Raw genomic sequence first — 72,089 nt, forward strand, 5'->3', positions numbered from 1 at the left:
TATAATTGGATTGATATTAGCTTCTATATTAATACTTTTTAGGTGCACACAAACAGTTGAGTTGACCATAGGCTTTGCTTCCCATAGGGGAATTTGGCCACCATCAAAAGCTCTTTCAATAAAATTGACCCCATTTTACTCAGATACGGTAACCAATTCTCATGGTTCCCTGTCACTGAGTTGTGACCCCGTCAACCAATGCCACAATTTTCTTGTATCATTTTTACTGATTAACCTATTTAGAAATGTCCAGCCCAAATCATTTTGGGAGAACCTATGATTACTCAACCAATTCTTGTAACTTGTACTCAAACTCAATTGCCTTTTCATCTTTTCATCAGGTGAATAGATACAATTTCTACAATTACATCACACCCTCCTATTTGGGCAATTTAATTTGACCACTTGTCTTCTTACCCCAGGGATATCAAAAAAGTGCAGCATGGTTTAGATCTATTTTATATTGAGGGGACAGATTACTGTCCACCAGGCTCTGGTTTCTAAGGAACAAATTAAATTTTCCAATCCTTCTCAGTGACCAACAAAGTCGATTACCCCCTAGTCTGACCTCTGGGTTACATCTCAGTTTCCCTCTAGAAGCTTGCCACCCCACACAATTCATTAACAACACTGCATGGTCACTTGCCTTAGTAGGCCTGACCTTCAGTGCTGGCTTTACACTCCAAAGATGGGAATTCATAAATATAAAATATAAAATATTTTCGGCTACTAGCACTACTAGCACTACCATTGGACCACGTTATCTCCCCCATCCCATCACCCAACCTTAGCGGGTAGAGATCAAACTCTGCCATAGCTCCAAGCCATTCTTTGGCCTTCATCCGCCCACTATATCCCTTATCCATCCCACCCCCCCTTTACTCCTGTACGCAGTCCTCATTAAAATCCCCCATTATAAAAATATGACCACTTGGAAAATCCACCACTCATGCTTCAAGGGTCTCAGCCATGACATTTATTATTTCCGACATCAAGCCTCCCCCTGGCGGGTCATAGAGGGTTGCCACCAGTACAGGTAATGAGCCATCTCCAAAATTCCTTATAGATGCTGCCAAAAAATTTGGGTGGGGGGAGCCATGGCAAAATTCAACTAAATTGGCAGTTAATTTAGCCCCTATACAGAGACCACCTTTAGGTCTACCTTTTAAAGGGACTCCTGCCAAACGAAAGATTAAAGAATAACCATTGAGAATTACTGTATTGAATAACCAAGTCTCTTGGAGACAAAAACAGATAGCACCCATCAACAGTTTCAACATTTCAGCATTGCGTAAAAAGGAACTATGGCCATATTAACTGACTATTAGGCAGTAGCCCCTCCCCCTGTCACTGCAATACCCAGGGGATATCTACCCATCTTCCCTTTTTTCTCCTGGAGTCTAGGTACTGGGTCATTTTCCCGGAACTATTCTGAAGTCCCTTAAACACCCCTCCCCCATTTACTTTGCTTGTTTGGGGGATAGGGACAAAGACCTGTATATAAAAACCCAACTGACTCAGGGTCCACACATTTTTGCAAATCTTTTCCACCACCACAGGTGACAAAAAAGCTGCCACCACCCAATTAACAATACTGTTATATTTGGGGAGTTCCAACTTCGTAAGATCTTTCGTAGTGATCAGTCCCAAATCAGGGATCATATGCAAGTGCTCTAATAGCCATGATCTATTTAGGAAGGGCTTGGGCGCAGTCATGTTTTTCTCTGTAAATTTAATATGAATTAAGTCCACACACCATGCAGATTTCTTCATCTGGGTTTCATGGCGCCATGTCCTTGGTCTAAATTGATGAACCCGGTCAGCCCAGGTTAAATTTACCTCTGAAGCTACTCGCTGGGGATCTTGGGAGAGCGCCATACTCAACTGGGCATTGTTTTTTTGAGCTATGTGATCCCCTACTGATAACCGGGGAGGGGCTGGTTATTGCTGACCTGTTTTGGGCTTTCTACCAATGTCGACAACCCCATCCCGATACCTCCACCAGTATGAGGAATGGGCAAAGATTTAGTCACCCAACCATCCATAGGGCCTTTAAGATGAACTTGTCTGGACTTACCATCTGACAAGGTGTTTGAAACCCTAAACACCTCTTTTTCTGTAGGCTCAACTGACCCAGTTTGATCTATTTTCCTCAATTGATGTCATATTAGGCCCATTAGACTTCTTTAGAATCTTCTTTAAACGTCTGATTTTGCAGGAAGGGGGAGACTCTGGTGCATTCAATATGGAAAGCTCTGCACAAATAACTTCCAGCACCCCACTATCAGAGGCCGCCACTACATATGCCCTTTCTTGGGTGTCCTCTTTTTTCCTGGGAGAAGATGTTGCACTTATCACATGTCTGCTTTTTTGATTAAGCATTTCCTCAAGTAGAGGACCTTTTATGTTTTTTAAGAGACAGGTTATTCCAACCACCTCCTCTTTTAATGCTTTCTGCTCCTCCGCCATCCTGGAACATAATTGTACTAACCGCTCCCGTTTTTATTCCAGGGGCTCCAGACCATTCTTCCCTTTCAGACAGCCAATTTTATCGGTAGCACAACCCTCCACTCTAATTTCCTCCAAGCTTTATTCTCTATCACTCCCACTCTCCCCAGGCACTGATTCTGATGAAGTCATAAAATTGTCCAAGTTCGGAGTGCGAGAAAGGTTAGAGCACATGAGATTATCGCTCTTAAAGTCTGCCTGCACCAGAGAATTCCTGTTCACCACGTGGCATCATTTCAGAAGCGAACCATTGTTGTCCAAGGAGGTGACCGAGTCCAACTCATAATTTCCAGAATGGGAGATACTTGGTATAATAGTTGGGGCTTCTGGAAAGAACTTTTTTGATGCACATTTTTCTTTTTTTTTTGGCTGGAAATGAGAGTTTATCAAAATCGAAGAGGGTGTAATCTTTTTATTACATGGCACTGCTAATGTGCCCGATTTATTCATCGTTGGGCTCCTCAAACGTTTCCATGAATCTTCATCTACCAAACAGAGACCAGCTTCACTGGAGGAGCGGCAGCTGGGTACACACAAACAAAGTAATTAAAGGCAGTCTCAAATGGGTCTTACAAGTCACACCGCAGGGTTTCCAGCCGAGGAAGCAAAGGTAGCCAAATTGATTCCAGAAGTGTAGTCCAGCTGTAGTATAACAGCAACTCTTTCACTCCAAACACCTTAGCCAAAAGGAGCCAAAGTTCCATTCAATTCCAAATAATACTTTCAATAATCACGGTTAAAACAATTCAAAATAGGGTGGAGAGAGGACCTGCCATATCAATCTCCAGATGACTCCAACTGTCAGGGTACCGGGTCCACTTCCACTGCCTCACTGACTCACAGACCACAGACCACTTATGACCAACTCACAGACCACTTCCACGTGTGCTCTCCGAGCAGGAAATGGGATTTTATCCAAATGAGCAGCCTTCAGCAATCCAAACGTCACCTGTAGGCTGGACCAGAATGGGAGCCAAGACGGTTAAAGGGCCCATAACATTATAACGGAGTGCCGAGTTTCTGTAGCTCCAAATGAGAGATAAATCCTTCACTGTAAAAGAGGGTAGCCCACAGGTACACAGACCACTTATGCCCACTTCCGCCATATCGCCAAGCTTGGGTGGGAGGCACTTAGGGTCAGCCAGAGCAAGCCCCATATTGGAGAGGCATAGGTTGAAAAGGATGGGGCCAAGATACAGCCCTGCTTCAGGCCGACATCCATGTGAATCCATGCCGAAGTTCCCCCGTGACTCTCCAACCTTATGTTAATAATACTTAAAGTATAAATCTCTGAAATATGAAACAAAGGACCCAGGAGCGCCTGAGATCTGATTGGCTCTGCTGGTCTTATCTGAAGTCTTACATTTTCCCATTTTAACTTCACTATTTTCTGTAATTTCGAATGAGGAAATGCTCAGCTGTTCTTATTTACACAGTCCAAACCGGGCTTCTATAGGCATAACTCTCTGCAGCAGGTGCAGTTACCACCTGAGATATCTTGCTGCAGAATTTAATGACATGTAATTTCGGGGTAAAATTCACAGATGCACATTACTTGTATTTCTTGCCCAAGATCAAACCAAACTTACCCGAAAGTCTGCAAATTTTGCCGAAGATGTATGGCTCTTAAATAAGGTTCAGACTGATTTGTGTTGGAAGAAAAATATGTGGGAATGCCAAACCTGCTTGAATCTCACTTTGAGATTCTGTGAGAAAGTGTTCTTATTCCTTTTCCTGGGTCGTAGTGTATGACATTCTGTCATATGTATAATTGTTCTTAAATTAACTATTATTTCATACATTGGAAAGAGAAAAAGGTACTCAGTTGGTTGAACATGCAGTAGAAGTATGCGGGCCTCATTACAAGTCCGGCAGTAGCCGTGCCGGTAAAACCGTCAGGCTGCTGCCAGACTTGTGAATTTTTCCGGTGCCTGGCTTCATGGAAACACCGGAGCATTGCAGCCTCGGCAGCCTGTGAAGTCAGGCACCAGAAAATGTGAATCCCCATTCCCATTTGAGTCCCATAGGACTCAATGGAAATGGGGAGCACGGAAGCACCGGCACTGTGTGCAACAGTGCTGGTGCTTCTGTGTAAGTCTGCGGGTGGGTGCCGTCCTGCCCACCAGGTCAGACTCTGGCAGGCGGCACGGCACCTGCCCACAGACTCGTAGTGTGCCAGTCCGGTAACAACGGTGTAATTTGTATAGTTATAACGATATTTTAATATATGTTTGGTTTTTTATGTTATGAAAATAATTAATTAGTGTTTGGCAGGTCCAGTTAAACCAATCGTTGTCATGTGGATGACACCGCTTTAAAGGTGTTCTTTATAAATTCCGGAAATGAAGAAATTCATTGTGAACCACTATTAGGTGAGTGTTTTGTTTTTTTCGATATGCTTTTTTATTTAAAAATCCATTCATATAGCGAAGACTTGTTTTTCATGAAAACAGGTCCCTACTGAACAACATTCTTGGAAACAGTTTGATATGCTGACGTTAGAGTTTGTTAAGGATCAAACAATATGTATGGTTTACATGCATGTTTGTCTTAGTGGCAAGTACTTATTATATGCGTATGTACATGTCATGGGGTATCCATTTCTCACAAGCGCAGTGTCTTCTGGGCTCATCCCTTGTTAACACCCCACACTAGCTGGACTATTTAAGAAATGGAAATATTGTGCCATTCCCCAAAAGATTAGAAGTGGGTAGAGCCTGGAGAGACATAAAATGTACTGAGAATAAAGAAAGGGAGCCAGTAAAGAAGGAGAAGATCAAAGCTAATACAGTGTCTTAAAGGCAAAAGAGGGGGGCGGACATGGCCGTTAATGGCCCACCAACCTGAGCCTTGGTAGGCCCGAGCAAAATGGGGGCCTCTGCCAGGGTTGGAGACCGTTACCTGCCATTCCCCCCCCCCCCTGCCGAGGTGTGAAAGCCATTAGCAAAACAGGGTTCATCAGCGATGCGAATGGCTTTCCTTTCCTTTTTTTCCACTTGGAAGATTTGTGCTGTTTTAGGGATCATGCCATAATAAAAATTGCCTTAGTCATCCGGACGATTACCCTGTTAGTATGGACGGTAGTCTAGAAGTTGATAAACACAGTAGTCGCTTATATTAGACAGAACACAACAAGCAGCGCCTAAATCATAAACTAGGAGAGGTCTAGAAATGTTCATCAATAAATCTCCCACTTATAAATATTTAGGCTCATTAAAAACGAAAGAATGCTCAGATCATGAGGCTCTCTCAACGATCCGTTTTTTCTCATGTAGGGTTCAGTCTTAATGGACTCCTGTGAGTACACATAGTGTTGTCCCGATGATGCTTTATGGTCGAGCGGCATCTAGATAACAAGGGATCAAATGGCTTGATCAGTTAGAAGGTGTGTTATTAAGATAAATTGCTGGCGTGGCTAGTTGTGTCCCATTCAGCATGCTTAGACTGTAATTAGGAGTGACCTCCTTAACCACCTTGATGGAGATGCGTAGATTAAGTATGTGGTGGAAAAAAGTGAAGGGAGGATAGCTCTGTTGTAAAGTGCAGATCTTGGAAGCAAGACCACGCTGAGGAAGACAGGTTTGAATACCGGATCCACACTTGAAACCAAGCATGTAATAAATAACCTGCACTTGCATGATCTGAATGCACCAGTCTTAGTAGGATCGTTCCACCCTCACCCCCCTTGCCTTGTTGCGCCCTGAGACACACATATGTATAGGCGCATAGTAAAAGTCCTATAAAAAATAGATAACAAATCAACAAGAAACTCCCCACTTTTCACTTTTGAGAGAATAATTAAGAGAATATGATAACATCAAATTGAATTGGTTAACTAAAGCATGTACTAACTTTCTTGTGAACATGGAATGCCTTCTGGAACTGACCAGCAGAACTACTATTCTTACCCCGCAATTTTCATTGAAGTGTCTAAGGTGGGACTTTAGTAATATTCTAGATAAAGTTGTGAAATACAATTCCATCCAAGAAGGGGTTCTGCAAAGTTATATTTTGATCAAACCTCAATCGTATCTGTTAAAATGCCCAGATCCTGCATTAAGGAGATTTTTTTACTAGTAAGATTGAGTAAATTACCTTGTTTGTCCGTAGTGACCCTTGTCAAGGTCAAGTGGCACAGCGAGCAGAGCGCTCGCTTTGACAAAATGAGCACCACGCACCGTGGGTAATAATAAGCAGCGCTCAGATACCTGAAGGTTCGTAGCACTATATAAATGCCAAATTATTATTGTATGAAAATACAGTGAGAAAAAATTACCTGTTGGCTTTGTCAAGAGCCAAATACTTGAGAAACTCTTAGAAATATGTTCACCCACAGGCATTAAGGGAACAGGGTTTCGTCTTCCCTTTCTTTCATTTTCAGCCCAGGAAGGCCACCGTACACTGCGGCATGCCACACCTCCTCCTATATTGTGACTGCATCATCCGCCAAGGCCGAAGTCTACATGGATTACGGGTGTGGTGTGTTCCACAAGAGTAGTGTGAGCGGACCCTAGCAGAGGTCACATCCTGGGCACAGCCTCTGGATCCTGCACAAGAAGAGCTTCATGAGGTGAGAGTGGAGAAAGTAGGGCTGGGAGCTGGGCCGTGAAGTGACTGCCATTTTGATTTCACTGTGTGAGCCACATTATCATTCGCGGAGGTGCTGGAGCCTTTCTCCATTGCCTTACACCCCTTATATTCCCTCATATTTCCATTCTTATGGTCCATCCCGTGCTAATCATGAACATTTGTGCAAAACCTTAATGGAAATTCCTAACTGTAACGCGCACATTGATAACCTGCCGTTCTCAACATAAGGAGTGTGAAACAGGTGCTGACAGTGTCCTTGTAGAGAAAGATCGCAGTCCTGTTAAAATTACAGGAGAAGCATATTTCAAAATAAATGTAATATGTCCATTTTTGGGGTCCAATGAAGATGCCAGGGGGCAGGGGGTGCTAAACAAACCCAGAGTTTATTACAGAGGCGATACTAATAACAGTTTGGGGAGTCTGATTGATGCATCCTCTGAAATAAATCCTTTAGTAAAAAATCAAGACAAAGCAAAAAAAGGTCTGCTGATCACCTTAGGATCCGCCAACTGCCCTGACAATGCCTTAGTGAATGATACCTGCAGTGGAAATGGAGCTTTGTCAACAACCATGGCTGAATTTCCCCCTTATGGCAAACTTGTTGTTGCCCTTCCAGCCTTCATTAATGTAACCAAACACCAACCCATACCAGTGCTGATGAATTACGGGTTGGAGCTACAACCAGCACCAGTGGTGGGAGATGCTAGTCCGGCCTCCCCTACACTCTACTGTTCTTGTTGGACACAGGGTGTATTCTTTCCAATACTTGTTTGCCCCACGAGTCTTCTTTTGTGTCTGGTCTAATTCAAATGGACAAATCTCTGCCTGCACTTGCAGAAAATATTAGCCCCCTGTGCCCATTGGCCCAAATGGACATGAGGAATGTGGTGGCGAGGCAGCGACCAGTAATAAATGTTGATGTCCCTGGTAAAGTGTGGAGTGATTTGGCAATGGACATTGTGGGGCAGATTGAGATGGGAATTGGCTGTGGTAGATTTATGGTTGTTTTGATTGATTTATTTTCGAGGTGGATGAAGATAGTGCGAGATATACCAGCTCAAAGTATGGTTGAGTTTTTACAGGGCATCTTTGAGCGGGACAGTTTCCTGGCATCAGTTTTGACTGACAATGGGAGACAGTTTATTTCCAGGAGTGCTTGAGGTTTTGTGGTGCGAGACATAAGAGGACCTCACTGTACTAGCCCCAGACCAATGGGATGGTAGAGAGAGTCAATCACTGCGTGATAGAAGCTGTACGAATAGCGGGAGCATGCGGAAAAGATACAAAGACGGCTGTGAGAGATAGGCTATATGCTTTACGGTTAGCTCCACATGTACATACAGGAATGAGTCCCTTCGAGTTGATGAGGGGAAGAAAGCCCAACACTAGAGTTTCTCCAACATGGCAAGGTAGGGCGCTGAATCGGATTGTGTGGTGGAAGAGGTGAGAGGAAGGATGATGAGGAAGAAAAACGAGTGGGTGAGAAAGGTTAATGAGAGATCGGGAAGGAAAAAACTTGATATTGAGGTAGGAGATTGGGCTTGCATCAAAAAGGAGGTTATAAAAATGAAAGGGGACACGCTATATAATGAACCTGTGCAAATGACACAGGTTTTGGAGGGTGCCATACGAATTCAAGTTGGGCAGGTATGGAATATCTCCAGAGTGGCAAGGGTGTTGCATAGGCCACAGTGGAGGCGTGATGAGGGGAACCACGGCAAATAACGATTCTCAACGGTGCTCCATCTTAAGTGTGCACATGCTTCTCTTATCAAAAATGTTTATAAGTCTTATCAACAATTTTTATATTTTCTTGCATCTTGTATATAGTTGGTTGGGTGTGGATGTGTGTGTGTAAATCGGGGAGGTGTGCTGTGATGTATTTGCTTGGGAGAGATGGAAACCTGGTGTGGAATATGGAGTGTCTTGTTGCTTATGTAAAATGTTATTCTTTGGTTAGGGGCAGTTGGCTTGATGCTGTGCTGGGCACAGGCTAGGGGTCTTCATTGCCTATGTGTCTTGTTAATAAACTTCTCTTGTGCTAACCAAGAAACGTGTGTAGGTCGTCTTTACAGGTTTTATTTGGTTTGGGGTGTTGGGGTGGGGTGTCAACAGGGAGAGGCTCCCTGTTGCCACCCACATTAAGAGAACATTTTTCCAACGGGGAAGGGCCTTGGTTGGTTGTAACAGCCGGCAGAGAAGGCACTACTTGAGCCACCTGATTGGCCAATGCCCCTTCCCCGGATGGGAATGAGGGAAGTAAACATCCATTGGACTTGAATATATTTGTCCAGCGATGAACAGCTACCTTTCAAAGAAAATCTTCAGAAAAAAGTCAATGTTTCAGATCAAGAAGATAAAGGCCATCTTTCAAAAATGTTGACCCAGAGCAGACTATAGTTTCTCAAATTATTTAATTTAAGACTTTGTTTCAGTCAGTAATATTTGGAACCGTAGGTGCAATAATTGTGGACACATAAAAAAATTATTTGTTGAGGGAAATGATTATCTCCAGTTCAGTTAAGGGATTTTTAAAATTCCATGTAATCCCAGTCAAATCAAAGCAGCTTTCTTTGTACCATTTAGATTAGATCTTGGGCAGAAATAAGTACATTATTTATTGTAATAAATGTAAGTCCCATTAAGCCTGTTCCTTCTTAAAAACATGGTTGTAGACCTTCTCGAAAGGTTACTATCCAATAACGATGGTTATTTGTACATGATAATTTTCAGGGAAGGTGCTCTCACGTTTTTGGAAAGTTGCTTCTGCTAGTGTATGCCCGATGTCTGGATACTGAGGAAAGTAGGACTTGGTCTTTTAGGATTTCCAGAGCCTCGTATGGATGACTCACCCAAAACTGGCTGCACTCACATCCATATAGAAGTAACGCTTTCTCATATAGCCCTGGATCTCTGCAACTGTGACTCCAAATTGCTTCTAAGAATCTATGATTTTCCCCCAAATAAAATGCCTTTATCTCTGGCACAATGCAATTTATTTAACCATGCAACCATTACCATAACCTGGTAAGAGACGGATTGCCAGTCCCTAATACAGGGCCCCGATGTAGTTGCAAATTCCTCTGCTGTACGGATTTCATCTTCCTGCATATCGTCTATGCATCGGGTCTGAGCCTGTGCCATATTATCCTTCATGCGGCCCTGTACTTGTATTTTTAGTTTGCATTATGTTGCTCTGCTTACGGATTAGGGTGTTATTATAGTCTGGTGCTAATTCTTTTATTTGAATCCCAGATGACATAGGTGGTAGGGATCTGTATTCAGTTGAGACTAACTCTTCTGGTATGTGGCTCCTCAAAACAACTATTTTGATGAAACTGAAGCCTATTTTACTTCAATAAACAAAGACAGGGAAGGGCTGTTCCAGGGTTCAAGCTAACTGTAAACTTCCATCTAGAGAAAGACCTGTGGAGTAGGGACTCACTGATGACCCTTGCTTAAGGTCATAAGAGTTCAATTGGAAATGTTGGGGTGTAGTCCCATTAAACCCACGCTTACGTAATTTATAAATCACTTCTCCAGAATCATTGTATTATGACTAATAAATATGACATTGATCTCCCAAGAAATATTGAGTTATTACACAATGATTCCCATTTATTACAAAGCAAAAAGGAAAGTTCTGCCAACACCTGTTTAGACCAAAATCGATCCTCTTCAGGGCTGTTTAAATTACAAATGACACAAATCATACAAGAAAAGGAACAGTATAAATTGGGTTGATACCATTGAACACAACAACAATGAAAAAGAGTGGGATAAACAGCAATTATAAACAAAATTGAAGAAAATCAAGTTGATCCGATTAAAGCCTAGTTCAAAATGGGTTACTGAGAGCTCAAGCCCATCTCTAAAAGTTATGCACCTTTCCTGTTAATGATATATCATGGAGGGACTTATTGGAACTAACGAATCATGATGTGTGAATAAAAATTGATATTCACCAGTGTGAGTAAGACTGTGCTGGAAATCTTCTGCACTTGACAGTCAACCACAGTTCAGTGGTCCTCTATGTGTGACCCCTCCACCAATCAAAACCACCTAGTACATGCAACCAGAAATCAACATCACCATGTGCATGTAGTAAAAACACTGTGGCCAAACGTTATTTACCAAAAAAAGTCTATGTGACACAAATCCTTGACCAACACTTGATAAGCTCTAAGATACTGGACAAAACCAAGAAAAGAACCACACCATACCAAATGCCTGCACAGGCCAAGCGCACAGTTTTGAGTGCTAAAGGTCTGCAGAGCCCACTGCTCGATCCACATTCACTACATGCTACACATCGCATTGAAGTTTGACTCTGCTTCGTTTAAAACCTACGTGCCGAACCTTCTGCATCAAAGCATGTGCAGGCCAAGGACGAGGTGTTGAGTGCCGCAGGTCCACAGAGCACACTGCTCGATCCACCTCCACTACGTGCTACGCATCGCATCGACGTTCGACTCCTTCTTCAATTAAAACCTGTGTGCCGATCCCTCTGCAGCCAGGGGTGGACTGGCCTATAGGGAACTCTGGAGATTTCCCGGTGGGCCTCTGCACCCTGGGCCTCTTTTGTGTTGTAGTTCCATATTTTTTCATAGGAAAAGCATTGGGCTTGCTGAAAATGTGTCATAAGGGGCCACTTTGAAAATTATTTCCAGGGCCTCTTTTGGTCCTCAGTAATTATTTCCAGGGCCTCTTTTAGTTCCCAGTCCACCCCTGTCTGCAGCAAAGCCTGCACCGGCCAAGGGCACCATGTTGAGCGTTGCATGTCTGCAGAGCACACTACTCAATCCACATCCACTATGTGCAATGGATCACATTGACGGTCGACTCCGCTTTGTTTAAAACCTGCTTGCCGATGCCTCTGCAGCAAAGCCCATGAAGGCCAAGGGCACAGTGTTGAGCACCGCAGGTCCACAGAGCACGCTGCTCGATCCACATCCACTACATGCTATGCATCACATTGACGTTCGACCCTGCTTCGTTTCAAACCTGCATGCTGAAACTCTTTGTGGCAAAGCCCATGCAGGAAAAGGGTGCCTTGTTGAGCGCCATAGGTCTGCAGAGCATTCTGCTTGGTCCATGTTCACTACAAGCAATGCATCACATGAACGTTTGACTCCGCTTCTTTTAAAACCAGTGTGCCGAACCCCTCGCAGCAAAGCCTGCGCAGGCCAAGAGTGCAGTGTTGAGTGCTGCAGGTCCGTAAAGCACCCTGCTCGATCCACTTGCACTATGTGCTACACATCGCATCAACATTGGACTGTGCTTTGTTTAAAACCTGTGTTCCGAACCCTCTGTGGCAAAGCGCACGCAGGAGAAGGGCGTGGCGTTGAGTGCTGCAGTTCCACAGAGCACGCTGCTCGATCCATGTCCACTACAAGCCACGCATCGCATTGACGTTCGACTCTGCTTTGTTTAAAACCTGTGTGCCGAGCCCTCTGTGGAAAAGCCAGCGCGGGCCAAAGGCGCAGGGTTGAGTGCTCCAGGGCCACAGAGCATGCTGCTCAATCCACATCCACTATGTGCTACACATCGCATCATCGTTCCACTCTGCTTAGTTTAAAACCTGCATGCCAAACCCACTGCGGCAAAGCCTGTACAGGCCTAGGGTGCAGTGTTGAGCACTGCAGGTCTGCAGAGCACGCTGCTCGATTCAATTTCACTACATGCTATGCATCACATCGACGTTCGACTCTGCTTCCCATCTGTAGCAAAGTGTAGTGTTGAGTGCCGCAGGTGTTAGGTGCTGCACAATGGCGCCACTAAACATGACCGCCAAGTACCTTGCATAACATTCTCTGCCAGAACCTGCCCCCATGGTCTTGCAACAACCTGAGACCAGCAACAGACCATAACCCAAGAGTCCCCATGGCACCCTCCATGGAAGTCCAGCCAGCCTCCAGGGACACCTGCCACACTTGGACTGCAGGAAAGCACCTTGGTGCTTCCAGCCTCCCTGCACCTCACTGCTCCCCCACCACACGCCTTAGCCACCCCTGCCAATACCCCTATGAGCCCAACCCCTATGGCTCTGGCATAGCTACACCCCCTCTGATCCGTATGAGGAATAGGCACCTCAGGCTACACACTCGGCTCACTATGTGCATCCCACACCATGCTCCTCAGCCATTCTGCCCATCACAGATATGTTGACCATGCCCCACGCAACCTTAAACCTCCAGTTCTGCTATCGCTATGCCCCCTCCAATCTTTATGAGGAATAGGGTCCTCAGACTATGCACACGGCTCACTGCATGCGTTCCACACCAGGCTCATCAGCCATTCCGCCCATCTGAGATATGCAAACCATGCCCCACTCAACACGAAACCTCCGGTTCTGCTATTGCTCTGCCCCCCAACCCTCACAAGGAATAGGTTCCTCAGGCTGTGCACACAGTTCATCCCACACTTCCCTCTTTATGCTCCCCAGACCAATCCATAAGACTATCAACAGCATGCTAATCAACGCAAGATAAGTCCCTACCCACGCAGCTGAAATCCATGACCTCATAACTTACAACAAACTTGACTTACTTGCCATAACTGAAACCTGGCTCCACCCCGCTGCAGGTCCAGCCCTCTCCATTGCCATCCCTCCAGGTTAAGCCATCCTAAAATGTGACAGATCCTCTAAAACACCCTCACCATCAGACCCATATACACCAACGTCATCCCTAACTGTGAATCCATGCTCGCCAAGCTCTCCATGTCACCTACCAATTCCATCACCATCCTCCTTATCTACCACCATCCTGACCCCAGCCTTGGCTTTGAGGATAACTTATTGAAAAGCATCTTCTCCTCCAATAAGCATAACTTCTAAATATAATCCTTGGGGACCTCAATGATCTAGCAGACTCACTCACCACCAGCATAGCCACCGCACTCAACAAACTTCACGCAATGATTCCTCGAGCCCACCCACGACCAAAGCCACATCCTGACTGGATCAGCGACGTCAATTGCAACATTTCCAATACTGTCAGCTCCCATTACCCATGGTCAGACCACCACACCATTTCCTTCAATATCCCCCCTTCTGAATGCCCCAGTCCGCCTCTCCCTGCTAAAACTGAAGGTATTGCCCGTTTCACCAAAAACCTCAACAACACTAACCTTGTCCTGCTACTTGTTATCTTTGCTCACCTCCATCCTCAGTGACAGATCCAGCAGCTCTGGTTGACACCTACAAGCAAACCATTGCTCAGGCAGTCGACATGCTTGCCCCACTCAAACTTAGGAATACCAAACCCTCACTTAAAAAAAAACTTTTGGTTCACACCTGAGCTCCTCAAAGCATGTGCCAAAAAGTGTGCCTATGAGCTAGCTTGGAAAAAAAAGAACCTCCCCCGCCTGCGAGGTACTCTTCACAAAAGACTACAGAAGGGAAATCCATGCTGCCAAAGCAAGCAGCTACAACTCCAGAATCAGAAATGCCAATTCCAACTCCCAGGAACTATTCATGATCCTCCGGTAGCTGAGACCCACCCCCAGCCAGACCTGACAGTGGACAGTGCTTGGAGCAACAACATCCAAAACACCCTCACAGGAAAAGTCAACTCCCTCAAAGAAAAAATCCTCTCCAAACAACTTGCCATGTTAGCCAAACTACAACCACCCACAGCACACAGCACCTTACCAGCCCATACCTGTGTCCTGTTCAATTTCCACCCTGTCTCAGTCCTAGATGTTATCAAGAACATCAAGAGTCTGAAACCTTTGTGTTGCAAAGGTGACACCTGCCCAGCCCCAATCATCAAACACTGTGCTAAGACACTTAACTCCTATCATCACAGCCATCATTAAAGCTTCCTTCTCCACCAATTTGGTGCCAACCTCCGTAGAGCAAGCGTGGGTTCTACCACTTCTCAAGAACCCCTCCCTCAACACCTCCATGCCTACAAACTATCGCCCCATTACTATGGTAACTTACCCCCTGAAGATCCTCGATCACGTAGCCTACATCCAGGTACAACAGTATCTCGAGGAGAATAATATCTTTGGGCGTTCCCCAATCAGGACCTCTCAGCAGCATTTGCCTTGGTAGACCACCAAACTCTCTGCTCACAACTTGCCTCGACAGCTAAAATCTCTTCATCGGCCACCGATTGGATTAGGTCATTGCTAGCTGACAGATCTTCACAAGTCTTCATCAATTACTTTTTCCCCACACCTACTCCTTTCACCTGCAGAGTTCCCCAAAATTCCTGCCTCTCACCCTCGACAACATTTATACGAAACCCCTCTTTATGCATCTTAACGTACTCGGCACATCTTACACAAACTACGCTGATGACACGCAGCTCCTTATCCCCCTTTCTGGTTGATATGCTCAGGACTCAGCCACCATCAACACAGTGTATGAAGTTGTACAAAACTGGATGGCATCTCACCTACTTTGCCCCAATGACGCAACATAGGCCAACCTTACAAGGAGTTCACCATTGGCGGAAACTGAATCCCCCACCTCCACTGCAGCCAAAACCGTTGGCCTATATCTGCATTCTAACCTTGATCTTTTGCGGCAAATGCACTCTATTGCTATGTCAGCAGCCTTCACAGCCTCTCTACTCCCAACCACCTCTCCACTGCAAGATCCATCACAGGACGAAGCTCAACTATTGCAACACCTTTTTTACCGAAACTTCTGAGCGCAACCTGAACAAACTTCAAACGATTCCGAAAAATGCTCTCTGAGCGGCCAGAGGTCTCTTCAAATCTGACCGCATTTCAGAAGCCAGGAGAAATGCATACTGGCTACCCATCTGAGAAAGAACCAAATTGAAAACACTGTCCTTGGTCCACTGATGTCTCTCCAACACAGCCTCACCCTACCTATCACACTGGGTGGAGAAATACTCCCCTGCCCGACCTCTTAGATCTGCAAACTCTCACTTCCTCAAGATCCCCAACTTCAATCGCCTCGCAGTGGAGGGTAAGAGCTTCCCAGTCGTGGCCACCAAACTTTGGAACAATCTCCCTTCAGCACTCAGAAATGAACTGTCCTGCTGGACCTTCCTCAGAAACCTACAAACCTGGCTTTTCAAATAACTCTGATTCTCCTAAGATTCATCACTCATCCTGATGTATTTCCCCCACCTCATCCCTTCTTCTTTTTTTGCCTCAATGTAACGAGCACCTCAATACCCGAGGGTTTTGTGTGCTGTAATGAATTCAAAAATAAAAATAAATAAAAAAACGAAAATAAATATCTTACCCACCTGAACAAGGTAATCAGTGATCAATTCAAGAAAATATTCTAAATGCACTTGCAGTTGCTAACCTTAAAAGGGGACGAGATACACAAATGAGAAAATAAGAGAATATTAAACAGCTAATGGTGCCTCTTCCAAAAAGAGTGACTATGATCCTACAAAATAAAAGAAACATGCTACAAACAAAACTAAATCCATTCCAACTACAATATAAGACAAAACTTAACACGGAAAAGTAACACACAGTGGTCACCTCATTATACGAGTGGGTTAATACTTGTACCCCAAATGGACAGCAGACAGCCTTCCGATTGTGAACTGGTATCATATTGGACATCAATTTATGTTTGTAATAATGCTGGCGTGATACGAACACCCATAATATCATACAGTTGAAGTGTATAGTGAAGTAAACAAACCACACAGCTAATCACAACTACAAGAATGAATACAAAGTATTAAGAGCACCAAGATAATGAACTCCGCGTTTTACCATAAAGACCATGGGCCTCATTACGAGGTGTGCACAAATGGATACCGGGCACCGTTAAGGACATCAGTGCCGGTAATCCCTTTGCGCCCTATTCCGAGGTCTCTTTGCGGGTCCTGCTAAGGGTCCAGGGAGCAAATAACGGTACCGCAAATTGCGGTACCGTTATTTGCACCTTCCCCATTCCCATTGAGCCCTATAGGGGCTCAATGGGAATGGGGAATGGTATTTTCAATGGGGACTTACCGGCCCCGCAAAGGTCCGACTAGACCGGTAAGTCCCCATTGAAGGAGGGCAGACTCAGTATCGTTATTGGAGGCAGCCATGGCGCTATTAGCACCATGGCTACCTGCAATCTCGGAATGAGGCCCCATGTTAATAAAGATGTCATAGCACCAAGACCTTATGTTTGTACAATCACTACAGAGTATAAATAGACATCCAAGGGGAATCACGTATTGTTCCGAACCTATTAACTGTCTTGCTTCGACCATCCAGTGAATTAATTACTCCTACATGTATGTCCTCCAGTACAAGCAGGAATAATTAGGTAAATTAAAGTAACTCAGCCGATACTCACAGAATGAGAGACACATATAAACTTGAATGAGAAATTACAGTTGGTATGTTCCTATGGACAGTCTGTTCAGAAAACTAAAATCCTGAACACCAGCATGGTAAGCACCCACCTTGATTATTGCAATTAGTGATTTTTTTCAAAACCTTTACATTTATCATTATTCCACACTAGCTCAGGTACCCAGTGTTGCCCGTGTCCTGATTGGGTGGTGTCCATGTGCCCCGAAGGATGTTGCTCTTGTCCTCTTGTCAGCAAGTCTTGCTTCAGTTTGCTCTGGTGTCTCATGGGGCCTAGAGTATGTTGCTCTTGTCCTGATGTTAGCAAGTCTTGCTTCAGTTTGCTCTGGCATCTCACTTGCTCTGGAGAAAGTTGCTCTTGTCCTCTGGTCGGCAAGTCATGCTGCTGTTCGTTGTTCTGTTTCAGAAGCTCTTGATATTGATTTTCACTTTGCGTCAGATGGAGCTTTTCCAAGTGATGATCGTTTTTTGTGTGGCATGTTTCAGTCACTTAATGGCTTCAGCACATTTGAGAAAATGTCCATGAAAGATTAATTGATTGTGGTCTCTTCTCGTGAATGAACGTAAGTAAACTGTAATCTTGCCATTTCCCATATTTGAACGCTATTCATAAAAAATTGAAATTCTTTTTTTATTCCCTTTAAAAATGCTTAAATAAACAGTTTTGAACTGTATAGAATAATAATACATTTTAAAGGATTAACCAACATATCACACATTTTGCTTCAGACACGTTTCCAAATTTTACCTCCTTCTACTACCTACTCTAGTTCATCGGGATGAGCATCAATAAATGAGGCTGTTTACGGAGTACATGTTTTGCATCCAAACATAGACTACAATCTTGCCCCAGAAAAATGAGGAATACATGCAAAATTTGGTAGCAGTGGGTTCAACGGTGTGGATTTGTATAGCTGGACAAATATACACACACACATACAAACTTTGTTTTGCATATAGGATTTTTGCATCGAAACATAGACTACGATCTTGCCCCAGACAAAAGAGGAAACCATGCAATAGTTGGTAGACGTGGGTTCAACGGTGTGGATTTGTATAGCTGGACAAACACACACGCATGCATACATTCAGCTTTATATATAAAGATTGAATCTGTTTGGAAATTTAAAGTATTCCTTGTTTCTTGTGTAAACGTGTTTTTGGACTCCGAAAAATACTTAGTCCCTTACATTTACATCTGCAAGCAAAGAATAAACAGGAGGAAGTTGTTGGCATAGAAAAAGCACTATATAAAGCAGACAAATAAACCTAATTACAACATCATTAGAGTATACACTGCATTTTTCCATACATAGACTATGGCATCTACATCCTTCAAACACAGCACATTCAAGTTGGAATGGCAGACCAATAAAACCTCATTGCAAGAACATTGTAATATGCAGTACGTTGTATCAAATTCGTGGTTGCTATATATTTCAAAACAAACGCATAGAAGAAGGCGAGTCAAACAATTAAGAAACGATTTGACTTTCTTAAACTTGCTCATGTTTAACATGAGTTGCGAGAATAATATAAATATCTGGATACACAACTAACGAGAAATAAGGTATGTGCTTCTTATTATTCATTTCGATTGACTGAAAAGTATATAAAGGCTTTGTAAATCGGGTTCATGTCTACTTCTGTGTCCTCGGTTATTTTTTTATGTAAAGTGTAGGTCAGAGACGCCCACGTGCTGACGGGGTTGAGAAGGCTATGGGCCTCACTACAAGTCCGGCGGTAACCGCAGCAGTAAAACCTCCTGGTTACCGCCGGACTCGTATTACCATTCTGCCACTGTGACTCCCGGAATTACCAGGGCATTACAGCCCCGGTGTCCCGGGAGTCACGGAGGAGGAATGGTGTTAATCCCCATTCCCATTGAGGTCAGACCTGGCGGGAAGATCACCTTCCGCCTGCAGGGGTCGGGATCGGGCGGTCCGGAATTAACAGTGGTGGCGTGTTTTCTGCCACTGTTAATTCCGGACCGCCCGACCCGTAATGAGGTCCTATCTCACACTTTTTCAAACTATCAGCCGTCCATAACCTTCCCACAGCGCATTCGGGGCTCTTGTGTTCTATGTAGCAGCTATTTGCAGTTTCAAAGCGCTTAGTGCGAAAAAAAGGCTGCAAAGTATACAGACTTGAATGTTTGCCAATAGAGTTCAATAATTGCTGAATGCCTGTTTCCTCATATATTCTTTTTCTTTAACCATGGTTGTCTTTTAAAGAAAGAGAAGAGAAACGGCAGTTATGGGAGCCTAGGGGCTTGCCTGATTAGTTTGAAGAACTGTTTCTAGTGTGGGATGTTTTTACCCATGCATCCAAGCCCTACCATAAAACTGTGCAGTACTGGCATGGAAAACATCATGATGGCCAGAACTCCCCAGAGAGTGCACAGGGAAAACATGAAGAATAGGCTGCCACCCATTTTTGCCTATGTTGTGAGCACAGGAGGGCACTGCCTAAAACCACCATTGGGCTACACACACAGTAGCCTGAAACCATTGGGAATGGCAATGCTGATTGCCAAAAAGCAACTCAGAACTGTGGGGAATTAATTTTCTTAATCCCAAAAATGGTTGCAATACCGGTACTCACCACTATCAGAAAGCCGGCGTTTTAAAACCACCAGACTTTTGTGTAAAACTGAACAGAGGAACCCAAACCAGACCAAGGAAAGACTTGCTAAGAGGTGGATACAATGTAAAACTATATTCTGAAATGACTTGAAGGAAGTAATTATTTAATGTATATGTAAAAATTGTCAGTTTGATTTGAATGTAGAAAACTGGGAACTAAAGTGGCATTTAGCTGAATTCTGCCTGACAACTACCCCCGACAGGAGTTGAAACCTGCTCAGCCACTCTTCCCAGGCCTAGCTGCATCCTGCTGCCCCTTGCCAAAAGGAGTTGACACCTCTCTGATTGAATTAAGGGAGGGGACCTGGGAACTGGAAGGGACAGAACAATGCAACTTCCTTGACTCAGGCAAATGTTATATTGGGGGCGCCTTAAAATAGCTTCTTCTTGGGAGAAACTGGGGGGCAGCTGTGCCTCTGTGAACAAGCTGGCTTGGGGGAAGTGGATAAACCAGTTATTCCACCATGTGATGTGGGAAGCCACACCCCTTTTTGAACAGAGCATAATTTTAAAAAGATAGATAACTCATAGTGCGGACTTGTCAGAATTATATAAGTAATATCATTATTTTTGTGATTTTTCTGTGCACGTTTTAAGAGGTGTTAGGACCCTGTGGTGTATTCTGGGGGGTTGCTAGCGGAAAATAGGGTCTTACTCCAAATGTCTGCATGTTAAAAATCTGACACTTCATCAATTAGTGTCCATACTCCTTGTGCACATTTGTGTAATTTTGGGTAAATGTCCGATATTGCGAAACCAGTCAAAAGGCGCAAAATGTTGTCATTTTTGAATGCAAGCCCCCAGGAAGATCAGAGGCGGACAAGCATGGACCATAAGGAATATATAATATGTACATGTAATGTCAACCACTTGTGTACCTGGGAAATATGTATTTGGGTCAGAAATAGATTTGTGTGCACATTGACCAAGGGAGGATCCTCTGACCCATAAACAGACCTCATCATGATGACAATCCATTTCCTTCCCCCAATCATGGGAGAGGGGAGAATTGGGCCAATGACAAGTAGAGAGGGGCAGGCTTAGCTATGCCCAGGCACACACCCAATTTCAAAACACATAAAAAGAGACTGCTGGGACAGGTAGAGACATTCAATTCCATTTGCTGCGCAGCATGCTGACCGACGACTTCACATCCAGAGATCCAGACTTCAAATCCATCAATATCCAGAACCTGTAGCAGAAATTAACTCCAGAATTTGTAGCAGAGAGGCCTGAATCCACCAGCTGAATCCTCTTCAGCAGGCCTCAAAACCAACCAAACTATTCAACAGCCAGGCGAGCTGTTTGAATTTTTGCCAAGAATGTTTGCAAGAACCTGTAGCAGTATCCAGAAAGCAGTGCTGTATCCGGAACCCGAGAGAACCACAAACCAGACCGTTGTGAGCAGATCCGGTGCTCGACAGACCCAGAGAGCAGAGCTGACCCAGATCGCTGTGAAGAGCCGAGACCAGAACCGGAGTCCAGTCCAAAACCTGACCAGATCCGTGGCGAGGCCCATTCCTGCCCAAAATATATTGTGAGTACCGCCAGAACTGTGCAGAACCCAATCTCTTAGTTAAAATAATCTAATCCAAACTATTTTAACCTAAGTAGAACAGCCTTCTAGAAATCGTGTCATCTGTCATTTTAAAGCTGCACAACTGTCACCTATCAATTCTGCAGCTGCAAGCTGTCACCTGTCATTTTGAGTTTTACTTTAAATCCGATAATCTACCTTTATTAAATCGTCCGTATCTCTTGAACCGTTTGGGCTAGGAATGACATTTTTTTCATTTTAAAGCTGTGATTCTAGGCTTTCTAACAAACCTAGAACCGACTTCCTACTCCATTCTTTTTCCGTAATCGCGAGACACGCACTCGCGAAATTTACCGCAATTTGCGATTTGGCCCGATTTCTTCATCTGTAGAAATCAGCAGCTTGTTGCTTCTCTTTGTTAAAATCCGTTTGCAATCTGGTAATAACTCATAGGGCATTGCTAAAGTGAGCCTGAACTAATACCAACAAGCATCTCTCACTCACCCTGAACCTCTAGAGGGAATTAAAAGCAATTTTAGCACCTTTTCACTTCCTTGTAAACCACATTAAAGTAATTCGCTTGTGTTTAAAACTCATCCTGTTTTCCCTAAGCTTGCTGGGAGAACTGGAACTGTGTATTGCATTATAAAGTGTGATTTGTTGGGATTCTTGAAGACTGTGTGCTCTCCTTCCATTTCTTGTATTGCATAGGGGGGGAGTGAATTGTCAAAAGAAAAAGTGATCATATTACCTTTTGCTAAAATCATAACAAGTTATTTCTCGACTGCATTTTATTCCACCTTGCATATCCTTGAAACCATCAAGCATTTTCAGCTACCTCATCCTCTACACTACTCCTAAGTAACCAAATCAGTGTACCCCTGTAACCTTATCCATTGTTGATCACGGTCGTATTCTGAAGTGTGATATCAGTTATCAATTTATTTATAAAGTGTGATAGATATATATTGTTGAATTGTCCAAATAAACCTTTTACTTTTGCAAAACAAACCTACTTCTTGGCTCAGTGGGGTCAGGGGGATTCTAAGAGGGGGGTGTTATACAAGGGTTGTCATCCAGAGTACTGAACTGGATATAAAAATACATCAATAAGGGTTTTCCTCAGCATCCCAGACTAGGCATTGACTTAGCTGTAGTGTTGATTGAATATCGCTTACACTAGTGTGTCTCCCAAAGCCCGAGGCCTCCCACCAAATACCACTTTAATGACTATTTGCTTATTGTTTATTGTGTCTGATTCATGGAATTCAGGTGTTTATAATGCTTGTAAAATGCAAGTGCCTAAGAAGTGTGTATTTTATGCAGCGAGACACTCATTCCTCTGTCTTTAATCCAAATGTCTAATTGGCTATTCATGCCACATGTCCTAGTCTCCCATGGGACAACTCCTATCAGTATGGAGCCACATTGAAAGACAGGTTTGTATTACGTGTAGTCCCATGTAGTCGGTCCACCCACATTAATTAAATGTGTACAACCTGAAGGCTATGTGGAGGGGCGCTACTAAGGGGGATAACTAATGCGACATTAGGAGATTGGCGGCATCCAAGGTAATACCTCAACACCACTACTCCAGTCCGCTTCCAAGTTGCATCCCTACTACCTTAGACTGCTTGTACACGATGACACCATCAAACTTAGTTCCTCATGGTATTCCAGTGGAAAATAAACTCTTCAAAAATGTTGTAAATAAAAACAAACCAAGGGACTACCTTAATGCTGCGTCGTGCCTTGTCCAGCTGACCAGCCAAACAGCGCAGCTTGAGTGCAGACTTTAGAGCGGGTGTTGGCAAGCTATTCAGCGTCTTTTTGACTCGGGTCTGCATCAGTGAGAGAAAGAGGCATGGCGAACAAGTCACAAGTCCTGTGGCTGCCCAAGCTTGTCAAACAGCATGATTTGGATAGTGTGCTGGTGTGTTGCTCAGAATCCTTTTGGCTCCAGTCTGTGGGATGTCTTAACCCACTTTTGCTCTGCCATGCGGCATCCCTGTGTTCTGATGGTGCCAGAAATCCTAAAATGGCCGCAAAACCCTTGTGCCAGCCAAAATCGTCGAAAATCATGCTTTGCAACACAAAAAGATGTGGGCCCAATCTGCCATGCATGTTGTCAGTGGTGGAACAGAGATCTCACTCCTGAAACATGTCACTGGGCTTCACAACAAGTACAAATGGAGCACAGAGGGAAAAGCAGTGCTTTGCTGAATGAAATCCAAAATCTTGCTTTTAAATCCTTTTTTTCTTGGTTGCTGAAACTGCACAATGCCGGTACAAGACACCCTCAAACATCCAATATTCTTGCTGGGTGCTACAATTCATTTAGTTCAAGAAATCATTGTGATATTACAATGTCCTGGAAAGCTGAATGTGTCATAAAAACATCCACAGCAAAAGTTGCCTGCCTGTGGAATGTGTCCAAATCTGGGAGCAGCACCCTTGGACGCCTGAATGACAGCTGTCAGAAGCCTGCCTGATTAACCTTAAAAATGTATAAGCTGAAAGCAAATGGTTGCAATGTAAATGGCCTGTTACTGAGAGTAACCTATGTTATATCCCATGGTTTAGAATCTGAAATAATTGGTCTAGCTGCTAGTTTGAAATCACAAGTATTTTTTAAACCAAGAAAAATGCAACAGAAATAACATTTAATTTAAGCCTGACCAAAACCACCCAAACCAGTGTAACAGTTTCCCCAGAGAGGCTGGGCCTCTCCCTTCTGCTTCCCTCCACCAGGAAATCACACCTAAGTGATGATTATGCAGGGGGAAGGAGACAATGGACTTCCTCCAGCTCAAAGGAGTGCCAAGTGTGAAGGGTCATAAATGGCCTTGGCCCAGGAGGAACTGGAAGGAGACTGCTTCTTGAACTGCAGGGAGAGAAAGAGAGGCAGAGACAAACAACCATTTGTGGCGGGACATTCACAAAGAACATTTTGTTTAAATACATATAATTTACCACTTAAAATTGTTTAAAATACAAAAATCACATATTTGTGAATCTAAATTCTGACTAAACTGTGTGACATGTTCTAGAAGGAAACAGAGGAAAATGTGGTTTTACTCCGAATATATTTATGCCAGAAGTATGAAATGTTATACCCTTATGCCCATGTTCAACACGCACATTTGTACACATTTTCTGATAAACTGGACGTTGTGTTCCTGATAAAAAGGGCGAAATTCGGTGGAAAGCAGACTCAAGATCCTACAGCGATGGGGTTTTGTGGAGTAGCTGCTACTCAAAATTTGTGATCCATATAGGTGTGTTGGGTGTTCTGACCCACGTTTGGACTATTATGCTACAACATTTGGTGCTGTGGGCTTAGGAAATCCAAGATGGCCGAAAAAGCCCACATGTGCGCCAGAATCTATGAAAACTGCGCAGTTTGTGCGCACACCAAAATGGTCGCCTGACTTGCCACCCCCCGGTGCGGGTGTGCTGGGTCAGAAGAGCCATGAGTGAAATGGGGTGCCAAAGAGAAAAACAGCAGTGCCTGTTTGCTAGAAAGCACTTTAAAAATCACCCTTTGTTTCTCTGAAGGCAAGCTCAGAATGCCCATTTCAAACATTGCAGAATATCCAACAATCTCACTGAACACCAGCAGACATTTGACAGAATAAAGTCTTGTGGGCATACAAAATCTGGAAAGAGGATGAGCCTAAAATAATGTTCATAGCAAAACTGGCTGAGCTGTGGATTTCAGCAGTTTAAGTAAATTTGGACTGAAAGACACGTAAAATCTAAATGTTTAAAAGAAATGAGTGACCTACTTTTGAGTGTCACATAGGTTGCAATTGTTTAAATGTCATAGTTTTAAACTTAGAATCAGCATTCTAGCTGCATGCGTAAAAATTGGAAGTTTGATTTGGACAGGAAAACTGGCAGCCAAAGAGACATTTAGCTGAGGCCTGGCTTAAAAAGAGAGGGAATTTTGCCCACCAGCTACCCCCGATAGGAGTTGAGACTTGCACAACAGCTGTGTTCCCAGGCCTAGCTGCCTTTTGACGTTCCCACCAAAAGGGATATGACACTTCTCTGATTGAATTACCTGGGTTCTGCAGGAAATTGAACAAAGCCCTGCCCTGACTCAGGCAAATGTTTTATTGGGGGGGTCGTAAAAGTGGCTTCCTCCTGGAAGGAAAGGGGAGGAGCACTGCCTGTGAGAGCAAGCTGGCTTGGCAGAACTGGAAAAACCATAAATTCAACCTTGTGCTGGGGGGAAACCACACCCCTTTGGGGCCAGAACATAAATCTAAAAAGATGGATCATTCATAGAGCGGACTTGTGAAAATTTTATAAGTGATATCATTATTCTTGTGATTTTTCTGTGCACATTTGAAGACGTGTTAGGACCCGGTGGTATGTTCAGGGGGGTTTTTAGCGGAAAAGAGGATATTACTCTAAATGTATGTATGTTAAAAATCTGACACTGCACCACCTAATGCCCACGTGCTTTGCGAACATTTGTGTAAATGCGGGGACAAATCCAATATTGGTAACCCGACCAAAAAGTGAAATATGTTGCCATTTTTGAACCCAAGCTCCTAGAAACGACAGAATTGGAACAGGGGCTACCATCAGTAAATGCATGATGTATGTATGCAATGCCAAACAACTGTCTATCGGGGAAGTATGTATTTGGATCAGATATAGATTGTGTGTAAAGTTGACAGGGATGGGTTCTCTGTATCATAAACAGACCTCATCATGATGACACTTCATTTCATTCCCCCAATCAAGGAGAAGAGGAGGAAGTGGCCAATGACAAGTGGAGAGGGGTAGGGCCTAGAAAGCTAGCCTCTCCACCCAATTTCAAAACACATAAAAGCAGACAGTCAGGACAGATAGAGACATTCTATTCCATCTGCTGCGGGACGCTCTGCCGGGAAAATCCATACTTTACCTCCATCAACCTCCAGAGAGCCAACACAGAGACTTCAATCTATCCACCTTCAGAGACCAAGACTTTACTTCAGAATTTGTAGCAGAGAGGTCAACTACAAGCTAAATCCCTCTTTAGCAGGCCTCAAATCATTGCAACTATTCACAGCCAGGCGAGCTGTTTGAATTCTTTGCAAGAACTCTTGCCATTTGCCAGAAAGCAGTGCTGTACCCAGAGAAAGCAGAGCAGTATCCAGAACCAGAGGCCAGAGATCTAGAGTGACCCAGACCGCTGTTAGCAGAACCAGAGAGCTGACCCAGATCACTGTGAAGTGCCGAGACCAGAACCGGAGTCCAGTCCAAAACCTGACCAGATCCGTGGCGAGGCCTATTTCAAAATATATTGTGAGTACCTAGCAAAACTGTGCAGAACCCAATCTCTTAGTTAAAATAATCTAATGCAAGCTATTTTAACTTGAGTAGAACTGTCACCTAGAGATCCTGTCACCTGTCATTCTTAAGCTGCGAGCTGTCATATGTAATTCCAAAGTTGCACGCTTTCACTTATCATTTTGAGTTGTTTTAAATCCGAAAACCTACCTTTACTAAATCGTTCATAACTCCGGAACCATTTGGGTTAGGAACGAAATTTAACTTTCATCTGGAAGCTGAGATCCTAGGCTGTCCTAGGACCCCAAAACGATAGTGCTACTCCTTGTAGTTCCTCTGTAATCGCACCCGGCGCACTCGGAAAAATCTGCTGCGATTTGACATTTTGCCGCGAATTGAAAGGTTAGCTCACGTGTAAAAATCTGCAGCTGCTTGCCTCCGTTGCAAAAATTCGTTTGCAACCTGACAACCATTCATAAAGCATTGCTAAAGTGATCCTGAACTCATTCAAAGTATCTATCACTCACCCTGAACCTCTAGAGGGAATTAAAAGCATTTTAGCATATTTTTCACTTCCTTGCAAACCACATTCAAAGCATTTTGGGCCTGTGTTTAAAACTCCGACCTGTTTTCCTCTAAGCTTGCTGGTGGGGAACTGAATTTCGTATTGTATTGATTGCATTCCTGAGAACTGTGTGCTCTCCTTTCCATCTCCTTATATTGCATAAAGGGGGGAGTGAATTTTCAAAGAAAAGTGATTACATTGTCTTTTAGTGAAGTCCTATCAAGTCGATTTCTGTGCTGCATTCTTTTTCATCTGTGCAATTCATTGAAACCATAAAGCATTCTCTGATACTTTATTCCCCTGTTCCTAGTCATAAGTCACCAGAACTGTGCTATTGTAGGATTGATTATTGCTGATTACTGCTCATATGCCTAAGTGTGCTATCAATTATTAATGTATTATCAAAGTGTGATATATCTATAAATTGTTAATTTCTCAAATAAATCTTTTAAATTTGCAAAACAAACCTACTTCTTGACTCAGTGAGGTCAGGGGGATTCTAAGAGAGGGGTGTTATACAGGGGTAGTCATCCAGAACTCATGAACTGGGCATAAAGATATATCAATAAGGGTTTTCATTCAGTATTCTAGACTAGGGGTTGATTTAGCTGTAGTGTTGAATTGAATCCTCTTACAAAGTGGGGGCTCGTCCGGGATGTCTGGGTTAGATCTATCACTTGTGCAGATTAATACAGTGTGCCAGCTGACCAGATACACATATCCGGTCGGATCACCACGCTGTGTTACGCTGTAAAGCACTCCTCAAAGGAACGCTCTAAGGAAACGGTCTGTTTTGCAAAAATAAAATACAAACTTCTGTAAGTCAGGAAGGAACTCAAATTCCAGAATGACGACCTTGGTAGATATGAAAATAGCCAAAGAACACTTCTTACATAAGCTATTTGTGAGAGGTGAGTGGACTCATCAGGACCAAACGGTCTGGTTGCAGGCAATCGCACAACAGGTCACTGAAACAGGGTCAGATACATGGGGAGATCAGGGTCCCCTACATGTGGCCCTGAGTGAACTATATATGGCCCCTAAAGCCAAAGATGCCAGAATAGCGGCATACTTGTACATATATATGGGTGTTATGCAGGACAAGTGTGCTGAAGGCCAAGATCTGGCAAGTAGGCAACTGTTGGCACTACAGAAGGCCCAATCTGATCTGGACTCCTCTGAGCAAAGGCTGCACAGAAGCCAGGAGTCAGAAAATGAGAGTAGACAGTATCTCATTAAAATAAAGGAGGATATGGATGTCCTGCAACAGGAAAAGGCTGATCAGGATACCAGATTTCGGGCCTTGCAGAAGGAACACCAAGAAGGTTTGGACTCCCTACTGCAAAGCCAGAAAAAGCTGGAGCAACAACTGGACTTCAACAGGGTATGTGCTGAGCAGGTAGTCACCCTGCAAGGCCACCTAGATAGGGAAAAGGCAGAGAGTAATAAACTGGTTTTGAAAGACCTGGGTACCCAGGCAGAGTTTGACCAAGAACGCCAGAAAGCTGGTGCCTTTCGAAGGCAAAGGGACGACCTGGCGGCACAAATGCAGGCTCTTAGTCAGGAAAGGGATACCTTAGGCCAGGAAGTCTGCCATTTAAGAAGGAAAATTAAAGAAAATCACCTGGCCCTCCAGGGACTGGGTGACCTCCAAAAAGAACACCAGAACTTGCTGGAGCACACCAGGAGGGTGGAAGATGCTCTGGCAAGAAAGGAGCAGGCCAGTAGGGACGGTGCCCAGGAGGTAACCACCCTGCAGCAAAGACTGACCCAGTGCTCCAGGACCAATCAGGAAACGCAGAGAGAGAATGAGGCTCTCTGTCAGCACAACGATAGGCTCCAGCAGCAGGTAGCCATGCAGGAGAGACTGATAGAGTCTAGTAATGCCTTAGTTGAGGAGCTGAAAGCACAGGCTCTTGCATGGCAACAGGGCTGATAGAGATGAGGTTCGCTGGGAAAGAGAGATTCCTGAGCATAACCTTAGGAGCCCTAGTGCCAGAAGCCTTCATCTCTACCAGTCCCTGGACTCTGCCACCCCCATGCTCCCTGGCGCACATGAGCACGGGGCCACAGGGATGGCAGATTACTATCCAGCCAAACGTATGGGGCTCATAGGCCAGTACCACCCAGGAATGGAGGGGCGGGCATCCGGGTTTGGGCACCCAAGTACAGTCCAGTTTAGTGGGGAACCCCAGGGGAGTAGGCCCATTAAGGGCATCCTGAAAACCTCTGCCCAGTTAGGTCAGTGGGGGGGTACCCATCAAATCCTGGCAGCAAGGAGGAATCTGAAGACTCCTCTGAACGGCGCAGGACACAGGAGACCAGGTCCCCACATTCTGCCAGCCATTCCCAGGCTCGCAGAATCCAGGAAAACCTGGAAGATCAGACAGGAACCTCTGGGAGCAGTGCCTCTGAGTCAGAGGATGAATGGACCAGGGTTACCTGAACCAAAAAGGCTAATAAGGCAAAAAGGGCCTTGCTTAAGGACCCATTAAAACAGATTAAGGCAATCAGGAGTGTCATCACGCCTTATCATAAGAACGCCAAGTACTCTGTTTGGGAACACTTGGAGCTCTATGAGCAAATGATGGAGACTTTTCATTTGAAGGACAGCCAAAGCTGTATCCAATATGTAAAGTGGACATTCTCCCCAGAGTACTCCAGTTTCTTTGCAGGGCTGGAGGACCAAAATCATTCAAGGTGGTCCACCTATAGGGCGGCCATATTAAAACATTTTTCTGTTCACAGAAATCCCCAAGAGGCTCGCAGGGCAGCCTACAATTTGCAATGTGGGGAGGATCAGGCCCCACAAGAATTCATGCAAGAACTGAAACGTGCCTTTGCGCAGACCACCAGAAGGGTGCGCACAGACAGCAGAGAATTTGTCAATACATGTTTCCATGCCTTGCCCAAATACATCATGACCCAGCTCCTGAGAGATTTTCACGAGAAAAGATCTTTAGACTGGGTCATTGAACAGGCTACCCGGATCTATGAGGTGCAGAAGCCCATAGAAAATAAAAATAATGCGCCCAAAAACCCCAAAACCAACAGCACCCCTGCTGCTGCCAAGGTGGCAGAGGTAAAGGTTGCCCCCGTTCTAGACTTGGAGATGGGGGGGCCTAAAAACCTACCTGCACCTAATAATCCTAAGCCCAGAAATCCCTCGGGCCAGTCACAGACAGGGAGTCGAGGAGGTAGTCCCACAAATGGGGTCCCCCGCTCCCCTGACTATGTAAGTCCCCGCTACAAGGGAAACCGACCAATCCTGGGTTATGTGTGGACTCCTCCAGCCCAAGGGGGGGATTCAGCCAAGCACCTGACCCGGGGAACTTCCCTCCTAACTTCCCCCAGGAGGGCAGAAATTCTCCAAATCCTGGGCAGAACTTTTTCCCCAGGTATCCACCCAATTTCCAGCCCCAAAATCATCCATCCTTCTTTCCCCAATTCCCTGAGCTCAGACAACCTAATCCGGGAGAGGGGAGGCCAAGGGTGGAGGGGTACCAAAATCTTCCCAACCAGGGGTACTACCAGAGAAGGGATAGCTACCCTTCCCGGGATCAGCCCAAGGGAGAAAATAGAGCCCCGTATCAGCCTGAGCGGGTTTCCCAGTTAGAGCGCCAGGTCCAAAATATGGCACGGGATCTGGGTCACATACTGAGGGCTCAACAGAACCCTCAGATGAGCATGCCATCGCAGAATGCCCCAAACTCTGGACCTGGTGCTCCAGAACAATGACGGGGCAGCACCCCGATAACACACCGGTTCCCAGGGAGGAGGCACAAGGGGAAGGGGGGTGTAAAGCCTTGGAGGAAGCTTCTTTCCCAACTTGTAAACAGCTCCTAGAAAACCAGGAAACGGAAACAACATCTCCTACCCCTGAAAGCCTGCCTCCCAAGGAGCAGAGGGGGGGTAGGAGAAACAAAGGACCCAAACAGACCCACTTTGTGGAGGAGGTACAGGTCTTCAGAGATGGGGGAACTCCTCCCAAAGAAAAATGGGTCCCAAGGGATTCCAATCCAGACTGGGGAGATATGGAGACCGAGCTACCGCCGCCCATCATCTCATCCCAGAACCCACAATACCAAAATCCCCTGGTTCAAACCCATCCTGGTGACTGCCTCCAAAAAGGGGGGGGCGGCCCAGAACCGGAACCAGGGGATCCCACAATGGCTCTGATCTCCAGTTGCCAACTTTTTCTTTCAGATTCCCAAGGCTCTCCACAGAATTCTGCCCAAATCTCTTCTCTCGCCATGTCCAAAACCAGAAAGTTAGCCCACCAGTTGTCCAAAAATGTGCATTATCTGTGCCCCCTTGAGGAGAAGGAGGGAAGATACTATGCCCGGGTACAAGTACAGGGGCAGGGTACAATTTTGGCACTGGTGGACACTGGATCCCAAGCAACCCTTCTATCCAAAAGGGCCTTTGATGAACTAAATGCAGGAAGGGAGGAGAATTACCGTATTCCTCTCACCTCTCTTCCTGGACAACTGCAGAACTTTGACGGGAAGGAAATTCCCATTGAGGGGACTGCAGACTTGGACATTAAAATTGGGCGACACAAGGTGAAACACCCAGTCATAGTAGTGACTCCAGAGGGCACCCCTTGTTTACTAGGGAATGACCTCCTGAGAAGGTTGTCACCCCTAATAGATTGTGTAAACAAGGTCCTCTGGACCCAGATTAGCCGACCAATAAAATTAAAACAGAGTGTCAACCATGTTAGTTTAAACGGCACCTGCCACATGGTTGAACAAAAATCTGACCAAGTAGAATTTCACTTCCAGAACAACCAAACTCCCGACGTGACAGTAATAGCAGTAGGACAACAGACTGGTGATGGGGGGTCCTCTCTATTTCTAAAAATCAACCTTCCTTCCAGTTTAAGGTGGTATTCCACACTGGAAGGAAACACTCTGAAATTCTTCACCAATCCACAATCAGAAACTCCCACTCCTATATTCCAGAAAGATGTGAAATCAGCTCAGAGCCTGGCTGATATTCAGCAATTTGGAGAGCAGTTGTTCATCCCTGTTCAGTTAAATGATGGGAAGGACTCTGTTCTCGCTCGAGTGTGTGTGAACAACGGTAAGAGCTTCATCAGCGAAGCCATGTTCCGCCAACTCCCAAAAGATCCAGCCATTCCCACATTCAAACTGATAGACAAATGGGAAATGGACCTGGAAGCACCCAACTCCAAACATCTCCTGCCAAGCAGGTGTATGCTCAAAATCTCCATTGGCAACAAGAGCATAGTCCACAATTGTTGGGTCGTGCGAGACGTCACTGCCGCTTTTTACTTAGGCAGTGACATTCTCAATCGCTTTGCCATTAGTTTGGACCTAATAAACTTCAAAGCTTGGTCCCGATTAGCGGATGATCCCATGGGCTTTGATGATCCAGAAAAAGCATTTAGGTCAGCTCAATTGCTACCTTATGCAGCTGAAATTCAGATCAAAGAGGAAGTCACCATCCCAGAAAGGACCCGACAATTCTCCCTGGAAGTGAAAGTTAAAAGAGGACAACATTTGAAAAACCCTGATGCTTATATACATCTAAATGCTTCTCTCCAACAGCAAGGGTTGGGGGTAAACCCAACTCCATTAGTCAACATAGAACATGACACCATTCCAATAGAGGTGGATAACAGCGACTTAAAGAGTATTACTCTAGCCGCAGGCACCATTATTGGAATGGCGGTTGATGACCGACATTTTTCCATCGATCTAGGAAATGAACTTGTAGGACCAATCCCCAAGGACTGTTTTGACAGTGACAGTGAGGACAATACAACACCAGACAGGATTTTTACCCGGCATGGGGGGAACTTCCTGGTGTACACTTCCTGCCCCTATGGTAAGGAAGATGTGACTTGTGACTTCAGGAGGGATGAGGTGATTTTCCAGGTCCATGAGCGTTGCCTTTCCCACCTGAGGCCTCCAGTCCAAATCAGCACTCTGACCAGGGACTTCTCCACCCAGCTGGAGGAGGCCGCTGAGATAGCCAAACCAGAAGTCTTTCCAGGCTTCAGGCAGATGGTGGAAGAGAGAGTCAACCTAGCTGATGCCTGTGTGACTCTGGAACAGAAGCAAAAGTTGAAACAAGTTTTCTTGGATTTCCAAGATCTCTTTGCGGTAGACTCATATGACTGTGGCCGCACCTACATCCACACAACAACAATCCCCACGGACCCTGGAATGACTCCAGTGTTTGTGAAGCAATATCGCTTGCCTCTCGCATCCATGGAGTCCCTTACTGAAATAATTAAGAACCTTGAGTCCCGGGGAATAATCCGTCCAGTCCACAGCACTTTCAATAATCCGGTGCTGGGAATATTGAAGCCAAGCGGCCAGTGGAGACTCTGCGCCGACCTCAGGGAGCTCAACAAACGGGTCCATACTTCCCGATGGCCTCTGCCCTACATTGACCAAGGGCTGGCCCAGATCCAGGGGTCACAGGTATTCACTGCAATAGACCTGACCAACAGATACTGGACTGTGCCTGTCAGTAGGGAGGACCAATACAAGCTGGCTTTTACCTTTGGGGGCCAGCAGTACACATGGACCCGGACTCCCTTCGGATACCTCAACTCCGGCAATGAATTCAACATTTTCCTACATAAGGCCATGCCCGACCTGGGTGCGAGGGGTAACCTGGCTTATGTAGATGATGTCCTCATCAAAAGTTCATCTGTGGAGGAACACATAGCGGAGATCCGTTATGCTCTGACCCAGTTGAGGGCCGCCGGAGCAAAACTTTCCTTTCAGAAAGCACAGTGGTGTAGAACCCATGTTAATTTCTTGGGGCATGAGATTACTCCTCAGGGTCTCTGTCCCCAGGAAAAGAAAGTGGAAGCACTTCAGAAACTGAAAGACCCCACAACTCTGCGGGAACTAAGGAGCCTCCTTGGACTGACTAATTACAGCAGAAAGTTCATTGAGGGCTACGCAGAGATCACCAGACCCCTGATTCATCTCCTGAAGGGGGGGGTCAAGTGGGAATGGGGTCCAGAACAAGCCGAGGCAGTAAGTCAACTCAAAAGAAGCCTTTCAAAAGCGCTTTGCCTAGCTTACCCTGTCAGAAACAAGGAGTTCTTCCTGGAGACGGGGTTCTCTAATACGTGCTTGACGGCAGTATTATACCAAAAGCATGACAAGGTCAATAAAGTAATCTCCTATGCGAGCAAAACTTTATCCTCTGTGGAGGAAAAATTCAACGATTGTGAGAAGGCACTCCTGGCAACGGTGTGGGCATTGAAGAATTACCGCCCGTTCATCCAGGGGGAACACATCATAGTGGAGACTCCAAACCAGCCTCTGCAATATCTCCAAAGTGACAGAATCCGGGCCGGAAATGTGAGTAATTCCCGAATTACTTCCTGGATTCTGTCAATGCAAGGCTTTCCTGTGGAGGTCAGATATGGCCAAAACAAGAAGAGTCCCCTCACGCAAGGTCTGGCTGACTTGCATGATTGTGCCAGAGAAAACTGTCTCGAGGACGAAAGTCTAAAAATAAAGGACAACATGGAGGCATACCTTAATTCCCCCCACAAAGTCTTTGAAGAAGACAAGTGTGAGGGAATGCCCACTGTGTATGTGGATGGATGCTCTTACCATGTTGACAACAACGTGGAAAAAGAACTGGTGGCCGGCGTAGGGAATACATGGGTGAAGGAGTTCCCAGAACCCTCCGCCGGATACAAAATTGGTCCCCGAAGTAGTCAGGTGGCAGAATTGATGGCTGTGCATCAGGCCATCCTCACTGCTGTCCAACATCAACTCCACGAACTGGTCATAATCACTGATTCGGATTATGTACGGAACGGGTTCGTGGAGCACCTGGTTAATTGGAAAACCAGAGGCATGTTATGTGCTAACAACAAACCCTTGTAACATGGGAAGTTGATCCAAAACATTGATGATCTGGTCAAATCGAATGAGATGACCATCTACTGGAAAAAGATCAAGGGTCATTCCAAAGTAGAGGGACCAGACAAAACTGGAAATGACTTAGCTGATCAGCTGGCCAAAACCGGGGCCATCCAAGGGGATCTAATTGAGATTGAGTCCCTGTTGGGGGAAATCCAGGTCACTGCTATCACTTGGTCCCAGACAAATGCTAACAATGATCTTTCAATTGCACAATGGAGTAAGGAGACCCCTGATGCTGATTTGATTACCGCTCAGAAGGGGGATCCAATAATTGGTAAATTTTACCAACACCTTGAGGACCCTGAGGACTTTCCCCTGACGGATACCGATTACATTGGGAAAGAGGACCTAAGAGTGTTGATGAAATGTCCAAAAATGTTCCGAATCCAAGACGGTTTGCTGGTAAGGAAATCCAAAGCTGGCCACGATCAGTGGGTGGTTTCTACCTCATTCCGAAGCCTGATGTTAAGTCACGCCCATGATGCGGCCACCGCCGGTCATAGGGGGTTTCACACAACACTGGAAATCTTAAGAGAAGTTGCATACTGGCCACACATGGGGCAGGACCTTGACCAATACTTGAAGGGGTGTCTTGTGTGTGCACAATTTCAGCCATCATCACTCATGCACCGTGCACCCCTCCAAAAGAGGGGGATGACACTGCCATGGTCAGATTTACAAATCGACTTCGTAGGCCCCGTGATTCGCTCCTCTCGGGGGAATAAGTACATGTTGTCGGTCACATGCCTATTTACCAAGTGGGTGGAATGTCTCCCAGCCCCAAATTGCAAGGCAGAAACTGCAGCTGCCCTGATAATTAACCACATCTTTTCCCGTTTTGGTCTACCTCAAAGGATTGAGTCAGACAGAGGTAGTCACTTCACCAGTGAAGTAATGACAAAGATGTGGGAGATACTGGGGGTCAAAAGAAAGCTACATATTGCTTACAGGCCAGCTTCTTCTGGATCAGTGGAACGCTACAACCGGACCATTGTGAGCATCCTAAAAAAGTTTGTGGCAGATTCTGGGCCAAGTTGGGATATCAGATTACCTCTGGTCCTAATGGCATTAAGATCTACCCCTTCATCTGCAACCAAAATGTCACCATTTGAGCTGATGACGGGGCGCAAGATGGTGCTTCCTCAGCATTTGCTCTATAGGACCCAAGAGCAGACATTGATAAATGCCTCCACAACTCATGAGTATGTGGAGAATTTAAGGAAACACCTTCAACATGCTTTTGCCTATGCTCAGCGGAATCTAGAAAGATCAGCTGATAGCATGAAGACCCACTATGACCTGAAAACTTCCAGGAAGGAATATCAGGTGGGAGACCGGGTCTATCTATACAATTTCCAAAGGAACCAGGCCAAACAGCGAAAATGTTTGCCTAAATGGACGGGACCGTTTGAAATTATAGACAAGATCTCCCCTGTAGCTTATAAAATCCGCATCCCCAAAGGCGGTTTGGCAGAGGGGGAAGACAAGTGGGTCCATATAAATCAGTTAAAGTGTTGCCTTCCCAGGCACACTCTACAGCAACTAGAGGAATCCTCTGGAATCCGTGAGGGGGCCACTCCAGAGTAAGTCAGTTCTAACCTAAAATATCCCACATATAGGGCCTCATTACACGGAAGGCGGTGATCCAGGGTGCTATTAGCACCCTGGACCATGCCGGTAAATTACCGGCACCGCCTTGGCGGAAAGGGGATTTACCACCCCATTCCAAGGTTGGTGGGGCGGTAAATCCCCCTTCCGCCATTGCCCTTCCCCATTCCCATTTCTGCCCCATAGGGCTCTATGGGAATGGGGAAGGCGCTAATTACGGCACCGCAATTTTGCGGGGCCGTAATTAGCTCCGAGGTCCCTTAGCGGGTTGGTTTTTAACGCCTGCAAAAAGCAGGCGTTAAAGCACCAACCCGCTAAGGGACCTCGTAGTAAGGCGGTAATGGTTAACGGTCACCGTTACCATTAACGGTGGCCGTTAACCATTACCGCCTTCCGTGTAATGAGGCCCATAGTCTCTAAAATATTATGTTTCTTGTGAGCGACTGTCTCTGAATTATATCTTGTTTTTCAAACTAAAAATGCTACGTCTCCGTATGTATAAAATATATATGTTTGCAACACCATTAATAGTGGTGGAAAAATGTCTATGAGTAGGTATTGCTGCTTTTGCTTTCTCGTCCTAGGAGAGATGAAACCAAGGAGAACGACCCAGGGACCGGGAGCAAAGATCCGAGGGGCCCAGTGTACCGCCCAATACTCCCATCAGGACCGGCGAGGAGAACCGACTGATCCACCCCTGATGGAGCAAAGGATGCTGAAATTTGTCATCTGCGGAATTGGAAGAAGATGATGCGGACCTCCCAGCACGTGGGTCAACATCCTTAGCACCCGACATCCCCTCGACTCAAACCAAGTGCAGTCGGGCGGGGGGGTTTGTTGGGTGTTCTGACCCACATTTGGACTATTATGCTACAACATTTGGTGCTGTGGGCTTAGGAAATCCAAGATGGCCGAAAAAGCCCACATGTGCGCCAGAATCTATGATAACCGCGCAGTTTGTGCGCACACCAAAATGGTCGCCTGACTTGCCACCCCCCGGTGCGGGTGTGCTGGGTCAGAAGAGCCATGAGTGAAATGGGGTGCCAAAGAGAAAAACAGCAGTGCCTGTTCGCTAGAAAGCACTTTAAAAATCACCCTTTGTTTCTCTGAAGGCAAGCTCAGAATGCCCATTTCAAACATTGCAGAATATCCAACAATCTCACTGAACACCAGCAGACATTTAACAGAATAAAGTCTTGTGGGCATACAAAATCTGGAAAGAGGATGAGCCTAAAATAATGTTCATAGCAAAACTGGCTGAGCTGTGGATTTCAGCAGTTTAAGTAAATTTGGACTGAAAGACACTAAAAATCTAAATGTTTAAAAGAAATGAGTGACCTACTTTTGAGTGTCACATAGGTTGCAATTGTTTAAATGTCATAGTTTTAAACATAGAATCAGCATTCTAGCTGCATGCGTAAAAATTGGAAGTTTGATTTGGACAGGAAAACTGGCAGCCAAAGAGACATTTAGCTGAGGCCTGGCTTAAAAAGAGAGGGAATTTTGCCCACCAGCTACCCCCGACAGGAGTTGAGACTTGCACAACAGCTGTGTTCCCAGGCCTAGCTGCCTTTTGCTGTTCCCACCAAAAGGGATATGACACTTCTCTGATTGAATTACCTGGGCTCTGCAGGAAATTGAACAAAGCCCTGTCCTGACTCAGGCAAATGTTTTATTGGGGGGGGGGTCGTAAAAGTGGCTTCCTCCTGGAAGGAAAGGGGAGGAGCACTGCCTGTGAGAGCAAGCTGGCTTGGCAGAACTGGAAAAACCAGAAATTCAACCTTGTGCTGGGGGGAAACCACACCCCTTTGGGGCCAGAACATAAATCTAAAAAGATGGATCATTCATAGAGCGGACTTGTGAAAATGTTATAAGTGATATCATTATTCTTGTGATTTTTCTGTGCACATTTGAAGACGTGTTAGGACCCGGTGGTATGTTCAGGGGGGTTTTTAGCGGAAAAGAGGCTATTACTCTAAATGTATATATGTTAAAAATCTGACACTTCACCACCTAATGCCCACATGCTTTGCGAACATTTGTGTAAATGCGGGGACAAATCCAATATTGGTAACCCGACCAAAAAGTGAAATATGTTGCCATTTTTGAACCCAAGCTCCTAGAAACGACAGAATTGGAACAGGGGCTACCATCAGTAAATGCATGATGTGTGTATGCAATGCCAAACAACTGTCTATCAGGGAAGTATGTATTTGGATCAGATATAGATTGTGTGTAAAGTTGACAGGGGTGGGTTCTCTGTATCATAAACAGACCTCATCATGATGACACTTCATTTCATTCCCCCAATCAAGGGGAAGAGGAGGAAGTGGCCAATGACAAGTGGAGAGGGGTAGGGCCTAGAAAGCTAGCCTCTCCACCCACTTTCAAAACACATAAAAGCAGACAGTCAGGACAGATAGAGACATTCTATTCCATCTGCTGCGGGACGCTCTGCCGGGAAAATCCATACTTTACCTCCATCAACCTCCAGAGAGCCAACACAGAGACTTCAATCTATCCACCTTCAGAGACCAAGACTTTACTTCAGAATTTGTAGCAGAGAGGTCAACGACAAGCTAAATCCCTCTTTAACAGGCCTCAAATCATTGCAACTATTCACAGCCAGGCGAGCTGTTTGAATTCTTTGCAAGAACTCTTGCCATTTGCCAGAAAGCAGTGCTGTACCCAGAGAAAGCAGAGCAGTATCCAGAACCAGAGGCCAGAGATCCAGAGTGACCCAGACCGCTGTTAGCAGAACCAGAGAGCTGACCCAGATCACTGTGAAGTGCCGAGACCAGAACCGGAGTCCAGTCCAAAACCTGACCAGATCCGTGGCGAGGCCTATTTCAAAATATATTGTGAGTACCTGGCAAAACTGTGCAGAACCCAATCTCTTAGTTAAAATAATCTAATGCAAGCTATTTTAACTTGAGTAGAACTGCCTCCTAGAGATCCTGTCACCTGTCATTCTTAAGCTGCGAGCTGTCATATGTAATTCCAAAGTTGCACGCTGTCACTTATCATTTTGAGTTGTTTTAAATCTGAAAACCTACCTTTACTAAATCGTTCATAACTCCGGAACCGTTTGGGTTAGGAACGGAATTTAACTTTCATCTGGAAGCTGAGATCGTAGGCTATCCTAGGTCCACAAAACGATAGTGCTACTCCTTGTAGTTCCTCTGTAATCGCGCCCGGCGCACTCGGAAAAATCTGCCGCGATTTGACATTTTGCCACGAATTGAAAGGTTAGCTCACGTGTAAAAATCTGCAGCTGCTTGCCTTCCTGGCAAAAATTCGTTTGCAACCTGACAACCATTCATAAAGCATTGCTAAAGTGATCCTGAACTCATTCAAAGTATCTATCACTCACCCTGAACCTCTAGAGGGAATTAAAAGCATTTTAGCATATTTTTCACTTCCTTGCAAACCACATTCAAAGCATTTTGGGCCTGTGTTTAAAACTCCGACCTGTTTTCCTCTAAGCTTGCTGGGGGGGAACTGAATTTCGTATTGTATTGATTGCATTCCTGAGAACTGTGTGCTCTCCTTTCCATCTCCTTATATTGCATAAAGGGGGGAGTGAATTTTCAAAGAAACGTGATTACATTGTCTTTTAGTGAAGTCCTATCAAGTCGATTTCTGTGCTGCATTCTTTTTCATCTGTGCAATTCATTGAAACCATAAAGCATTCTCTGATACTTTATTCCCCTGTTCCTAGTCATAAGTCACCAGAACTGTGCTATTGTAGGATTGATTATTGCTGATTACTGCTCATATGCCTAAGTGTGCTATCAATTATTAATGTATTATCAAAGTGTGATATATCTATAAATTGGTAATTTCTCAAATAAATCTTTTAAATTTGCAAAACAAACCTACTTCTTGACTCAGTGGGGTCAGGGGGATTCTAAGAGAGGGGTGTTATACAGGGGTAGTCATCCAGAACTCATGAACTGGGCATAAAGATATATCAATAAGGGTTTTCATTCAGTATTCTAGACTAGGTGTTGACTTAGCTGTAGTGTTGAATTGAATCCTCTTACAGGTGATTGTAATAGAGGTTGCATATGTGCAAATATGTATTGTGTCAAAAGTAGATTTTGTGTTCAAGAGGCTAGGGGTGGACTCTAGGCCTCATAAACTCACACCATTAAGGTGACACCCTGTTTCTCTCCTCCTATCAAGGTAGAGAGGAGACTCTGGCCAATCGCCTGCCCAAGGGGTGAGCTTAGGATAAACCAGCACACACACCTCTTTATTATAAGCATAAATAGAGACAGCTCAGGATTGGAAAAGGACACACAGATTCACCCACTAACCGATTGCTGGTGGAGCACCCTGCTAGAGAACCATCCATCTTCCTTGCTCCAGACTCCAGAAACTTGGCAAAGCTGAAAGGCCCATTCCATTAGCTGAACCATTTTCAGCTAGGCCTTAAATTCCAGAACCAGAATCCCCCAACCTAAGGGGAACATCAAACACACAGCCGTGCTGTGCTGTACTGCTGCCTGCTGGAATAATTATCATCAGAACCAAGAGATCCAATCCAGTCCTGTGCCAAGCTGTGACCAGAGCCATTGCAGACCTGATCGATTCCTGTGCCGTGCTGTGAACAGACCCAGTCCAGTCCAGTGTGCCCAGCTGTCTATCCCAGACCCAGGTTCCCTTCCCTGACCAGAAATCTTGACGGACCAGAATCCTGACGGTTCCGTTTGAAACATATCTAGTGAGTATCTATAGATAGGACTGTCTCACTAGCATATGTACTGTCCATAGTTAATCCCTATCTTAAACCCATCCTCTCTTGTATTCAGAACCTGTAGTGTTAGGAGTATTTTGAATTGTCAGAACTTTTCTTGGGCTAAGTTTCTCTCATTTGTTTTCTAAAATCATAAGTCATTAGTGTTGTGAGTAATTAAAGTGAATCCCAGAAATAAAGTGAGTATCCACCACATGAAGCGTCCATGGCCAGGACTGTGGAGATTCATGTGTCATTGTCTTTTTCAATAGTCATAATCTAGTGTAAGAAATCCCATTTGTCTTTTAAATGGGCATTCTTTTTCCCATTCTTGCGCCTATCTTGAAAAAAACAACCTCCACTAAAACGTCCATAACTTCTTCAATTTTTATGCTAGAAACAAATTTTCAACTTCTGCTTGTAGTTAACATCTACAGCTCTAATTAACATCAAAGCAACCCAAATCCATATGGTTCTCCTGTAATCGTGATCACCGCGCAATGAAAAGTTTGCCATGAATTTCCATTTAGGGAATTTCTGACACGTGTAAAACAGCTTTTGATTGCTTCCGACCTCAATTTTAAGATTTCACATTGTTTCTTATTATCAAACCATTGCTAGTGTTTGTGTGTAACTATCTAAAGTGATTCCCATGAGAATTTGAACAATTTCAGCAATTTAAACCATATTTAGTGTTTTACCCAATCCATTCTCAGATAACTTTAAAACCATTCTGACTGCTTGCCAATCAATTCTGTTTTTCTCTTGTGTTTGCTGGGGGGAATTGGAATTGTTATTTTGTTTGAATTCTGCCATTCCTGAATACCTGCTCTCTCCTCCTACCTCTTTACATTGCCTATTGGGGGGTTGAGGGGTGTGTAGGGGGAAAGAGTAACCACAATGCTATCTGTTCTAAACACACACTCAAAAGTATTATTTATGTGCTGAATTGTTTTGCTCATTGTTGCTCATTGTGAATTAAAGAGATTGCTTAGTGTAACATCACCCCATTGGTGATTATTGTGTACCCATAAACATAGTTTGATAAATGTGTAAGTACATAAATAAATATTTTAACTTTGCAAACCAGCCTTATTCCTGGTTCAGTGTGACCGGGTGGGGGGGTTCCAGGAGAGGGGCGTGATATGAGTGGTACATCGTTCAGAATAAAATAACTTTTAGACACAAATAAATAAGGATTTTAGTTGTGCATTAAACGCTAGGTGTTGACTTAGGTGAAGTGCTGGATTGAAATCACTTACAAGTCTCCAGCAGTGAGAGAAAGGGGAATGGGCAATGAGCAATGAGTCCTGAAGCTCTCCAAGCTCGCCAAACAGCACGACTTGAGATAAATGAGGAAAAGATTTTATGGAAGCTTTTGTAAATTCGGACTACTGACATACAACCCCTCCAAAATGTTGCTGGGGGCTTATGCAATTAAGTAGAAGGGCTTTTCCATCTGTGTTTTCTTGGGCATGGGTTCAACTTGCCCATGCTCACAATTATACTGTTGAAGGTTCACAAGTCTGACCACTGCTGAGACAAAGACAGGCTTTGTGTCCTCAAGCACTTTGCCTAGTGTCTGGTAAAGTGTAAAATCCTGGTGGTAACCATGACAAAAATAATTCAGGTGGGACTCATAATCGGGATCCTGTCAATGTCATTGTCCAGGTAATCCCTTCTATGAGGCTGATTCTTCCTCTCCTCTTCCTGGTGAGGTTTACTAAATTAGTTGGGTAGAAAAAAAAGTAAACAAGTAGTGCTTTAAAGGAGTATTTAATAGGTGGTGTTGTCATTTGGACACAGAATGAACATTAATGAGTCAGCAACTCGCCTTGCAGTTGCTTTCTGTCTGATCTGCTGTGTATCTAGTGTGTGTTGGAGTTCATCCTGAAAGAGGCTATACAAGTTTCATTTAGGACTCTGTTAATCTACCTACATTATTGAACATCTGGTCAATTGAGCTATTTTGTTATGAATGTTGTTTTATTAAGTTACATTGAATTATACCTAGCTCACAGCTTACATAATCTAATATTACTAGACACAAGTCCATCATGTCTCCTCTTCCCCTCCCCTACGACTTATCCCATGTTCTCCCAAGGCATATACATGTCTAAATATTGACGCTGACACTCCTGGCCACTGGCTTTGGAAACCCACTGCTATCCCTTGATATAGGGAGTGTTTCTTATAAACTAATCCGGTGGAATCCTTCACACTACTTGACCTCGTTTGAGTACCTCTTGAGTCCATCATGCAACCACTCACCATCTAACTACTAGTGCCATACTTTGTCGGTTCTAGATTTTGCCATCACAATAAAACTCTGCTCCAAACCAAACGGTACTCTCCTGAGTCTTACACTCATTCTTACTAATAACATATCACATTTAGAAAACACACATTCCCACATTGTCAACCATATACCCTCCCACTCATCTCAATTTTTTTCCGCTCTGATTTTGCTAATTCTATTGCCTAGTTTCTCTATCCTATCACCTCATACCCAAACTTCCCATCCTTTCCACTGATGAAGGGATGGCAACACCCGGGCAGGATCACAATATGTCCCCTTTCTGACAATGTCAGGCACTGTAAGAACACTACGGTGGTGATGGGAAGAGTATATATTGAGGAACATAACATGCTGTGCAGATCCTTGAATTGTTGATCTGGAAGCTGTCATAAACTGTGAAATTGCACAAAACTGGACTTTCTGGAAAGCAATGTGACCTATTTTCGTTTACTTTTGAAAATATGAATTATGTTCTGAATACCCACAAGTGTGCTTGTTCACCTAATCCAACAAACTAGTTACAAATTTACGGTTGGCTTTATTATGTTCTGAATACCCACAAGTGTGCTTGTTCACCTAATCCAACAAACTAGTTACAGATTTACGGTTGGCTTTATTATACCAAAGACCTTGTATCTTGAGGAAATTAGCGTTCATTAATATAGGCCTTATGTCAAATACATGTGACTATTTTCACATGACATTCTCATTTGAAAACAATGCTGCAGTGTTATTTTACTTAATCAGAAGATTGTAATGTAGGCCTTATCAACAAATTAAATGCAATATTTAGGAGGGGGCGCTGTTGCGTGCAACGAAAATGGCAGCATAGAGGAGAAGCTCTGGCGTTGAAAGCATTTGCTTGGCTCCAATATTCATCCTCCGGTTGTCAAAAACTATCAAACTGTGCCCATTCTGCAAGCAGAGTTGCTGTGGCACGGAATGATTTAATTCTGCTTTAGGAGAGCCGTCCCCAGGGCTACTACAGCCTGCCGTGATCAAAAACTCATAGCCGGCATTACCCACTCGTAGTGCACAATGTGTATTGACCCCAGCACTGCAACGACTCCCTGAAGGTGGTGAAAAGCCCAAGCAAGCTACTCTGGATCAACGTGCATAAAGACTCCTTGACTGAGATCCTGCGTTCAGCCTCCTCTCACCATGGTTTCGGCAGGAGTCTGCATCCTTGTTGTAGCCCGCCTGTGTCCCATGCGGCATACTCAGCAGTGGCGGGAACAAAGTCTACATCTGGGGCTGCCAGATCTGTCATGTCCCTGCATCGGTGTGCCTCATCGACTCTTGCCTGCAGCCTAGAGGAGACGCATCACAACGCTGGTGCTGCAGACTGTCTCCTAGAGGGCAGACTGAGCCTTCTTGGTGGCTCACCAGGAGGATGCCAGCGGAACACGCACACATCAGTGATTCCTTCCTGAGGTGGTAAGTCCACCTCCATATTGCATTTGCCACAGAGACTTGTTGCTGAAGCGCCCTGAAGGCAGCAGGGACATTGGTTCCCAGGACACCTCTGCAACCTGGATTTTTCCCACTGTGCCACATCAATATTTAGAAGGTGTTGACAAGGGGTTCACCTGATTTAATGGATTAGAGGTTTTTTTTCGGTTTTTTTGCTAATGCTCTGGCCCGCAACACTGGGCGCAGTAACTGCAGAGGTTACATCGCAGGGAACTCACCTCTGTTTTACTATCAGCTATGGTGTAAGGAACGTGCTGAGAGTGATCAACCAGTGGCCAAAGACAACAACAGTGACTGATCTCCCTCACTGTGGTGGGGAACCCACTTTCTTCCACTATTGTGACCTGAGCCACCACGTGGCTGCCTGCACTGTGGTGGGGGAACGACTGGGCCCACTGTTCCCTAGCCCAGCTGGTCTGGTGGAGCAGGATCATCTTGGGATGGTACTGGTGCCAGATTCACTGGGGGCACACCAGTTTGGTGTATGTGCCGTACCCCAAATATATTCAACCCACTGCTCTGGTGACATCTTGCCCTCAGCTCTTTACCTATGAGTAAGATCAATTGACCAGTGTGCAACCCACCCCCCCTCAGCAAAAACCATCACTCCATTGTGCGTCCACGAGTGCCAGAGGAATAAGGAATACCCCAAGACTGTGCTGAAGGTACTCTCTGCATTCTCCACTGATTGAACTAGCAGCTCCCATGCTGGGATTTGGAAGCGTTGCATAAACGTTATCTGGTAACTGGGGATACTGTTTAACGAAGACCCTCTGACAGTAACTGACTGCTGCGAGGCGATCGCCTCTGGATGCATGTGCGGTGCATCTGCAACTCCTAGGTGGCCAATCCTATTGCTGTGGTGGCGAGAGACTGTGGCACAACCCTAAACAGACTCCTGTCCCTGTTGATGGAAAACACTAGGACTCCTGACAAGGCTTGCTTGAAATTTGAGCTTGGCAACACAGGGCAGTTCACTTTTGGCCACTGCAACAACACTGTGACCAATGGAGCCTGCCATCCACCAGGAAGACCCCAACACATTGAACATCCAAAACCAGGGACCGCCTAATATTTGTATAGCAACAACCCTCACAGATTTACGACGTGCAACTCTATGGCAATAAGAACCCGAGGCACCTGAATACCTAGACAATACTTGCCTGGAGGCAGCGCTCTGGCAAAAGTAATCCTGCACTAGGTTCCCCTCTGCATGGAAGCATATATCCCAACGCAATGACGAAAGTGTCTGGCAAGAAGCAGAGCTCCATCAATATGTTTGTGAAGACTGTGCCCAAGATGGTGGATGGAGCGGAAGGCATGAGTGACTCATCCAAGACACGCGTGGAGCCCCCGGAGCCCAGGGAGCTTCAGTGCATGATAGAATACATGCGTGAGGGGTTCACCACACTACACTGGAAACTGGATGACATCAGCAGCACAATCTGTTCCATCAAAGCCTGTATGGACAAAACTGACACCTGCATCACAGAAGTCGAGAACAGGGTTGGCGCGACCGAAGATGAAGTGAGCTCAATCAGGGCAGATGTCACTGCGCTATCAAAGCAAATACACAGCATAGGCAGGAAGAATGAAGACCTGGAGACTAGGTCTCGCCGCAATAATCTAATAATTATTGGAGTGCCTGAGGACAACAAAGAGGGCCCAATCGAAGACTATGTAGAGCAAACATTAATGACTCAACTGGACAACTCAAAGATGTCGCTGCATTTTGCCATCGAGCGTGCACACCATACACTAACCCCGAAACCTAAACCTGGTGCCCCTCCCAACCCGATAATTGCCTGTGTGCTAAATTATCACGACAGGGACGCACTGCTCTGTGCTACTAGGGCCAGGGGCGAGTTACTTTTGGGCTCCAACATAGTCCACCTGTACCTGGACTTTTCGACATCAGTACAACAAGAGCGAAAATAATTTTTGGTGACCAAGAAGAGGCTCCACAAGCACAACATAAAGTACGCCATGCTCTACCCAGCCAAATTACATATTGAGCACAACATCAAGGTGTATTTTTTCACACTACCCGAGGAGGCCATGCGCTTTATGGACGAACACTTTACTGGATGATTGATGTGGGTCAGTGTGACCCCCTTGTAGCCTACCAGAAAATCCTAATTGAAATACAAAAACCATTGGCAGCCTTCTGGGTAATGATGGCTCAACTTCTTAACACACACTAAAACTTGACTGCTAACCAGGCTGGCAGACAACCGGAAGTTCATTGTTTGTTGTTTTGATTGCTTAAGCCATCTACGCTGCACCGGAAGCAGTCGGCACACAGCCCCCTCCATACAAAGCTGCAAATGTAGTTGGGTTGTTATTAATGGGGGTATCATCCCTCTGATTGGGATATGGATTGGGGCGGGGGAGGGGAGTTGGGGTAAAGTTGTTCAAAAAGTGTTCGATTTGTCCTTATGTACCAATTGCAATCACAACGTACATAGAGAAAATGTTTCATTTCATTTGGCGCGCAGCACAGCGAAAGCTGACAGCCATGACAGGAGTAGCCCAGAAGAGGGTTGAACCGATACACATTAGTTGGAATGTGCGGGGGCTAGGCAACCCAATAAAAATCCAGCACCTTCAACTATATCTAGAACGGCTTAAAGCACAGATCCTGTTCCTACAGGAGACGCAAGCACTGACACAGACTTGTGAGGCATTTGCTAAAACGTGGGGCCCACAAAGTTTTTACACCACATATTAGACCCAATTCAGATGAGTCATGACCCTTATTCACAAATCCACTCATTACATGCACATAAAAGCCCAGAAGGACCCAGCGGGTGGTATGCCCTGATGCATGGGAAGATACGTGGCCTGGAGGTGATACTCCTGAATACTTACGGTCCCAACAGTGACAACCCAGATTTCTATAAAGAGTTACTTGACCTACTCGGCCAATAGCCCCTGATCCCCACCCACTGGGGTGGTGAGGTTAACACCATATTAGACCACAGTCTGGATAGATCCGGCTCTTGCCCGCAGCCATTGACCAGAGAAGCACAGGTACTTTATGAAGGTCTTAGAGAACTTAGTCTAGTAGATGTATGGAGGGTTCTGAATCCAGTGACACAGAAGTACTCATACTATTCCACAGTCCACGATTCACACTCCCGAATAGACAGGTGACATATTTCTGATGCACTGGCCGGTGGCTTGAGCGGAGCTGAAATACTTTCCAGAACGTAATCAGATCATTCCCCAGTAACAATTCAGCTGACATTGAGGGTTGTGCCTAAAGCGGGAAGGGGGTGGAAACTCAAGCCACAATCCCTGCTATTCAGGGCCGACATAACTAAGCATATAGATGAGTACTTTGAGCTGGATAGGGGCACAGTGGATACACAGGCAACACTATGTGCAGCCTTCAAGGCATATATGCGGGGTGTTGCATTGGCCTCAAAGGCCGGGATACTTAAGTGCATATAAGGGGACATCCAACGCAGTGAGACCCACCTGCGTAGGTTAGAACAGACACTAGCAACAACACCTGACAATCAAATTTTAGGTGAGATAAAAAGTGAACTGGATAACTTCCGACAGCGTGCGAATACGGAGCTAAAGTTCCTGGACGGTCCTAATCAGGCAAGGAAGTATGACGAAAGTGAGCAGTCTGGCAGGTTGCTTGCAAGAGTAGTCTGACAGTCTTGTAGCAGTCAATACATCCCGCTATACAAAGCACATTCGGGACGCTGGTTCACACTGCTGTGGAAGTGAGTCAGGCATTCCATGCGTTCCACACTGGGCTATATTCCAACACTGATGCAGCGACCACCCTCGAAATAAACAAATATCTGGATAACCTCCCATTGATGTCCCTATCAGCGGACACCAGGACGACCCTGGAAAGGCCCATTTACCAAGAGGAGATATCCCGTGCTATTGACGAACTACCAGCTGGCAAGGCCCCTGGGCCAGATGGCCTGATGCTGGAATTTTATAAGCTCTTTAAGTCCCATCTCATCCTGGAGTTTTTTGAGGTACGGTTGGAGTCCCTTTCACTAGGAGTGCTCCCCTCATGCTACGCGAGGCAGTGATCACAGCCCTGCTCAAGCCTGGAAAACCCCCTGAGCAGTGTGGCTCTTACCAGCCCTTCACTCTCATTAATTCAGACATTAGCATTTTTACCAAGGTGCTGGCCCTTCGCCTGGCTCCCTACATGACACATATCATACACCCAGACCAGTCAGGATTTGTTGCGCCTATTTAATATTTTGCCGCAAATAGACCCTTGGGCGCAGGCAGTGGCCACGACCCTAGACCCACAAAAGGTGTTTGATTCCGTGTCTTGGCAGTTCATGTGGGCAGTATGAGAAAAATACAATTTTGGGCCACGTTTTATTTCATGGGTCACACTACTATATGCACATCCAATAGCCAGTGTAAACACAAATGGTACTTTATCATCCCTGATCGCAATATGTGGAGGGACTAGACAGTGATGTCCGCTGTCGCCACTGCTTTTTGCAAAGGTGATGGAGCCGCTGGCGGATAACATTAGAAACAAACACATGCAAAGGGGCGTAAGCCTCATGAGAGAGCTGGAAATTATTTCATTGTATGCTGACGATGCATTACTATTCATATGTGACCCGGGCCAAGCATCTGGCGCTCATATTTTAAAGCGTCCACAGGTTCAGAAGTATGTCTGGACTGCGAGTAAATTACACAAAGTCAGAATAATTTCCACTAAGTGACTCAACCACTCCCCCGCCGGACCTAATGGGTTTCACTTGGTCATTATTAGAAATAAAATACTTGGGGGCGCTGTTGAGCAGCAGTGAGCGATGGCCACCTGAACCTGAGGCTCCAACCCCACCATCAATCCTGCTTAAAAACGATCCGCTGTGGAGCACAAGAAAGGGATTTTAAGTGTACATCTTGGTGTGAGAAGCAACTGGGCACATACACTGCAAATACTGAGAATTGTGAAGTATTGCTGTAGTTATAGACTCTACAAGACATGCCGGGAGTCATTGCCATTGTGGAGCTGCTCACGGCCTGTGGAGGGGCGGAGCCTTCTGCCGCCAAATCTAACAAGACACAAACCGAGCTAAAACTGGTAGCTGTTTTGAGCCCTAGGTACGGACATAAACCTGTGTCACCGGTGGAAATTGTGGACCCGTAAGAGCCCCAGACACATTAGCAGACAGAGACCCTATGGCAGAAGCGACAATCCTGATTTGAATTGGCTTCCGTGGGATCGGACCAGTGTGTGCGCAGAGGAAATCAGCGCAACCCTAAAGCACCGAGAGGTAAGGCACTTCTAGCAAGGACGCTCCGAAAATAACTTGACAACGGCGAAGGAGAGACGGAGACCTTGTCCCCCCAGAGCAGAATCGTTAAAGGCAGCAAGTGGTCTGGAGAACATTGAAGCGCTCCGACCGATTGAAGCTGTGGGAAACAACACCCGAGAAAACCAGGCATGTGAACTGCATGCCGTATCATACTGATATGCTCCACCAATTCAATTGAAAACACTTATGGCTGCCGCATCTATCCGAGCAGTGTCAAGCACAGATCACTTCTGACAGCACCATAAGGTAAGCTCCGGCTGGGAGACACGATGGGCGATGTGGCCCGTCTCCCCTGAGAAATGGGTGTCTAAGGTCCGTTCCAGTTTGCACAAGCGTTAACACAAAATCACATAACCCGGCACCTGCTGCAGTGAGGCCAGACAGTTGCGGTGCCCACAGAGAGAAGAAGGAAGCTAGCACATGGGTACCGTTCTTGTCCCAACAGAAGACAATAACAAACGGTGCGGGCCTGGTGAAGCTTGTGTACCGCATTGAAGCCAGACAACATTGCTGGGATCCGACAGCGGGTGCTGCAAACCAGGTATAATCCAAATATCCGACCGATGATTATACATATAAAAGACACAACTCAATTACTGTGTGGATAGAGGTTAAGTAATAATACTTGCTGGAGTGCTGTGGCTGAAAAGAGATCACGCAGGTATACAGACGCAGCCTGTTGAAAGTAGAGGAAACAACAATCTAAATTCACACAATACATGAAAAACCACTGTGGCCATACTGTGAAGTGAACGGCCTACTGGACCCTCGTGGTACAGAACATAGCAATACACCATACAAACCCCCTGAGTTGGCCCTGTGACATCGGGCGGACGACTGCAGGGGGTAACTGAAGCATCATTGGCGGGGCAACTTATGACAGCCACCGAGGACCCACTACAACATAAAACAAACGAGTAAAGCCCTACAGAGAGGAGACACCAAGACACCCTGTGGCCCACTACTAAACAACGTAAATCTCATAGATCCTCCAAAGGGTTGAACAGAGCATTTGTCAGACACGCCGCCATTAATGGGGCTGCGCAAAACCATAAACAGTACATTAGGAATCTTGCTAAATCTTGACTGATGCTGAGTAACAACAGTAGTGCTGCAGAGCAAGTGAAGAATTTGGCACACTCAACATCATGACGAAAGGAACCAACAAGAAGAAGGGCCCCATGGACTCATTCACGGGACCCCTGACACTCGACAGCCAAAACACTCATAGTATCTGATCGAGGAAGGAGAAAGCAGCTCACATGAGGATCAACTACTTCAAACGATGCAAAATGGGTTCATGTCCATTAATGTCAAACTGGACGATATTGTCGGCACAAAAGGGGAACATTGAGAAAGAGAGTGGTCGCATCAACGAAGTTGAAATGTGAATTAGCGCAACAGAAGACACCATAACACGCCATGGCTGAGATTTAGCAAAAATGGTAACAGAGCTTAAAATGATGAAGAATAAATGCAAAGATTTAGAGTCCAGATCTAGACGTCACAACATCCAAGTGGTGTGGGTGCCGGAGAGGGGAGGGAATGGGACATGGGACACATGGTTATTAAGGGTACGTATGATAGAGGCACTGGAGGCTCAAAAGTTGTGTGTAAAAAAGTTGAAAAGGACAGTGTCAAGTGGTTGATGGGACTGATCGAAAATATTGTGATATATGACATGTGATATATGACATGCATACAGCCAATACAGTAAGAATAGAAGACACAGTTTACAGATATGGCTGATGACCTGAAATTAATATCATGGAGCGTAAGAGGGCTGAACAACCCAATAAAAGTCAGGAAAATCTGGTCCTACCTTGAACGATACTCACCCAATATAATAATGCTCCAAGAGGCCCACGCATTAGAGGCTACACATAGGCAAATGGCACAAAGATGGGAGAACAATAGATTTTACATGAATTACTTATCACAGGCGAGGGAGGTAATCATGTTAATACATAAAAACGTTAATTTTAAAGCGAGACCTATGTATATAGATGTATATAGATCCTGATGGCAGATATGTTATAGTGTTGGGTACCATTAACAACGAGGCAATAACACTAGTTAACACATACGGGCCAAACACAGACAACCCCGCATTCTATGTCAAAGTGGACACATTGATAGGCCAGGTCCCGGACACCCCTATACTGTGGGAGGGGACTTCAACAAGATACTGGATCATGCAAAGATAGATCTAGTACAATCTACAGAGGCAGTGCAAAAGCAACCCTGAATATTACACAAATTATGGCCCATTATACGTTGCTTGATATATGGAAAATAGAACACCCAGATACTGTGGAATGCACATACTATTCCACTGTCCATGACGTGTTGTCCAGAATTGATTTCAGGTACATTACGGATACATGGTCAGATAGGATAAGCAAGACAGCGATACTGCCACGCACTTGGTCGGACCACTCCCCAGTTGTGCTCCGAGTGAATTTGACACCCGAGGCTAAACCTAGAATGCTGTGTAGAATGGCTCCGGCAGCTCTGACAGACGCCTCACTAGCTGAAACACTCAGAATAGACATAGAGGCATTCTTTGAAGAAAACAAAAAGTCTGTGGAGAAATACTCTATTGTATGGGAGGCATTTAAGGTGTGGTTCTGTGGCATAATGATTGCCTCCACGTCAGGGATTCTAAAAACCATGAGAAGGCAACTAGCTGAATTGGAGGAAGCTTTGAAAGGATTAGAAAACAAGTATAGTAAAACACATGACAAGGCACTGTTGGGTTTAATCAAGGGCAACCTACAAAGGTTTCACGATCTGGCAGAAAGCGAAATTCGATTTATTGCCAAGAATGTGCAGGACAGAAGATATGGCGAGGGAGAGCGACCGGGACGCTTACTCGCAGGAATAATCAAAGGATTAAGAGACATGCATCATATTACAGGGATCACAAAACCAGAGGGGGGACTACCATTAATACTGAGGAAATAAACAAGATGTTCATGGAGTTCACCCTGCTGTGTGAGTGACAGCCAGGCTGGAATGAATGGCAGAAAACTGTTTAACAGCAGGCCTCTGGGACTTGGAAAGCAGAGTCGACCACTGGAATGAAAGAACTGAAGACGAGCTGAAGGAAGACGACTGCTGCAACTCCTGGTCCATCGGTGAAGCCTTGCTGCAGGTCCGAATTGCCTGAAACTCCCTCGACAGAGAAGCTCTTCAAGGACGACTTCTTCCTTTGAGTTTGGAGGGAATAACTAACTCGCAAGTCACCTGGACACTGTCGCTATACTGGTCGACATCTCTTCAGAGTGCTGTTGAAAACCGGATAGGCAGTGGGAAGGATACCAATTTGTGGTCTTTAAGCCACTCACACCTTAAACCGATGTTTTGCCAAGCTTGTGGCCTCTTCCCTGGGCAGGAACCTCCCAATGCCTTCCTTCTTGTCCCCACGACAGAAGCTCAGGAACAGCGAGATCTGCAGGAACTGCCAGGAACAACTGCCTCAGCTACAGCTCTTCTTCACTAAAAGGTGCTGTGCAAGTGCGGTCCAGTGAAAGGTTGTGAAAGGCCTTTGAAGGCTTGTCCTTCCCTAAACCAACATCTAACTTTTCGTCTGACCAGCTACTTCTAAAAACCGTGGCAAAGACTTAACCGTTTACTACCAGAACTGTGCCATCCTATCCAAGACTCTGAACCATTGACTTTGGCCCAGACCTATTGAATTGAATTGCTGGTTGTAGTGAACTGAAACTATTTGCCCTATTTCTGAAAGTATTTGTGCTTTTGATTCTTATAGCCTTGTCTTTTTACCCCTTTTTAAACTAACTGAAGTGCCATTTTGCTCGCACTTCAGGGGAGCTGAACTTGTTCAGAAACTGATTGGTTGTGTATTGTAGTATATTAGATTGTGATATTGAGCTGCTCTTGCTAGTGGAATGTTTTCCAAATAAATGTATATTGTTTTACCAAGAAACCTTGAGTAAGTGTTTGCTTGAATCTCTGTGATTGTAGTCCTTTGTGGAACATCTTGTACTGATCACTTTACTCTTGAGATAAATCTGGCTGCTCAGCCACTGCTACCACATTACTGTGTAGTACAGGCTTGTATCAAAGGTGAAATTGTACTGATACTTATAGTCTTAATTATGTGTGGTGTTTCCAAAGGGTACTGCATGTGATTCTGCTTAACACCATGTAATGTCTTAACCTATATATGACGAAACTTAAATGTTCTCTTTTAAAAAAAAAAAAAAAAATGTATGTACTTCGAATATTGTTAACCAATGTCAAAATGTCTGTAACTACGCCGTGATACCTGAGGGTTTGGGCGTTTAACAAATGCAAGAAATAAATAAATAAATACTGAGCAAACATCATGTAGACCCCTGTCCATTTGACCCATTACGCACCACGCTTAATGCCTGGAGTCGGATTATGGAAAGAATGGGGACCAAAAACCCATACAGTAACAGTATAACTTCATGGAACTGCCCCAATCTTCCCCCCACACTAGATACATATACCCAGATGGCATGGGATCCCGATAAGACTATGAAACTAGGTGACCTGTACCCTGAGGGTAGATTTGTCAGAAATAAAATGGGAAATAATCCTGTACGATTACTCCAATACTACCGTTTGAGAGCGGCAGTTAAGCAGAAATGGCCATCATTCCCTTTAGAGCCAGAGCCAAATAAGTGCATTGAAATGGTGTTACAGGGTGATAGCAGGAAAGGACTGATGTCCAGACTATATGCTTAGGTACAGTCCAGAAATACGCAGCAAAATGCACTGAGGGATAAATGGGAAAGGGACACTGGAAACATAATTGATGATGTTAAATGGCAGAAAACGTGTAACCTTACTAAAGAGATATTGATAAATGCACGTCTACGGTTGATACAGTTAAAAGTGCTGAATAGGCTTCATTATACTCCCAGGCATACAACACAATTCAACCCAGATAATGTGCTAAGCTGTCCGAAATGTATTAGCGAAGAAGCAAATACGATCCACATGTTTTGGAGCTTCTCCCGATCCAAGTCTTCTGGCAACAGATTGTTGTGACATTGAATGAAATGACGAATATACCCCCCAACACTACTACCTCTGAAATACCTCTTAGGGGATATTGGAAAGGTTAAGATAACGCTTCGCAGAATTTTTTTATGGGATGTATAATTGCTTAGAAATGCATTTGTCTTAAATGGAAAAGCGAAAGAAGCACCAACAATGGTTTAAGGAGATGGCATTTGTGAATGATAACGAGGAGGGGTATGCGAGTACCGTAATAGCAACATCCAGGCCCGAGGACATATGTGCTCTATATCGAATATATAAGAGAGAGTACAAGCTGAACACTGAAAGATATTGAGAAACAATGTAAAAGATATGTAACGACTGACGACTGCACTGTGGAAATGCACCAAATGTTTTCTGAACTGTGTTAGATATGTAAATGTATGTCAAGATTAAAGTATAAAAGATGTTTATGATATGAACAAATGATGAGCTCCCTGTAAACTACTGCCAACCTGTTAAATAAAGTTTATAAATAAAATTAAAAAAGAAATAAAATACTTAACTTAGGGATGACTGTTACGCGACAAAAAGTTTCCCTATATGCGCAGAAACTTGGCGAGTACCTACCTCAGTTACAAACTAAACTCTGCACCTGGCCAAAACTCCCAATTACCATCGCTGGCCAGGTTGGACTCCTAAAAATGCGTGTACTTCCTAAACTGCTATACTACTTCGTTAACTTGCCATTGTGAGAAGCCACGTTCTTTGAGGCACTGGAGAAGGCAATAAACAGCTTTGTGTGGCACGCCTGCACTGGAAGCCTTAAATGGGACAAACTGGCCAGACTGTATGACAGCGGGGGCCTTGCAGCCTCTAACTTTGAGTGTAACTGGGTGGCAGTGCAAGTGCACTATGCAGCCTACTGGTTCAATGTTGGAGCGCAACACCCCCACTTAAAATTAAAAAGGCTTTCAGCCGGTACCTGCGATGTTCGCTCACTTGTACTGCCTCTGTGCACCACGATAAGAGCAGACACCAACCCAGTTGCTGTTACAGCCCTAGCATGGGATAAAGTATGGAAGATAGTGGATAACGCCGGACCATTCCATAAAAAAATTGCCGCTATGGAACTTTGTCCCATCACTCCCCAATATAAGTAAGGATGATGCACGCCAATGGGCTAGCGATGGATATGAGGCAATTGGGGAGGTTTATAATATGGAGTACTTTGTGGATTTCCGAGACATAACTAAACCCCTTTGTAGGCAGACAGTGCAGTGGTTACAATAAGACAGGCTCCGTCCTGCAATTAAACACACGTGGAGCACGTTCCTGATACAGCAGCCTGACTAACCACTTCTAGATACTATAATGAGTGGTACCTCACTATGAGGGGGCGGGGGGGCGTAGCATAGACTGTATAGGGCACTAAAAGTTTGCAGCTGTAAACTCTTGGTAGAGCTTCGAGAGTCTGGGTCCAGAGATCTCGGGGGAAAATATCTCTGACAAGGGATGGAAATCTATGTGCCAACAAACCCGTGAATTATCCTGCAATACTAAGTTCAGACTGATACAATTCAAAGTATTACACCGTTTCCATTACACCCCTGCCCGGCTCCACTGATTTTTACCCATGTACCGGATCAAATGCCCTAGATGCTGTGCAAGTCAAGCCAACTATATACACATGTTGTGGAGTTGCACGATGCTAGAAGAATCCTGGGCTGGTGTTTGCGAGACCATGTCAGTTTTTTATTTTATGTGTTTATATAGCGCTGCAGCCCGCGGGCATCAGAGCGCATTACATATAGACAGACGTGGATGTTCAGGTAACGGGACAATGGCATGTGCCACATACAACATATCGTTTTATTAATGATGCATTAAGATTACTGGTGTATCTAGGTGTTGGTATCTTGTTTGAACAGGAGTGTCTTTAATTTCTTTCTGAAGCATAGATGATTGGTTTCCAGTCTCAGTGCGGGAGGAAGTTTGTTCCATTTTAGGACTGCTTTTGTCGTGAAAGCCCTGCCTAGTCACTTGGCTTTTTTAACTGGTACTACTTGGACAAGGTCTATGTTGTTTGATCTTAGGTTACGACATGATTCATGACACTTTAACTGTTTTTTTAGGTATATTGGCACTTTACCAAATAAACATCGATGTACCAGAGTGATAGTTTTGAATGTGATACGTTCCGCGATAGCTAGCCAGTGTAGATCCTTTGTGTAATTTGTGACATGCTCTCTTTTAGATTTGCCGGTGATTGTTCTTATAGAGTTGTTCTGGATCACTTGGCATTGTTTGAGGCATTTGCTGCTGGCGGCCAGTAATAGGGAGTTGCCATAGTCTAACCAAGAGAGGATTGTGGCTCTAGCTATGATAGTGCTGTTTTGTTGACTCAGCATGGGTCTGATTTTTTTCAGTAACTTCTGGTGATATTGGCAGTTCTTTTTAAGATAGGCTGTATGGGCTTCTGCTCCCAAAGATGCCTTTAAGTATATGCCTAGTGTTTTGACTTTTTCTGATGTTTTAATTTGCGTCTCTTTGATATTGAATGTGGTGTATTGTGGGCTTAGTTTATTCCTGGCATAGGGTGAGCCGAAGATCATAAGCTCTGTTTTGGTGGCATCACATCCAATTTGCCTTCATCCAGCTTTCGATGGTGTTGTATAGTATCAAGAGTTTTTCGCTATCCTGTTCATAGTCCCCGCTTAGTTCAAACACCAATTGGGTGTCGTCGGCAAAGTTAGTGAAAAATATACCGAGTTGGCATACTTTACCCTTACTTAAAATGCCCTCCTCAATAGCCACCATTAGGAAACGGTCAACTCTTTACATGTGTGTCCCAATTGCAATAAGTACTCACGATAGAGCCCTGGGTAACCTCATCTCCACTGTCCCCTTCATAGATTTGATATTGGAGAACATTGTAACCAAGCATCTCCAACCATACTATCATATATGGTGAACAATGTATTACAGAATATGAATACCATGTATTAATGTATTAATCTCTGTCAACACCAAGGACACAGAGTGAAGGGAGAATGTTGGCCAAAGAGAGAAAGAGATATTCTGTGTGTGGCATGTTGAAGAGACTGGGGGGGGGGGGGCGGAGGGGTTGCAGGGAGTTCTGGAGCCAATGACCTGTTCGGATCCTCTGAGGAACATCTGACAAACCTTTTGTTTTGAGGTATGGCTATTGGCAGGAGGCCCCACTGAGAAAAGCACCAGTGCAAATTAGTATTCATGTTTATTTCAGACATTTGTCGGTAAAACAAGTACAATCACATATACACACAATTTGGTAAAAATCTGATTGCAATCAATACAGGTAAAACACATTAAGATCAACATCATCCTTGCTGGACCCCAAAGTGCACAGTTGCAAGAAGGTCTGTTAAATAAAAGGAATATATTTGGTCCCAGCCATAAAAATATGAAACATATTATAGGTATTCACAATCTAGACCAGAACACCAATATTTACAAGTTAAACAAATTATCATTCATTAAAAGAACATGATTTATCATTCTATGATGCCATGTTTTCAATGTTTAATGTGCACTCCTGCACTTTCCTGGCTGCTGTAATCACATCTAAGGGTGTGCGATTGACACCTAGTCATTCTACACTGCCATATCTTCACAGAGCACCCCAACTCTGTCTGTGTTAATCGTCTGAGTGGGGACATTTCTTGCTACATTTGGGGAACCAGTGTGTCCACGCAGTGTATGCACTGGGTGGATGGATTTACAGAGTCTAAACGGTCTACCTTGACGTTGGTTGTTCTTACCAGGCGGATATGCCCTGATTTCAATCTCGCAGTTAGGAGGAGGTAGCGTTCTAGGTTCTATGCCCAATAGGCCTGTGCCACTAGTGCATGATTCAACTCTATCCTAGGAAAGTTCGTGGAGCCATGTAGGGGTAGTCTAGTGCAATGTGATATGTCTTCTCTAATGACTGCAGTACATCCCCGAGCATGGCATATCCAGTGAATACATTTGTTAATGAGACTTTCTTGGGTTTCAAAATAGTTTTGTCCAAGTTTAGGAACCTTATGCTTATAAATGATAGGTTTCGAAGAGTGGTGCAAAGGAGCCCCTAACGTGTCAGCTGCCTGTTGACTGAGATATAGTGTAGAGCATGAGTGACATTCAAAAGTGTTATGTCTTCTACCATTATATTGTTGCTCTCTAATGTACTTTAGGCTCTCGCCCTTCCTAAAATCAGGTCTACCACTATCATGAGGGTGCTGTAATGCGTTCACATCAGACCTGAAAACGATTTAGCGATTGGGAACCCCTCCCAAACCCCCTTTTGCCATGCTATGACCATTAAAGGACGGATGGCATAGGAGTATGTGTTGGCATTAGGTGTTTCTTTAGGCACCGAAACCATGAAATGCTGTTCAAGGGGTAACTGATAATAGGGAGCACATTTCTCAAGCTATGGCTTGCTTTTTCCCAGCATTTTGCCTCTTCCTTATGGGCAGAGCCTGAGCTACCCCTACGGTTGGAATACAATGTAGAATCTGAGGACATATGGCCCTTAGCTCTGAGATGTATGCTTTATGCGTGAACATTCATTTCTTGAGTACAGACAACTCTTCTAACAACACAATTACATTCACAAGATTCTTTTTTTGTAAAGTTTTCACTAGGAACAGTGTGGGTATTTAAACGGGTTTGATTTACTAAAGTAGATTGAATTTTCATACAAGTACCAAGAGGTGCTGCTAGCTGCAGAGTGGGGGCACTTATCCCAGGTGATGCCGCTGAAAACAAAGTGCTTTCCGGTGTACCAATTACTTGTACAGTAATAAGAGGGGCACATTTATTTGTAATGGGTAGAGCAAATTCAACCCCCCGCCCCCTCTGTCTCCCTTACTCCAAACGGTTGAAGCATTGCATTCTAAACCAGGAAATTGTATGCCTCCTATAGGCTTTCTGACCTAGTTCTCAGGGGGAGTAACTATAATCTACTCATCATTAGCAGCATGACATAGTTGAATGATTATAGTAGGGGGCTTAGCAATCTGCTCAAAGCAATTTGAAAGGTGCACCATGAAAGGTATATTGTAACATGTGCCTGCCTCCTGGCTCTTAAGTCCAGCTATTTCAAATTCAGCAAGTTTGGTCCAGTGTGACATTTCCCTTTTGTGTGTTGTCCGCTTGTAGGGTCGGCTTGTTCCAGCATTACCTAATATTGCGGTCTGCAGCAATATTGATTGATTTATTTATTTATTTATTTATAGAGCGCTTTACACCAAGGCGCTGTACAATGGAACAACAAAATACAGAGTAATAACAACAAATAACAATGTGATCAAAGTGGCAACTTGAGTCATTCAACAACAAAACAGTGCAAAGAACAATTGACTGAGAGGGGGGAGAAGTGGAGTGCGAACAGGAGAGTGAAGGGAGGGCGGGGAAGGATTGAGTGAGAGTAGAAGGAAGGGAGAGAGAGTGTAAAATAGAAAAGGGAAGGTGGAAAGGGAGGGGAGGGATTAGAAGAGGGGAAAGATGGGGGGAGTAGAGAGGGCAGGGGGGGCTTCAAGGTGGGGAATGATGGAGGAAGGATTTAAGGGAAGTGTGAAATGAGATGAGGGTAGTGGAAGAGCGGATTGAGAGGGGGAGAGAGATTCAATGCAGAGGAGCAAGAAGTTGGAAAGAAGGGGAAGGAGGTACAGAGAGCAGGAAGTGGTCAGCAGAACGAAGGGAGCAAGAAGGGGAGTAGAAGGAGAGAAGGGAGGAGAGATAATGAGGGGCAAGACCATGAAGGGATTTGAAAACATGGCAGAGAAAGTGGAATTTTAGTTGTAGGTGGAAAGGTAGCCAGCCTAGTCGAGAGAGCGAAGAGGAAATGGAGTCACGGGAGGTAAGGAGACAGAGGGTTTGAATGGCAGAGTGTATATAGATTTAAGAGGAGCAAGCTGAGATGAGGGAAGACTGAAAATTATAGAGGAGCAGTAGAAGAGGCGGGAAAAGATGAGTGAGGAGATTAGGAGCTTGGTAGCATGAAATGTGAGGGAGGGACGGATTTTGCGAATATTGTAAAGGTGGTATCTGCAGGAGCGGGAGGTGAGCGAAATGTGTTGCGAGAAGGTGAGAGAAGAGTCAAAAAGAACGCCTAGGTTGCGAGCATGAGTGGAGATAGGGAGATTGGAAGGAGGAAAGTGGATGAAGGGGGAGGAGAGAGACGGGGAAGAGAGTTAGCGTAAAGGACTTCAGTTTTATCCGTGTTAAGTGAGAGAAAGCGTGAGGACATCCAGTTCTTGATGGCTGTGAGACAAGAGGAGAGTTTAAGGTGGAGGTCAGGTGTGAAGGAGGAGAAAGAGAGAAAGAGTTGGGTGTCATCCGCATAGAAATGATGGGAGATGCCAAAAGAGGATATGACTGGGGCAATGAGGGAGGTATAGAGAGAGAAGAGGAAAGGGCCAAGTACAGAGCCTTGAGGAACACTGTAAATCAGAGGGAAGGAAGGAGAGGTCTGGCCTCCCCATGAAACAGCAAAGGAACGAGAGGAAAGGTAAGAGGAGAGCCATTTTAGAACAGGGCCTTTGAACCCGAAGGAGGAGTGAGTGTGGAGTAGGAGAGGATGATCGACAGTGTCAAAAGCGGCAGAGAGATCAAAGAGAATAAGTATGGAGGATTGCTTCGCATGGCGAGCAGAGAGGAGCGAGTTGAGAATCGAGGTGAGAGCAGTTTCAGTGGAATGTTTGGGACGGAAGCCAGATTGGAAAGGAGGAAGGAGAGAGGAAGACGAGACAAAGGAAGAGAGTGAGCAGTGGATCAGCAGAGGGTTTCTTAAGAATAGCAATGATCGTTGCATGTTTGAAAGCAGAGGGAAAGATAGATGAGGAGAGGCAGGAGTTGAAGAAAGTGGTAAGGTAAGGGATAAGAAGAGGGTACATTTTTGGGATGAGAACGGAGGGGAGAGGGTCAGAGTGGGCGGCTGTGGGTTGGGCTTTGGATACAAGGGAGGATACTTCGGAGGGGGAAACAGATGAGAAAACAGACATGCTGGAAGAAGGAGGAGAGGGGGGAGGAGAAGATAGGGAGTCAGAGAGGGAGTTAATTTTTTGTCTGAGTGTGATGATTTTGGAGGAAAAGTAGTTGGCGAAGTCAGAGGGAGAAAGTGTGGAATTAGATGAGGGGTCAGGAGAGGGAGGAGAGAGGAGGCGGGAAAGAGTTTGAAAAATCAGACGAGGTTGTGAGGCTTGAGACTGTAGAAGGTTAGAGTAGTAGGTGGATTTGTCCGTAGCAAGGCAAGAGTTGTGAAGTGCATGGTGGGAGAAGTAGGAGGTTTGATTAGAGAGCAAGGGAGTTTTGAGCCAAAGTCTTTCAAGGCGCCTGAGAAGGTGCCGCATAGAACGAAGATGGGAGGTAAGCCAGGATTGAGGAGGCTTCTGAGTGGGGCGGAAGAGAGAAAGGGGAAAGAGATGGTCAAGGGCAGTGGAGATGGACGATGAGAGGGAAGAGAGAGCATCATCAGGAGAGTGTAGTGCAAAGTCATGGTGAGATGGAAGAGATGAAGAGCAGGTGTCAGAGAAGAGGGTAGTGTCGAAATCACGCAGGTCACGACGTGAGTAGATTGGAGCTGAGGGATTATTAATAGTGGAAGAAGAGCGAGGAGAAAGGGAGAACGAGAGTAATGCGTGGCCAGAGAGATAGACAGGGAGAGAGGAGACAGGGGAGGAGGGATAGGAGGAGTTGAAGATGAGGTCAAGAGTGGAACCAGAGGAGTGAGTAGGGGAGGAAGGAAGGGGGGAGAGGAGGTAGGAGTTAAGGATAGAGAGGAGGGGAGAAGATTGGGGGGGGAGAAGGAAGATGGATGTTAGTGTCGCCAAGCACAGTTAGAGGGGAGGGGGAGGGAGAAATAAGTGAGAGGTGGTGATCTAGGTCTTCGAAGAAGGAGGAGGGAGGGCCATGGGGACGATAGATGATCAGGAAGGAAATAGGGTGGGGAGAGGAGAATGATTTGTAGAGGAATTCAAAGGAAGGGAAGGAGGGAAGAGATGGGGATGAGGAGGAGGAGGTGTATTTGGGGTTATACAGGAGAGTGACATCTCCACCGCGGCCAGAGGCAATATACCAGTATTCTGCATAGCTTGAGGTTGAGTATATTGCTGTGTTTCTATGACAAAGTGATAATAATCGGTAGTAACACTGCAATTGTTATTAGGGTGACAAAAAACGTTTTGGGTGGCGTGCTAGTTTCCTTGGCAGCTGTTGGTTCCTCGTGAGTTTCTATAGCATGGAGGAAATGTCTTATCTCATAAATGAGTGTGCTGGTATCCATTAGTGGTTCTGAAGTACGTTGGGTTTTCTTTTTTGCTAGACTGTTATGTGACAGGCCATGTGTAGCTTCCCTTTTCCTTTTAGCCATTTTACAGCCCGTACAACCGTTCTAACCAGATTGAGACTAAAAACTGGAGAACTGGAAAAGGGTCAGAGGGAGGAGGCAACAGACAAAAGCTTGAGGATCTGCCAGAGTCCATCTCTCCCATCTGCCCACATCTCACCACTGTGAGCAAAGCAATGGCCTTTTGCCTTGGTAGTTCGAGGTGGGGGCTTGTGTTGGACAGAACATGAAGGACAAGACAGTATGATAAACCAGACTTGTATCAGGAAAACCACAGCAAAGCTACAATGCTGCAATGCTGATCTTCTTGCCCACAGCTGCCAGTTGGTTCTCAGTCCGCAATTAGTCCTCAGTCCCTGGTATTAAAGTGATGGAAATAACGATACCAAATGCTTCAACGCAAAGAAATTGACAACTTTCGGCTAAGAACAGCTTTCTGCTGCAAACAGCAGTGCACCCTTAAGCAGAGTGTACTTTGCCAGCGAGGAGATCTCACGTGAATTAAATACTGATGAGGGTGTGAATAGTAACGCCAGGCTACAGGATTCCCCTCCTTTCTTCCTTCTGCTGCTAACAGCATCACACCCTTAGCCAATGCAAATTACGGTGAGGTCTGAGGTGGCTCTCAGCTTGCAATCAGCATACTAAAAAACGAGAAATAGTGACCTCTGTTTTTTGAATGCCAGTGAATATGTCTCTCAAACAAGGCTGTTCTTTCTTCCTTGAACACCAGCAATGCACTCGGTGAACAAGTGGAGGCAGTTACCACCTATCTTATTTGCCATATTAACAACAGACAACCTTCAAGACCCCCAACCAACACCACCCCCCCACACACTACACTAGCACTGAAACAACATTCAAAACACAATGGCCACTACCTCAAAGCACACTGAATGCATGCCTGAACTTTGTTAGCTCCGCACACACAGCAAAACTTGTTCACAAACATATCTATCCAAGGATATGCCTATTCCAGTTTTCACCAGTCAACTGTGAACTGGTCTCTTCTGATCTTCACGCATCAACAACACAGTAGAAGGCCACGTGCTCTCCTACATCTGCTCATACTAACTCCCCACTCCAACAAATTCTAGTCCAACCTAGCTCTGACAGGTCCAGAAGCAGCTATAAAAATGGCAGAAGTTGCAATACAGAAAAACACAATAACATGACATGGCATAATGTAACACTTTTAATGTATTTTGATCTTCATGGAGTAATGAATCAACACATACAATGAGGAGAGACAAACACTTCTTGGTTTAGAATGCAAACATTTGGCCAGTCCTATCCTACTCAACCTGTCTGTAAATCACACCAATCCCTTCCATTAACTAGATCTAGCATTGGCGTTCAGCTCAACTCCTAAACTGCTATATTAATCGTATCTATTGATAAAATGTATAAACGGTGGTATCAGTCAAGGGTATTAGCACCATGTGCAACAAACACATGTAGACTACCAAGCAGAAAAAACTCTTTATCAGGCACCAATGAGGTAAAACACCCAAATAATGCAGCAATAACACATTTAAACATGCGCAAGGCGAAGAAACTGGCTTTCAGTCATGAGTGTGGGCAGAAAATAAACATGGGGGGGTGGAATTGCAAGCATGAGGGGATACCGAAGCAAAAGCTTGGCCAGCAAATCATGTCTGTTTTATCATTGGACCTGAGAGGCACAAAATGTTCTGGATCCGAGCAGGACCATTGCCTTCAGAAATATGAGGATAGCTTAGTGTACCCCGGACTATATCTATTTAGGTATGGCAGCAGGTCCTGTACCAATTGCACAGGTGAATGGAAAACCAAAGAAGAGAAATAAATGTAGGTGAAATGTGTTCACATTTCTGTGCTACAGAAATAACTCAATCACCAGAATGCAAGACTGACTTCAAGTGAGCTAATGAGGAAGATGGAAACTCCAACAGAATAGCATTCACAGAATCCAGGCAGCTATCTTCCTTTTAGACACATATGTGAAGGACATGTCTGGCAATATTCTATCTGCTACACATACTATGCCCCTCAAGAGTCATCTCTATTTCGCTAGTTCTTGCTTAGTTAAAATAATACATTGGACAATAGAATAGCTAACAACATATGTTGACATGACTTTTAAACAGAAATCAACTGTTTTGGAATGTCCAAACCTCAGAGCCTTCCTTTTATAAGAGAAACTAAATACTGACAAAGAAAGACAAGCAGGTTAGTAGTTGAATGGACATTATTGTGGCAATAAGCACCGAGAGTGCGGGCCATAACAGCCTAAGTTAATGCCCCCGGGGCATATAGTTACATCACACATGGTAGAGAGCAATGTGACGTGATTTGTTTACTGCGTCCTCTTAATGTTCTCATATTGACTTACAAATTTGCCCAACAAATTCACATGTAGGCGACCGTTTTCTCTACATTCGGTTAAAACATGTTGCGCAGTTTCTAGTTTATCTTTAATACCACACATACGACAAAATCTGTCTTCTTTCTTAATTCGTAATTCCGGGTTTATACAAGCCAGCACTGGCAACTTATTAGTTCTTAGCAACTGTAGAAACCGACCCATTGCAAAAGATGACCATAGCCTTTGATAAATCTGTGGAGCATTGTATTTGTGAGTTCATTTTATAGTTTCCCTATGACTTTTTAGTTTTGTCAAATACGTATGGTTAAGCGCCCAAACACACTTTTCTATTTTACATACACAAGTGTTTTCTAGGCTATGATAAGTGAATTCCCAATCAGGCTGCCACTCAAAATTGTATCGAAAGCCATGTTCAGCAATTTTTCAAAATTATACGGGTTCTCCATATAGATATCATTCCCCAACACCTTTAATAATGGGCATATTGGCTCAGTCTTAGACTTGATATATATATATATATATATATATATATATATATATATATATGTATATATATATATATATATATATATATATATATATATATTGGATTGTCTATACTTTGGCTGTTCATTCTAGTACCTGTGGGGAGGTCTATATCATCAAACTTTTCTTTTTAATTGGTTTCAACTGGGGGTCCACCTATTGTTGTGGTCTGGTGTGCTGTTTTGCCTTGCTGTACTTCGATGGTTATTTCTATTTCTTGCTCCATTTTTTAGTATTTGTGTAATGATCTGTGATTATGGGCTGTAAATTGCTATGAGTGCATTTTAATTGCCAATTTGGCAGTTTTTTATATTTGCATTTTTTTATTGTGTATTGTTCTAGCTGCTTATGCACCTGCACTTTGATATGGCCATGCCACTATGAGGCCATCTCTACTTTTCGTAGTTGCTAATATACTGGTACCTGAATGCTTGTGTAAAGGCACAGTCATATACGCATGTAGTTACTTAGCTATGTGTGCTTTGAAATTGCCAAATTTGGTAGCTGCTTTTATTTGCACTTTATTAATTGCTTCAAGCATTATCTGCTGATTCACTTGCACTTTAATATGGCCATGACATTTTGTGGCCATTTTAACATCCCATAGCTACCGATGTACGTGTACCTTAATACTCGTTTAAAGGTCCAGTCATTAATACACTTGCACTTTATTATGGCTTTGTCATCATGACGCCATTTTAATACTCTGATGTCCTTTTGTTTATTTTGCACTTGATTAGTCAGTACCTTGTATATATTTTTATATATATTACGAGCACAATATACTTATGCCCTGATCAGATCATGAGAGCTATAACCATTGTCTATATTAGGAGTGTTGTCTGACCTGTTGATGAAATGTATAGGTATGAACATTCCTTTGTTTGTGATGACGAGGTTTGTTCTGGCTCTATTATCATACTGCAGTGTCATTATTTCGTTTCTTTTAATTGGTATGCATGTAGATTTTAGCTTTACCGAATTTACGTCATACTAGATTCTGCAATTTGGGGTTAATAGTATATTTCCCCTCACTATCATGAGCCTGTCCTGGTGTATGAACTATGCACTTTAGTTCTGTGGGTCATTGCTTGCATACACAGCCTGTATGCAACAGTTATATTCATATGTTGCACCTCTTGGATGGCGGTGTGCACACCATCTATGCTACTGTCTTTATCCCTCACAGGAGTGCACAACATATCCCGACTGCAAGGCGTCATCACTGCATTAACGTTTTTATTGGCAGTCTTTGTATAGATGTGTGGTTTAATCAACCAATATTTTGCGTGCATGAGCAACTGTTATTCAGGAATTGTCATTGATATTCTACTGCATATGTGTTCTGTCATTTTGAATGCGCTTCAATGTTTATTTTTCTCGCTATTGTGGCACCAACTTTAATTGCAAAGTCTGTTACAAATTGCAGTATTACATATATGCAGTATTCCCTTTATATATATATATTAATATATATAATTGCAGATATGATCCTTGTGTCCTCTTCGACTATGGATCATCTTCCTGTTTCCTTACTGGTGCACGCATTTTACTACACTCCATCATGGCCGCCAGCACCATTCTCCTTAGCCATGGACCCATGAGTTAATCAACAGAGTAATAGGACTGTAGTCATCATTGTATTTCTACCAGTTGATCCCTCCCCTTCTGTTACCTGATCAAGCGCTCAGTGGAGCGCGAAGCGCGTTGTGTTCAGGTCGTGCACCATGGCGTCCTGCCTCTGTGTGTCTTGTTGTGGTTGCTTGTTGTACTAATTGATTTTTGTACTATCTATGTGGAAACATGAAAATGTATCCGTTTTTTCAACACAGTGTTTCCCTGCTTTCTGTCTGTGTTTTGGAGTTTTGCAATTGCTGCTGGGCCTGCGGGAGTGCGGCTCACCTTTCCTCCTTTCTTTATATATATATATATATATATATATATATATATATATATATATATATATATATATATATATATATATATATCCAGCACTCCAACTAAGTCAATGCCTAGTATGGGATTTCCAATGGAAACCCTTATTCATATATTTTTATGTCAAAAGTTCTTTTAATTCTGGATGATGTACCCTTATATAACGCCCCTCTCTTTGAATTCCCCCGGTCTCACTAGTTTGTTTTGCAAATTAAACGATTTATTTGAAGAATTGAACAATATATATATATCACCTTTTTCATAAATATGGATAATATCTGAATATCACACTTATGAATATGAACAATGATCGGCAATGGGTAATATGACAATATCAACAATCTCTTTAATCAATTAGGAGTAGGAATAGGAAGAATAATGTAGCTGAGAATAACTTTGTACGGTTCAAGGAAATGCAATGATAGGAAAGAATGCAACACAGAAAGAAACTTGATATGAATTCAACCAAAGACAATATAATCACTCTTTCCCCCTGTTGTTACTCACTCCCCCCAATATGCAATATGAAGAGATGATTGAGGGCACACAGGTATCAGGAATAACAATCAACAATTGCAGTTTCAATCCCGATTCCCACCATGCAAGCTTAGAGAGAACAGTAATGATTTTAAAACAGGTCAATTGCTTTTAAATGTGGTTTGAATTGAATTGGAAAAATTCTAAAAATGATTTTAATTCACTAAATAGTATTCAGAACAAGTGAGAGTTGCTTTGGATTGGTTCAGGTAGACACTAACAATGATTGTAGAATGATTAGCAGATAGAAAACAAAATTCAGAAGTTGAAAGCAAGAAATAGCTGTTTTTTTTATATGGAGTGAAAGTGAGCCAAATGCGAAATCGCGGCAACTTTTCCGTGTGCAGGAAACGTGATTACGGGAAAACTATAAGGAATTGAAATGTTGTTTTGGGTTGAAAGCTGAGGATGTTAGCTTCAAAATGACGTTGAGATTTTGTTCCTAGCACATATGGTTCAAAAGTTACAGAGGTTTTAATGAAGGCCGATTTTTCTCAAAAGGAGTCAAGATTTCAAATGAAATTGAGCTTTGAATTACAAACAGGTTGGCTGGCTTAAACTAACAATTGTCACAGGATTAGATGGATGAGAAAGGATTCAGAATGGACTAAAGAGATTCTACAATGCAGTCTGGATATGATGGAATGGGATGACTATGGACATTTCTATGCTAAATACTCACAACTCTGGTTTAAAAAGGACCCGTCAAACATCTGGTCAAAGGTTTGGACTGGACTGGCAGGTCTCAGGCGCTTGATTCTGCTCTCAGCACTCTGGTGTCTGCGCGGCCTCTTGGCCTGGATCTGATGGATCTGATGGGTTCTGGGTTACAGCTCTGCTGGACTGATCTGGATCTTGGGTTCTAGCAGCAAACAGCAAAGCCAGGCTATTGAATGGATTAGGTCAGGCCCCGTGGAAGTTTAGGGGTTAAATCAGGTTGCTAGATTTTAGAGGCCTGCTGAAAAGGATTCCGCTTTTTGGATTGGGCCTCTGCTTTTGGGTTCTGGAGTCTGGATCTAGGTTCTAGAGTCTGGATCTAGGTTCTGGAGTTTGGATCTTCCTGCAGGGTGCTTCGCCAGTGGATCAGTTGATTAGTGAAAGTGTGTGTCTTGCCTGTCCTCAGCAGTCCCTATTTATCCATTTTTCAAAGTGGGTGGGGAGGCTGATTGTCTATGCCCAACCCTCTAAGGATATGATAGGTCATAGACTTCCCTGTCCCCTGATTTGAGAAAGGAACAGTGTGTCATGAGGTGTCATCATGTGTCAGAGTGATGCTGCCATTTACAATCTAGGGAAGAACCTCCCCTTTGCTTTTATCCCGAAAAATCTATTTTTCCCAAAAATATATATTTTCAATATGCACAACTTGTTAATAATACATATACACATCATAGATTGCCTAAGGTACGTTTCTGTCAAAATCTTGTCTTCCTAGGAGTTTTGGTTCATAAATGACAATTTTTGGTGCTTTTGGTTGGTTACTCATTTCCGGATGTTTATGATTTTTTACACATACATGCTCATACCCTCTGGGCATATTCCTGGAATTTTTCATGTTCCTAGCATTATCACAATAGCTACAATATTAAAAATGTCGTGGTTCAGTCTCTGAATGTCGCACAGATTCCAGATTAGTTTTAAACGCTGAGTGAATTTTTCATTTTAATAATCTCAAAGTTTCATATTTGTGTCAGTTTGGTACAATATTTTATCATTCTTTTCCTTAAACATATATTTAGTCCAGTTTCAAATCCACATTTTCAGTCTGGCCCGCCTCCAAGCTTGGCTGAGTCAGAGAGTCACATGGTTTGTCTTCCTGCCAGGTCAGTTGATGTCAGTCAAACCCAAATTAGCATTTCCATTCAGTTCCATTCAGTTCATTGTCTCTTTCCCAGAGCCGCATGCCAGAATGCCCCTCCCATTTCCTTTCACACTTGCCTATCAGATACTCAGCAAAGCACAGGAGAAAATATTCCTTTGTTTAGGGATAAGGTGTGGAATGTGTTTGAAGCTCAGTGTGGGAAACCTCTTGGAGGGTTAGCTGAATCAGGTTACCTTATAGTCCATTTTAACATTGTTCCTTGTGCAAAATTACAGTTACAAATTTAAAATAAGCAAACATATCTTCAATTCCAGTCTTTTTCAACATGAGAATCAATGTGTGGCACCCTATATCGCATCAGATGGAAGTCCCTTCCTTGGCATGTTTAGCTTTTTGAGACACAAGTTTATCCTGTCAGATTTAGAAATCGCCAGCGTCTGACAGAAGCGAGTAACGGTATTGCACTCATGTTTGACAGATTTCTTTCCAGCAACCATCTTCAAAAGTGGACTTTGTTCAGATAACATATACTTCTGCTGACATTATATTTATGTGGATTCTTGAAGTAGAATGATGTTCAACACCCAACAGGAGGTTGGATCTTTTGGGTGGTTTGTGAGCCATGATTTCTGCAAATTTGACAACCAAGAAAAAACGGATTTTCACACAGCTCTGTGTTTTTTTTCAATCAGCCTTGCTTTGT

Source organism: Ambystoma mexicanum, chromosome 2p (assembly GCF_040938575.1).
Source record: "Ambystoma mexicanum isolate Mex_15411 chromosome 2p, UKY_AmexF1_1, whole genome shotgun sequence".
NCBI lineage: Eukaryota > Metazoa > Chordata > Amphibia > Caudata > Ambystomatidae > Ambystoma > Ambystoma mexicanum.